This window comes from Python bivittatus, unplaced genomic scaffold, assembly GCF_059951505.1.
Source record: "Python bivittatus isolate LINGU-HERP-01145 unplaced genomic scaffold, Pbiv_v1 ctg000190_np1212, whole genome shotgun sequence".
Lineage (NCBI taxonomy): Eukaryota > Metazoa > Chordata > Lepidosauria > Squamata > Pythonidae > Python > Python bivittatus.
In genome coordinates, this window is record NW_028277042.1 from 4,676,467 (window position 1) to 4,740,901 (window position 64,435).

The 64,435-nt window shown below is 42.2% G+C and overlaps 1 protein-coding gene across 5 annotated transcripts; it reads left to right on the top strand.

Moving 5' to 3' along the window:
* The first annotated feature begins 698 nt into the window (after positions 1–698).
* ESRP2 (epithelial splicing regulatory protein 2) lies at positions 699–57,986 on the top strand. 5 transcript variants are annotated; one of them, XM_088135974.1, is made up of 17 exons: positions 699–822; positions 1,127–1,289; positions 2,295–2,423; positions 26,011–26,124; positions 28,696–28,810; positions 29,552–29,650; positions 29,764–29,818; positions 31,536–31,646; positions 32,737–32,869; positions 34,538–34,580; positions 35,376–35,677; positions 39,453–39,674; positions 41,993–42,179; positions 44,529–44,751; positions 47,699–47,876; positions 54,925–55,036; positions 57,558–57,658. In XM_088135974.1, the coding sequence occupies exons 2-16, from the start codon at positions 1,149–1,151 to the stop codon at positions 55,012–55,014; spliced, it is 2,142 nt and encodes a 713-aa protein (XP_087992100.1). In that variant the 5' UTR covers positions 699–822; positions 1,127–1,148; the 3' UTR covers positions 55,015–55,036; positions 57,558–57,658. The 5 variants fall into 5 exon arrangements, with proteins under 5 accessions (XP_087992100.1, XP_087992099.1, XP_087992101.1 ...); XM_088135973.1 differs by lacking the exon at positions 57,558–57,658 and adding an exon at positions 55,802–57,478 and having other exon boundaries at positions 41,993–42,191; XM_088135972.1 differs by having other exon boundaries at positions 700–822; positions 41,993–42,191.
* The last annotated feature ends 6,449 nt before the right edge of the window (positions 57,987–64,435 follow it).

Here is a 64,435-nt window from a genome sequence, read left to right on the forward strand (position 1 = left end):
GCCAAGTTTGAAAAACACTGCTTAGAAGCTGGTTTTCTTCAACCTAAAAGGTTTTGCTTCTCAATAAACCCAGAGAACTAGCCTTATAATCTGAGATCATGGCTCTTTACTCACAACAGCAGGGAGATTTCACTTTGTGTGAGTTTTGCACTGCGCAGGATCTGATTATAACTCCTACAGCTTTAAGACTTATTCTTCGGTTCAACGATTTGACACTATTCCTTAAGATCCAAAGAGCCACCTTTAGGTTCCAGGTGACCTAAATGGGCAGGTGACTAGGTGAGAGCCAAACACAAGATATTTGGATCAGAAGTCTTGGGGGAAAGAGATCCTGGGAGGCCCCTTGTGCATTTTGAAAAGAATTATGACAAGGAAATTGCATTCCACTTGCTGATAAAGGACTCCTGAAAAAGAGAAGAGAGAAAGGGTGGGGAAAAAAAAAAACAGGTTAAGGCACTTCCTGAAGTTAAAGTTAAAATTGAGAAAGGGAGTTTCCCTTCTGATCTCTCTGTCTCCCTCCCTCAACAACAAAACGTACACAAATCCAATCAGGTAGACTCAGTTGGGCGTGGATTTTGCTCAGGGCCCCACCTCTACCTTTTCCCAAGGCCCAATGGCTTTGCCTGTTGGGAAATTGACTCAGGTCATGTGTTTTCACTGATGGGCAGGTAACTTAGGAAAAAGAGAGCAAGAAAAAAGATTTTTTTTTTTTTTTAAACCTAGGCTGGGTTCCTGCCATGATGTCAGAGGGAGACAAACGGACTGCTTGTTAATTTTATCCCCCAGTTAGAGCTGGGGAGAAAGACTTCACCTAAAATCCAGGTACAACGGCAAACAGATACATCTTTTCTTTTCTTTATTATATATTATTTGAATCTTAGCTACCTTCACCCTGTTCCCCTTCCCCATAGTTCTGGCTTTTCTGAGATTGTCCTTTTTATATCTTCCCTTTGATCACTTGAGGAAGGGGGTACCCTTTATTTGTAAGTTTTTGTGTTTGGCTTGTTTTATACTTTTTCTCTCTCTCTCTTTCTCTCTTTCCCATTCTTTTTTATTTTTTGTTCTTTTTTTCCTTCCTTCTTTCTTCCTTCTTTTTTTTTCCCTTTCCCTCTGCTTTTGATTGTAGCTGTTTCCCCCCCCCTGTGGTCATGACGGCTTCTTCTTCGCACAGTGACTGTTTGGTGGTCTTGTTTGGGGCAACCGCTGGTGAAAATGGGGCTAAGCTGGGGTCCGATGAAAGGGAACTAATTCTCTTGGTGTGGCAAGTTGTGGATCTTCCCAGCAAGAAGGTATGGCTTCCCAAACTCTTCCTACAAAGTTGGGCAATTTGCAAAAGAAAGAAAGAAAAAGAAAAGCAAATGTGATCCTATCTGCATTTAACTGAGATCCATCTTCTCCCTCACCCATCCCAGCCAAGTGGGATTTCTATCTGAGCAAATATATTCAGGACTGGACTAAGATTTGCTCTTCTCCAAAAAGCTTGTTTGGGGGTGGGAGTGGGATGGGAGAAAGCAGGGAGAAACTATTAAGTTTTGATCCGAACTATTAAGGCTCAGTTCAAATTTTCCCTTGAAATTGACAAGGAGAGCAAAATCCAGGTTACAAAAGAATTAGTCTTCTCCCGCACGCATGATCCCCGTAGAAACGTTTTCACGTTTTAGAGACTCTAAAGGCCCATGCTTCTGCTTCTTTTAGAAACTGACCTTTTAACCATGTTTGGGATATTGGATAAGTACCTTTTTGTTTCTGTGTTTGAAATCAGGCCTGCATGTTTGCTTTGGGAACCTGTCGCTTGATATGGGAATTAAATCGGAGTGGGGGGACCTGTTTTATGCGGTAAAAAAGGACTAGGGCCAATCCCTAGGTTTACCTTCTTCCTCGCCCCCGCCAAAGTGAATTTCATGTTAATAATTTGAAAAGAAACAGAGGGAGACACAAGGGCTGCCCTGGGGGTCACTAGACTGAGGCCATTCTGATGTGATAAACCTGACTTTTCCCACTAGAATGATGTAAGAATTGCAGCCGGGTCTCCTAAAAATATGTATATTTTTAGGGGAAGGCTGTGAATCTCCTTGAAGGGAAAGCCAGGAGGAAAACACGACGGGATGTTTGTGAGATTAACAAATGCATCCTGAACGATCCCTTCCAGCTCCAACATGGCCATCAGTGCTTCTAACCTCCCCTTAAAACACATTTATTTTTACAGTCGCTCCATCCAGTTCCTGGAGTTTTACTTTTTTTCCCCCCCTTCCCCCTCCCCCTCCCCCTCTGCCCTCTTTGTTAAACATTTTCAGGTAGGGACGCTGCACAAATGCTTGGTGAAGGCAGACAATTTGGAGCTAAGCGAGCCGTGCCGGGAATTGACAGGGTTAAGCCCCGAAAGCCTGAGTAAAGCAGAACCTCTGGATCGAGTTCTCCAACAGGTGAGGGCAGCGGAGGGTTAACTCGGAAGGCAGGAGCAAGATTCCGACTGATGCAATCAAGCAAATAGGAGACTTTCGCTTTGAAAATGGTCAGGCGACCCAGTTGTTCACCCCTGCCAAGCGTAGCATGTTTATTCTGCACGGAGGCTGGCTGGCCCCGTCTGCCACGTGTGCGCCCGCATTGGATGTTGCCTGCAATGGCTGAGTTCACGCAGTGCCCTGAGCCCTTGCGCCGTTTGCAGTTAGTTAGTTAGTTAGTTAGTTATTTATTTATTTATTTATTTATTTATTTATTTATTTAAACCCCATCTTGGCAATTCTAGCCAATCTGAATGGTAATTGAGTGCAGCCAACTGAGGTTTATTCAATAAAGCGTAGCTTAGTTGTGTTGGGTGACCACCACCCGTAATGTTTAGTTGACCAGGGATGAGTGCTAGAAGTCGGTGGAGTTAGAAAGGGCAAATGGGAGAGCAGTCAGAAGGTCCTTAGCTAAAAAGCTCACCTCCACTATAAATTACTAGCTTGCTGCCATGTGCTCTTTCTTTCATCGCCCAAGGGAGATATCTCTTTGCTAAGACAATAGCATCGGTTGGTTGGTTCTGGTTTTGCCTGATATGTACAAGCCCACTTTGTGTTACGTGTCAACCACACCTTTGTTCAGCAAATCGTTTTTTGAAAATCCTGGCTTAGCATTATGTGTGAATGTAAACCAATGTATGAGCTATTTTAAAACCTCAGATGTCCTAAATCATTGCTGAGAATAATTATGGTTGCAACTTTTGGTTAGATAGTTCAGGGTGGCCCATTCAGATATAGACCTTATCGCCTAATGTCGTACTCAGTGACAGATAGGCATGTGTGAATTCACTCTGAAAGTTTTTATATGAGTGAGTTGTGTGGCAGTTTGGTTTGGAAGCTTTCAAGGATCGTAATAAACTTCTGGTGGTCTTGCCTGAAACCCAAGAATGTGTAAGACGACTTTGGCGTTCTCTACAGCAAAGTTGTACAATTTTTTTTGGACCAAGAGCCACAGCCACAGCAGTATGGGGGCCATATCCCAAAGAATGTGGGGGAAATTTTGATTTAATTACTCTCCATGTTTTTAATGATGCCAGCCTTTCAAGGTAGGCCAGATTAGGACACCACAAGGATTCCAAGACTGCTACTCTGTTGATGTGGAATATAATAGCAGAATGTCAAAAGCCTGCAAGGTTTCTCTCTGCCCCCAAACAGAATCAAGAAAAGGCTATTCCGAGTTTCTTTCTCATACTTCCCACTTTCCCAGGACTGAGTAGCTGTTTCACATCCCTTCACGGTTCCTCAAGATCATTTTTGCATTCTTTTACAAGTAATCTCCCCTCTTCTGTAACATTAAACAAAACTAATCAAATCCAAAGCCTTTGGAGACAGCATCTGTCCTGAGGTCTACCCTGCTATATGCATTCTGCCAAGGATGGCCTGTTCATCAGGCAAAGTAAAACAGGTAGTCAGTAAGGGGATGGAGAAGAAAGCTGTTATCTTCCATTACTTTGTATCCTAAAACTGTTCTACATATATTGCTCTTTTGGGAGGAGGGGGTTGAGAAGATTCCTGTTTCTGAACAGTGATGGGGAAATAAGGAAATGCCACCCCATTGGACCTGAAATAGGAGGGGGTGTCATCTTGTTCTCTGCCTCAGATAGCAAGCTATATCTGACTGGCTCACTGTTGTCCTACAGCTGATTCCTGACATTGAAAACACGCTCCAGAGCTTAAATCTTGTAAAGTCTCTGTCAGGCTTGGAGGAGTAACCCTGCCCCCCCAGAAAAAACTGCCAAACAAACCCTGGAGTTGAGCACAAATTTCAAAATGCTCAGCCAAATTCTTCACCTAGTTCTTCACCATTTGTCTGAATTCTGCAGGGGAACTTTCCAATAATTTCTCAAAGGCAAGACTCCCCCTTGCAGAGACGGCCACATTCTTACCCAGAAGCTCTTGGAAGAAATGCCTTCCTGAGAGCTTCACACCATTGGAGAGAAGATTGTACAAAGAAAAACAAAACAGGTGCAGATACCCCCCACCCCCGGCTACTTCAGGATTGTTTAAATGCAAGCCCACTGCCTTCTGCCTTGGAGAGTTTCTCTGAAGTTCTCCTCTTCTTTGAAAAAAAATAATAATCAAAAGCGAGTTCTCTTTCATCAAACTGAATGAAGACCGGTAGGAAAAATGCAAGTTAATTGTTCAGCATAGCTTTATGTAAAAAGTTGGCAAATGGTTGGCCTTAGAAATTTAAATGATAAATTATATTTTTTTAAAAAAAGATATATCCAGTATATTTCTTGTGATTGGGAGCCTATTTTCTTCTGTTGTTTTTCTGGAAATCTGACATGTTGATGATTGCTGGCTTGTACTTGGAGCTTGGTATACTCTGTATGAAATGCCTTCTTCCCACCCATTTTTCCAGTCTGTTGTTGGAAACTCCATATGTTCCACTAAGAACATCTCTGTGATGATCCATGTGTTATACAAATCTAGTAACTCTACTCTGTTTCTTAACCTTCACAGGGGCTAGAACTTGTTGTATTAAAATAGAACAAAAGCAAACTAAGTTGAGAACTGGATAGTACCATCCAAAAGTGTCAGGTGACATTTTTCATAATTCCCCGCTAATATGATAGTGGATATACCAGTCTGGCCCTTGTTCTGTCATCTGGCCTGGAGATCTCATGGGAGAGGGGAGCCCGCTAGATGGAGAGATGAGAGTTAATTGAATACTCTTTTACATGCTTTTCCGCCATTTTGTTTTTAGTTGTTATCTTGTTCATTGAAATTGGTTGCTTTTAATGGTTTTTATGGATTGGATTGTTTTATTATGTACACTGCTCAGAGTCACTATGTGAGATAGACGGCTATACAAATGCCATAGAAATAAATAAATAACCCATCTAGGAGGTGCTAGGTTGAAGAAGACTGACCTAGATTTTTAGGAAGCTGGATTGTATGCTTGGTAGGTTCATGTGATGGGTTGGTTCTGGTTTAGAATGACATATGAACGCACTCAATACTTTTCTTTCTGAAGTCCTGCAAAGTTGCAGGATAACATTGCTCCTTTTCTGTGTGTTACTGTAAACACGAGGACAAGCTTTGTTGGCTTAGTTCAAATCACATGCAACATAAATGTGTTTACGAACCCTTTTTTCCTATGTATCTTTCCAAGCTCTGAGTTGGAAACTGGAGAAAAAAATTGAAAGTAGAAAAGTACAATGACAAAGCTTTGTCAAGTGTGGTCCTTTGTATCTCCTCTGAATCATGGTGTGTGTGTTTGCGAGAGAAACCTGCTTAGGAGGTAAAACAGGTTGGTGGGTTGACGTTTCTTTGACAGGTATCTGCCTGGAAAATGGTCCTGAATGTGTTGTGTTGCTTCAGGGTTGCTGGATTTTGTCTTCTGTGTGCTTGCTGAGCTGAATCACCCTTAATTATAGGAGAACAGAAGCCTCTGGAAAAGCTGAAGTATTTCTGAGGGGGGAAAGCCATTAGATGTGGTGTGTTTCTATTCTTTCACCGTCCATTTGGATAAATTTCATGAAAAACCAGTTAAGACTGCAGAGTGACTTTTTGGTGGTTTGGAAATTATTCCAAAATGAGTATTCTGGCTGCAAGTTAGATCTTGCCTTGCATCTTACAGCCAAAGACAGCTGGAGCACCTTAGTTAAATTTACTTTGCTGTTCTGTCTCCCTCCCTCTCGTTCTCACTTGTTAAGAGACACACCATAATTATGTTCAATACTTTCATTAGGCAGTATCCTGTAATCACAAATTGTAGCTTAGGTTTGCCCACTCTTAGCACATTTGCCCACCTTCACATGTTCCACCACCAAGTCATGGATTGTTTTAATCTTGGTTTATAGAAAAGGCCACAGTTGGCTGGGTACACACATTAAATTAAGCTATGATTTTAAAAACAAATTATACTGCACAGAAGCCACAGTGAATCAGCTAACGGATGATGAAATTATAAACCATAAATCTTCCCCCCCAAAGGTTAATGTAGTCTCTGAAAATCTTGCCTTCTCTTGCCCCTTGCTTTATAAGTCTGCAACGACTGAGTTCACACATCTAAGTTCTTAAACATATCTTATTGAATAAGCCAAAACTAGTTTGACAAACATCACTTTATCAACAGATCGTGATTTCCAAACCAGATTGGTGAATTCACATGACCTGCTAAGTCAAAACCAAACCCCAACCATATTTGGGTATAACATGATATGTACACCCTGTCTCTTTGATATGAGAACCAAGTTGATTCAAGACCATCTCTTTTCTGGTAGAAACCCAATGGACATTCTTGACAATTTCAGGAGGATCTTTGCCAAGTCTGTAGGACAGAAGCTGGAGCAAAATCAGTGTGCTAAAGTAAGAACATCTTTCAGGAATGTTACTGCCCTTGGCAAATTTCCCACAAAAGACCAAATACAGTGCATAACTTTGGGTAGAGAAATGACACGTATCAGGAAAGCATCTGGGTCCTGCAGACACGGGTTCAGAAAGGGAAAGTGGACCTCCAGGCTGTTCAAGTGAGCAAATCTTGGCCAGGCTCAGGAAAAGCAGTTAAATGAGCTCCACCCTCTGCACACGTTAGCAAACTGCTCTTTGTCCTGGTGAAGGAAGCCGGATTTTTGTGGAATGAATTAACCTGAACAATAGGAGTGACATTGTATACTTTACATGGTAAACCCATGGCCCCTTCAAGAATAAACATTTAGATCTGCAACTGGAATCTATCAAGACATCTGTGGCTCTGCTGCTGTCTTTATCTCCCACAAATCAATTTATATCCTAGAAGTATCCATTTGAATGCACAGCTTAAAGAATTGCCAATTTATTTGTCTGTTTTTATTAGAAAGCATGGGGTTACTCTGATTTAGTGATAGCACCTTGAAGTGGGGTCACACAGAAGAAGGTCACAATCAAGACAGGTCATCTTCTGATACAGAAGGACATATTTTGGTGGAACATTAAGAAGGGTTTCCTTAGCAGTAAGAGCAGTTTGACTGTAGACCCATTTATCCAAGGCAATCATGAGCTGTCTGTCTCATTGTTTGTGTTCAAGCTAAGGCTAGACAACCTTCTCTCTAGGAAGTCTATTGACAGAGGGTTAGAAAATAGCTTGTCTATTTTGCATTGTTGAAAATGTTTTCTAGTGAACCTATACACCTATGCTTATTTAAAGAGCTTGTTGAATTTCCAAGCAGGCTGTGAATGCACTTGTGCTTTTTATTGATGGTGCATATTTTATTTAAATGTCGTCAGCTAATTCTACCAGGTTCTTATAATCCCCTCTGAGGATTTTCTTGCAGCATTGTCTATTGGTGTATAATTGAAAGCATGGAAACCTGTTTCAAAATAGGAGTTGATATAAGGTCAAATCCATATTAGGTGATGTTTCTATATATAAGACATGGCAGCTTTTAATGCTCTTAACACAGTGCACAATCTCTCAAAATTCAAAGTGTGGATTTTTTATGGAGTATCCTGAATGAAAGAAGTTCAGGCATACAGATCTGTCTTTGGGAAGAAGAATTCTCTGATTTAAAGTTTTTTAAAAAATCCTTCAAGTCAAGCTAGAATCCTGCTGTCTGCATGGACCCAGCCATGTGATTTTCTTGGCAACAGTAAAAAGTTGTTTGTCTATTGCCAAGACTTTTTGTTGCTTTTTTTATTTGTTACAATCCTGGGATTTCCTTGTTGTCTCCTATTCAAGTATCAACCCTTGCCTGACCATGCTTAGCTTTTCAAGCTCAGCTGAGATACTAGGCGCTGCTATCCAGTTGGGCAGAGAAATCTTTCAGTAGATGGAGGTGAACATCTCAGGCACAGGGTACTGTTAGTGGAGAAAAGAGATAGGGTAGTATCTGCGCATAAATGGGTTCAGCGTCATCTCTGTCCAAATCTGACGTGCCATTGAGAAGCCAGTGTTTGCCAAAGGTGGGTGTGCCTGCAACTGCCACCCTGTGTGTGCATTATGCCCCAGACGTTTCTTGCCAACCACTCAAACATGGAACGGGGCACAAAAGTAGCCAGTTTATCATCTAACTGCAGACTTTTCTTACAAAGATAATTCTCCTTGCTTATTCCTTATTAATGCAGCAAAAGGAAGGGCTAGACTGGTGGTATATTCTGCTTGAAAAACTGTCATGAAGAACAAACAGCATCTTCACTTAATCAAAGAGCAGGGCAGACACAAGAGTGCCTGTAGATATTGGTTAACTCGAGGTACATCTCCAAGTTAAGGTTTAAGGGCAGGGGAGCCAAGGAATGATGCTGTTCTACTGAGACCATTTGGCTGTGATATGCAATCCCAGAGGTGATTGGGATCTATAGATTTATCTTCTACTTGGCATATTCTATACCTTCCTTATCTCTTCCCATTCAACACCTCTCTTTCTGCCTCCTCAGAGGAACTCAGGTTGCTACAGGGGATGTAAGAAGATACTGAGAAAGTTGAATGGCATTCTTGTTTCTCAAGTGTGTTTTTTACTCCTTCCTCAGCCTGGTGCCCTCCAGAAGTGTAGAGTTACATCTGCCGTAAGCCCTAGACAGTACAATCATAGGACATGCTGCCAATGAATGATAGGAGTTGATTATAATGAGAAGATGCAGATTTGAAAGGCTACCGTAGCAAGTCAGTTTTTTATTTGTCTTTGATAATACTGTATTTATAAAAAGTCTTGCTTTCTCCCAGCTGGACCTTTTTGTGTCATCTTGTAGTTCTGGAGATCTCAAAAATTTGTTTGCTCCTTGAAGCCATTTTGGCTGGACCTGATACAAATATTGCCCATCCCTGGTTTTTAGACTGTATCTGTGTAGGTATGCTAGTATGTACCAATAGAGGAGAATGTCTGTAGCTCAAGGTTGAACTGTGGAGTCCTTGGGGTTCTCTGAGCTTGGTTGTTTTCTTGCAAACGTTTCATTACCCAGCTAGATGTTACCTAGCCCGGTAACGAAACGTGTGCAAGAAAACAACCAAGCTCAGAGAACCCCAAGGACTCACAAGACTAGTATGTGTGGGACTGACACAGAGTTTCAGAATGCAAAACAAAGAAAGCGTCAACAGTTTTTCCTTTTAACTTATTCCATTAGGATGATGCCTTAACACTCAAGGGTTGCTGGGGGAAGGTGGTCCTTCCATATCATGCATTCCAAGCTGATGCTTTCATTGCACATGTGACAACAGCTTTAGTGAAAGACGCTTCTTATGAGCACAATGAATAGTACACACAATACTTTGTGATTTTTGTGTGCGCATCTGTGGTGAGAGTTGGTATTGTTTATGGCAAAACATTTTGAGTGAATTCTCTTTCCCTTTTATAGGTTCAACTCATCTAACAATCGCCCTTGCACCTCCAGCAAGTCATAGTTCTGAAAAGGGAACGTGCCAGGTCCAACAGTGCAGGGAAGGCAAACTGTGGCACTCCAGATGTTTCTGAACTCTCAGCATCCTATGCTATGGGGCAAGCTTTCTACAGCCGCTGGGAGTTGAGGTTCAGAAACATCTGGAGTGCCACAGGTTATCTAGGTCTGTATAGAGATCTCTCTCAATTCCCACCAGAAGCAGCTGCAGATCACAAGAGGCCATGGGGGCTGAGGAAGATAGGAATTGAATTAGAACACATCTAGAGCGCACCAGGTTGGGAAAGGAAGAGATAAACTTACTTCAGGTGCCAAATTAGGGCATTGTCTTAAACCGACACAAAATAACATGCTTCCTTTGAGATTTCCAGGATGTTCCATCAGGTAGTGATGGGTGGTGTTGAAGTGGAAGGAGTAGTCATAAACTGGCCCATGAAAGAAGATTATAGGCATCCAGATTATGGTTTAGGGATTTGCCTCTGGTATCAGGTTACAACTTGGATTCTATCTGGGACTTGAGGGATGAGAGCACAACATTTATCGTCACTGATCCCCAGCTTACAGAACAACCAAATTATAGGTCTCCATCTTTAGGGGAAAGACACAAACTGGAAAACTGAAGTAAAGCAAAATTAAGCAATTCTTATTATTATAAAGATGGAGATCATTTTAAATTATGGATAGGATAAAAACAAATTAATGGAAGTCAGACTGGATAGCTTTCCCCAGGGTTGTATGCCAGAGGAATGAAGTTTTAGGTTCAGCTGCTAGAAATATCTGAATATTCTTTAAGATTCACAGACAGCAAAAAATAAAAAAGTGCTTTCTCTCTCTCTCTCTCTGTCTCTCTCTCTCTCTCTCTCTCACACACACACACACACACACACACACACAAACACAAACAAAAGTACTTCTCTTACAGGTGGTCTTTGTATGTTCCCATGCTAAAGAAGGATAAATAGCAAAAGGTGGCATCTTCTAATAATCACTTCTCTTCATTTAACTTGCAGGATATATTATCTTTCCTTTAAAATTCCTCAGATGGATGTATACTGAATGTTTACCATGCCAGTAATTAAAAATCAGAAGCAGAGTTACTTAAATGGCTGACAGACTAGTTCTTATGATAAAAGGGGTGATAGCAAGAAAGTGTTTGAGTTAAACTGCAAGATCCTTAGAAGCAACAACAGCTTGTGAACGAACACCATAATCATCTCATAGAGGAGCAGATGATTGGAAGAGATGCCTCTCTTTCCATTTACCGGAGACCAGGCCCTACCTGGTTTTCTTTTTCTAAAGAATTCTTTAATCAAAAATAAGTAAAGGGAGAAACGATCATGCCACAAAGAGCCAGCATCAACCCTAATGTTCATTTCACGTGTTCAACAAGGCTTTGTGTCTACTCTTTAGGAAATGAAACGGCAGCCAAAATGAAAGACTGCCCACCTGCTCAGAAATCAGACAAGGTGGTAGAACGTATGCTAGGAGGAGGAGGAGGAGGAGGAGGAGGAGGAGGAGGAGGAGGGAGCAACCTCTCTAGCTTGCCTCCTTGTAAATTTTTGGCGTCTTGCAAGTACTCATATCCCACACGGCAGCCATTTTATGAGACTGCCCCGAACATGCTCTCAGAATTCCAGATGTGTTCACAGCTCTCAAAAGGCTGTGGCCCTATGCTTGAGGGAGATCTGGAATAAGGTGCTCAGTTGACTTGGAGCGGGTGCCTCCAACTTGTCCATTTGTGAAAGGGTTAGCGAAGGCTAGCAGCCAAAGAACAGAGCTGATGCCTTCCCATCATCAACTATTTCTGCAGGAACCCGGGGGGAGATGCTTGCAGAAAGAACTGGTGGTGGGGGGTGTTCCTCTTGAGATTCCAACAAGCTGATTAACAAGTTGCAATTTTGTTTCAAGGCAAACCTGTTCTGCAGCCTGCCTTCTCCTCCCGTATGGAAGGGTGTGCTTCCCTTCTGCCTGGTTTTAATGGTCTTGCAAACCGTTTGGCAAAACCACTTTATGGCATTTGTGAAGAAGGAAAGAAAGGGAGCGAGCAGGTAATTGTAACGACTCTTAGAAAGGTGAAGGGCTCCTATCCCAATCCAGGAGCGATTGTTTTCTGACATTTCTGCCTTTTGTCTCTGCTCAGGTCAGGAAAAAAAAATTAAGCAGGAATGCTGAGTCTGCTAGATTCCTTTCGATTTGAAAACCTGATTTGGTTTGGGCAAAATGCCACATCACCAGCATTTCTGCAGGATGTAGGTGACTTGGATCAGCCAGTTGGAACCCTAAAGCTAATTATTAGATATTGAAGCTTTCTTTCTTTCTTTCTTTCTTTCTTTCTTTCTTTCTTTCTTTCTTTCTTTCTTTCTTTCTTTCTTTCTTTCTTTCTTTTTCTCCCTCCCTCCCTCCCTCCCTCCCTCCCTCCCTCCCTCCCTTCAGTTACTGAATCCCAGGGACTGAAATGAAGTCTCAAGTCTCTGGTTTGAGAAGAAACTAAGTCTCAGGACTGGATCAGAAATAATAGAACAAATAGATTTATTTTATTTTGCTGCTTGAATATTTGTATATTTATTGTTCTTTCCATTCTTGATCCACTGGATCCAACCAAGCTTTGGCCCCTAATTTAGCAGCTAATTCTTTTTGCTATAGCTATGCCTTTCATTGTGACATGAGAATTTTCCACTAATAGGAAAATTCCTTTAAAGAGCCTTTAATATGGCAAAATAATAGTCTTGCTGGCTCTTCCTTCAGCTTCCACACATGCTATTGGGTTTTTCTCAATGCTTAGACCAGTTGAAGGCTCTGTAAAAGCATAGCCTATTGATTATTATATCCCAACATCTCATTAAGCTGGAGTGGAAAATAAAAGCAATCTCTGTCAAACAGTTTCCCATTTTAAATGAGCATGCCAGCATCCTTATGTTGAGTACAATTGCACACAACACTAAGCAGGGTTAAGGGTAAACCATGAGTAAGAACCTTATCCATACCAGATGTCATGGCAAGCCATTATGGTTGTGGTTACTGGTGGCCATTCTTGTTGGCCTGTGTATCAACTACTCTTGCCGAAGCTGGCAAGTTCTTGATGTTTCCATATATACTATCACGATAAGGATTGGAGCCATTCTTCCAGGTGTGCTATCTTCCCCATCTTTTGGAACCTCCCTTTTAAACTCACCCTTTATACTCATGCCATACGATGGTGTGTGTGTAATGAAAACAGCCCGAAGCAGCAGAGAATCCTTAACCTGACCCATGTTGCAGCCCCTCCTGCCATCCATGTCTAGATGGCACGTCTCAATGTCTAGAACTGGAAGGAAGAACTGTGGCCTCATCCTTGCCCCCCACTCTCAATAGTATAATTAGGTATGGGTACCATGCAGTGGCAGAGTCAAGGTAGCAAACTTAACTCATGGACAAAAGAGATTGTTAATGAGCTTTACCTTAACCATAACTGAATCAATGATCTGGGTATCAATACCATGCTAAAAACAGACCCACTGTGGCTTTATATTTCATGCAGACCCGGTCCTTTCTGTCAAAATCAAGATCTTGTCTGCTCTGACATTTTAATGTGTGTAAATGTAATAAATAAATAAAGTGTCTTGGCACTAGGACAGTATGATGTTGAGGAATGATAGTGTACAAGATTGGCAAGGAATGAACACATCACACGTATTGCAGTCTCCAAATTAGGATGCCTGCAGTAGACCTATCATTATTGTCATCCCTGCAATTGCTGCCTATCTAATAGATACCAGGTACTTAATAAATGCCGTGTCTGATATAGTTCCATCAGAAGATAAACAATGCTTTGGATGTGATTTGGAGAAGTTGCTTCAGGGATGTGTAGAAGTGTGAACATTAAAGCAGCCTCGATTTTTTTTTCCAGAATTCTGCTTCCCATCTCTCTTCTGAACCAAATCCACAGCCTTGTACAGTGGTACCTCAGGATACGAACTTAATGCATTCCGTGACTCTGGGCATATCCCGAGTTGGTTGTAACCCGACGCAAATATCCCCATAGGGTTCAATGTAAATCCGGTTAATCCGTTCCGCCCTCCGAATTTGGTCGCACCCTGAAGCAAATTTTCCCATAAGGTTCAATGTAATTACCGTTAATCTGTTCTGGCGTCCACGGACCATGCGTCGGGCGGGAGAGCGGCCAGGCGCGGCGCGGCACAGCGCGGCGGGAGAACAGCCAGGCGCCGCGCGGCAGGAAAACGGCCGCAGACCATGTGTCGGGCGGGAAAATGGCCGCGGACCACGTGTCAGGGTGGAAAAATGACCGTACCCCGAGGCGGAGTTTGCACATCGAGGTAAATTTTTGCGGCCGGAGCTGGTCGTAACCCGAAAAGTTCGTTAGTAGAGGCGTTCGTATCCCGAGGTACCACTGTACAGCCATAGTCTAGAACAGACTCAGGGGAATAGTCAAGGAAAGAGGTGGAAATAAAAGCAAGGCTAAACAAGGGATCCAGGTCATTATCCACTGGCTGGAATGGGAGAGGAAGAAGGAGAGAAAGTGCTTTTAATCTGGAATTAGTATCATACATGTCATTAGCATGTATGTGTATGTTCTCATGCATGTGGATATTCTTCTATACTGTAGCCCCCATAACACCCCACACAGAACCCTTATTCTTCCTGGAGTGATTTCTTCAAGAATAGTTCTTCTGTCCATGGTAGCAAATCACCTGAATGGGAAATAGGAATGTACCATATGTTAATTGGGAAGAGAAGAGACCAAGTACCTGAACCTGAGGATCCACATCAATCTGCAGCTTTTCTTGGGCCAGGCTGACATGATGGTCAAAGACTACTTTTACTGAGACCCAGGCTTAGCCAAATCACATAAGAAAGTGCAGATATTAGGGACTATAGGAATGTAACATGGAAAGGTCTTTCAGATAAAAGAGCAGTCCCAGTCATGAGTGAAATAAGTCCCTCGGTGACATTTTCTGTGGCCAGAAAAATGCTCTTTCAAGGCAGCAAATACCACTTCTGAAGTAGCATTGTATCCTTGCCTTCTACTTAAAGGAGCAGATGGGGCTCACATTGAAATAAAAATTCTTGGCTTGCTCCACTCCTAGCTCCAGGGAACTTGTCATCACCATATTCTGTCATGAAAGAGTCCGAGTTTAGGATCCCTGGCATGCAGTAGAGGCAGTGAAGATTTGCCCCCATGGTGGGGACAGAAATATAGGAAATAATAGACATTTATTCTTTCTTTTTTACATTTTACTTTTGTTAAGTGGGAAAGAGATATATGTTTCGGCATAATTGAGATCGAATGAGATCCTCACTGCCAGCATTGACATTTCTTTGCAGGGCTAGTCAAGGATGGAGCCAACTTTTTGTGGATCATGCCTTCCTGTATATATATATAAAAAAGAGTTTTATCTGCTGTATTTGTTGTACTTGTAATGATTGGTCTTCAACTGGAGGAAGGAAGGAGGGAAGGAGGGAGGATCACTCCCTCCTGCTTCACCCTGTGCTTCCTTCTGTACTTTTACCTCTCAACTGGCCTGTTTTTGAACACCGGTTTAGCACTCTTTCAGAAGAGCACTAGCCCCATGTTCCAAATAGCCTAACTGACAGGTAGACTATGCTGAGCAGGAGCACCAGGGGAGTTTTCTCCCTCTTCACCCTGCATCAGTGACTGGTAAGTGGGGCAACCTGCTCTTCCAAGCAAGGCCTACACTTGTCCAGTTGCACCCGCTTTCAAGGAATGCTTGGTGGGAAGGAAAATTACTTTCTTTCCTTTGTCCAAAAAATAAAATTAAATAAAATACAGTAAAGACATACCTGTAAAGTAAAACTTTTTGTCGTACTTTTGCTCAGGCATTTCTAATTCAGAAACTGTTGCGGGTGCAATCTTTCTTTTGAGATTTGGCCTAAATTGGCTTAAGAATCAGTTAGATCACCTGGACTAAGAGTTGAGGCACATGGCGGATCGTCCCCAAAATTAAGTTGCCCGTGCAATCTACTTCCCTGCTCTTTCCAACTTGGCTCTGATAATCGAACTATACTCCTGGCTCTGGGGAGAAAGTACTTGAGAGCTGGAGAAGAAGTTGCAGAAAGGGATCGCCTTCTGGTGCTTTGGCTTCACACATCTCTCCCAGTGTTAAAAAAAAAACAAAGTGGAATCTCTCTCAGACCTATGTGCCATGCCCCTTGTTGATTGTTTATTGCACATGACTGATCTCAGTCCATATTTCCTTGTCTGGCTTGATCATTAGAGAGTACTGGGAAGATGTATGCTTATACAAACATGCATCGTAATGCTTTTGTTAAGAAGGCGCATGCACAGTCTAGCTTTCCTCCTTACTGGCTCAGCTTTGCACTACAAACAGTGGAAGAGTGTTGGGTAAATATGGCAGGACGGTGCGGTGCGATCAATACTGTAGAGCCTGTGCTAAAGATCACGTTGCTGCAAGGGCTTGTCCTTGAAAGGAGGGGGGAGGAGAGGTGGAGGGAGGAAAAGGCAACAGGCAAACAGGGAAGTGTACAACAAAGGGTTTGTGCCTGTGTGTGCCTGTGTTTCTGCCTAACGTCGTACAAAGCCTTTTCAAAACAGTTATTATGGGTCATGAGATTTTGCATGATTCCCGCAGAGAGTTGGGGAAGGTCTCTCTTTCCACAAAGGAAATGATAGATTTAGATATTTCCTCTCTTCTCTCCCTCCCCCTCCATAGGAGGTGAAATGGGGTGGGGGTGGGGAGGGGATGAGAAAAAAAGCCAGACTGGGAGGATTGAAGGGATCCTTCATCTGTGGCTCTCATCACAACAAATAACTCAAACACAACCAGTTATCTACTTTTTCAGAAAGGTCTTCCAATATTTTATCTTAAGTTTTTTCACTCATTTGGTGAGTTGACTGTGGAATGGAATAATTATGCAGCCAATTAACCCTGTTTAGTATTCCTGCCCCTTTGTTAATTCTGGAGGAAGAAATGGCTGGGTCTTAAGGGAGTTTTGCTAAGTGTATCTAGAAGATTTCTATCTGTTGAAGGCTCCAAGTGGAACACAGGAAAACAGCCCCGTTGTCTAGCTCTTCTGCAGTTTCATGCTGGACTACAATTCCCACTTTCCTGAAACAGCATTTGGGGATAAGGAAATTGTGATTCAACACATGGAGGGTGAAAATTAAGGAAGGGCTTTTCTCTAAATACAGAAAATGGCTTATATCAGAACAGCCAATCTGTTGAAGACGATGGAGCAATGGTGGGCTGGAAACGCTACCCAAACTTGGTGCTGTTCTTTATTATTTCTCTTCCTGACACCTAAATTGAGGTGGCTGTTTCAAAATCTTGTTTTGGTTATGCCTAAAGATCTGATAGCCAAAAAAGGAAAATTGGGGGAGATTTTTTTCAGCCAATCAACAATTCCCTTTTTGGGGTGGGGAACAGGAAAAAAAAAGTTTCTCAATGTTTGAGTTTTCCTGAGATATTTATATTTGTCAAATCAAATCAAATTCTTTTTTACAGCAACTCAGACTAAATCAGACTTACCACACAAAACCTAGAGAAGACAGCTACAAAATAGAAAGTACAAAATAAAATAAGGCTGGCTGGGGAGTTCTGGGAATTGAAGTCCACACATCTTAAAGTGGCCAAGTCTGAAAAACACTGATCTAATGAGACTTTTTAACCAATCTGGGCAAGGAACATTCCTTGGATTGTGCTTCTCTCACCAAAATGTCATACGCAAGCACAGGAGTTAACTTTTGTAAGGTAGTCCTTGTTTGATGTCCACTCATTCAGTGACCGTTCAAAGTTACAATGGTGCTGAACAAGGGGTACTTATGATGGGTCCTCGTAGTTGTGGCCATCATAGCGTTCCTGCAGTCACACGATTGTGATTCAGGTGCTTGGCCACCAGCTCGCAATTACGGCATTGCAGTGTCCCACAGTCATGTGATTGCCATTTGCAACCTTCACTGCTGGTTTCCAATAAGCACAGTCAATGGGGAAGCCGGTAGGAGGTTGCAAATGGCAATCACATGACCACGGGATGCTTTGACCATGCAGGATTCACGTAATGACAGCAACTGGGACTGCCAGAACTGCCATCATAAGTCAGTGCAGTCATGTGACATCATGCCTTATGATCACATTGCTTAGTGACAGAGTTTCTGGTCCCGATTACCATCAGTAAGTGAGCACTACCTATATTTTATCCTCCTCAATTCTTGGGACTGGGAAGCTGGACCTAAAAAGTTGTTACAAATATCTTTGAATCTAACTGAAGTCCAGAAAGGATCACCCTACACATGGGTCTTTCTGCCATATAGCACAGAGCTCTTCTCCCAACCATAGGAACATGGAAGTAACACATTGGGGGTAAACTAGGGACCTTCTAACCAAACTGTTAGAAACTGCAAATTCTCAGCAGTGCAGTTACATGTGTACACGAGGGGAGGGTTATTTATTTATTTATTTATTTAAAAAGATTTATATGGCCGTTTATCTTCTGTGCCATAACCCTGGGAGGCTCATAACAACAGTAAAAATATCCCTAAGCCATAAAAGCATAACAAAAACTCCCAGTGCCTGCAAAACCAATACTCCTCCAAAACATCAGCATTCAATTTTGCTAGGCTCCAGCATCCCCCTCCCCCAAGACTTGGGGGAACAGCTAGCTCTTCAACCCCTTGAGATAGCCGTAGGAGGGTAGGGGACTGCTGGATCTCAGGGCGGAGGGTGTTGCACAAGGCAGGGGCTGCTACGGAGAAGCCACACTTCCTTGGGTCCTACCAGATGACACTGTTTAGTGAAGGGAAGGGACCTGGAGCACGCCTGCTGCTCCAGATAAACTGGTGGAACAGGCAGATACCCTCAGGGAGAGGTGGTCCTGCAAATAGCTTGGCCCCGTGCCATTCAGGACTTTAAAGGTGAAAACCAGCACCTTGAATTGCACCTGGAAAAAAAGACCAGTGCAGTTCATGCAGCAGAGTTATATGGGCAAACTGTGGAACACCCAGAACTGTTTGTGCCTCTGTATGATGACTGGGCAGCCAATGCCTCACTGGCCAGGAACCCTCGGGCTGGCAAGCAGTGCTCAGGGAAGCATTTGTCAAGTGAAAAAAGAGGTGGGTGGCAGGGAAAAGGACAACTGTGTCAAAAGGGGGGGGGGTCTTTTAATCTTAACAGTGGACCCCCATGACTATAAGGGCTGCACGGCATTCAATCTGCCAGAGGGGATGAATAAGGCAGACAATGGCAAGTAACCGCTTGCTGTTGACAAAAGTAGGATTGGCCTCGGAAGGGGATTATATGATTCTTTGCTTGCTTGAACAGAGCTTAACCATACAGAAATAGAGATGCCCTCAAGTCAAACTCCCCTTCTGATGACTTCACAGACACAGTTGGGCAGTTTTCTTGAGGAAAAGGACAGAAGCGCTTTGCTGGCTTCTAGGCGGCTCTTCAAGTTTCTCATTGGGCAAGATCCTAGGACCTCCTGGTGATCTCCCATCCAGACAGGAAGCTGTGGAATAGCTCTGATGATTAGCCTTTTAGGTCATGCCTGTTGAAGAGAAGCCACAAAGAGAGACGGATGTTATTAATGATGTTGTGCAGTTCTAGGAGACAGAATGGTCACTTGCTTTATTTTCTTGCATGCTGACCTGCTGTTGGTCAGTTATTAAAAGCCTACAGCCCTAGAGACCTACATATTCAGATTTTCTTTTTACTGTGCTGTTTCCCAAAAATGTTCCAGACAGCTAAGGAAATGGTGCTTTAAAAGACCTTCAGCATAAATCTCTTCCCTGTGGTCCAAGAAGAATAAATTGTAAAGTAGCAATGGTTGCATGATTAAAATATCCCCCTCCTATCTTCATTTACTCAAGTCACTGATTTCCCTGATACTTCATTCCATTCTGTCCCCCACTTGATTTCCATTTTTTCCTCAGCCCACACCATCTCCAGTTAATCCACATTCCTGCCATCCAGTGCAGGATGACTGTAGGCCAGTGTTTCTCAACCTCAGCAACTTTAAGATGTATGGACCAACACCCAGAATTCTCCAGCTGGCTGGAGAATTCTGGGTGTTGGTCCATACATCTTAAAGTTGCTGAGGTTGAGAAACACTGCTGTAGGCAATTCTTGGAAGTTTTATTCTGAGGGTATTTGTACTTCTACAAAGCTCAGTTTCCCTGCATCGTCCAGTTTCTCCCTCTTTATCCATGTGATGTCATTTTGGCTGCATCAACCAGGGCACTGAGATTGCTTTCCGTATATCATAAGGGTAGTACGACCCATGGCCCTTCAGATTTTCTTGAGTTGCAAGCCCAGCAGCTCTCGCCATTAGCCCTGCTGGCTATTGAGGATGGGAGTTGTGGCCCAATTAAATCGCAATTTAATGTAGGAATACATTAAAGGTATTAAATGTACATTATATCCCCATTACATCAACCCATCCCACCCAGTTAGGCAGAGAGGGCATGTTGCTGACCCGTCAGTGAGAGAATGTCAGCTGGTGGAGCCCAGGAGGAGAGCCTTCTCTGCCGTTGCTCCTGCCCTCTGGAATATTCTCCTCCCAGAGGTCCGGTGGGCCCCTACCCTCCCGGCTTTCTGGAAAGGATTAAAGACTGGGCTCTGCCAGCTTGCATGGGGCAATATGAGCTCTAACCATTCTTGGGGGTTGGTTAGCGGCCTGATGATGCTCCCTGAGTTATTTGCCAATTCCCCATCTCTCTTGGAATATTAATCTTTAATATTAAGATTGTTTTTATTATATTCTAACTTATTTTTATCTCTGCTGTAAACTGCCCAAAGTCATTTCAGTGAGATGGGTGGTGACAGATTGGATATATAAATAAAACATAAATAAAAACGAAATGTATTTAATTAATTTAATCAATCAAATTTAATTAATTATTAAATGTGTTAAATGTACATTAATGTTACTAATGTAACATTAGTAGGAACACAAAAGGAGGGGCTTTCATGCTTCGTTTAGACACAAATTTGGGGCTCCGAAATCTAGCATCCAGACTGAGCTCTCATTGCTTTTATGTAATTTTTCCAGAAGCAAAAGAAATTAGCTTCAGCTTCCTGCTGTGTATTTATTACATACCATCGTTTTATCAGGACAAGGTCTTAGTGACCCCTATTATCAACCTGGTGGAATAAGTTAATAGAGGAGCAAGAGGCCAGGCCCCACAACTGGAGAAGCCCCTCTTTTAAAACATTACCTTGCTTTATCTTGCCTGCAAATCTGGAGAACTCTAATCTTCTTTGCATATGGGATGTGAGCCTTTAGGCTAGATTGGGTGTAGATATAGAAGCAGTTTAAGTAGGCTTTGAAGAGGTGCAGGCCTGGAACAATCTGTGAGTCTGAGAAGGTGCTACTGAATCCCTTCTAAAGCATGGATTATTCTGAATGAAGACTACCATTCAGAAGACATGGGTTGAAACAGATTTCCAAATCAGGGTCTGTGGCTTAATGGGATAACTGAATTGGCAAACCACAAACAGAGCTGTTGGTCAGCACTGGGAGACAGCTGCACTAGAGGTGGGTGTACAGAGATGATAGGAAAGGATCTGAATCAGCCTGTCTTCCCCAACCTGGCACTCTCTAGATGTGTTCGGAGAAATTCCAGCCATCAGTAGCTTTTGGCCAAACACATATGAAGAGCACAATACCAGATTAAGGAAAGTTGATTTAAACCAGAAATAGCCAGAAAGCTTGGCAATGCAAGGAGTTCTAGGAACAGCCAGAGCTCCTGGACAGAGCCACCTAAACAAGCAGTATTTATGTCCATCATCATTTGTAGATATGCATCTACACATATGCAATTTTAATGGAGCTCTGCACACTTTTTCCTGTATAATAGTGGCTAATCAGTTCTGCAGAGGGCTTGCTAAATAGGTATCCACTGCACTAGTTTCTCTTAGGGATGAGCTACATCTTATTTTTCGTCCAATTGTCCTGTTCTTCCCTTTCCCATTTTGAAGTCCAAGAAGAGCTCAGCGTGAGGTTCTAGAATTGTCTAGCTTTCCCCCCAGATTCCCTAGAAATTAAATGGGTAGAGGATCAGAGCCTTCTTTGGCTGGTGCATGTCTCTGAATACTCTACCTGCTGTACATGGTAAAGCTTACACAGAAAGGTGGGTGGAATGGTCTAAGATAATAGAGATGCCTCCTGGTGGAGGTCTCAGCCCAAAAGCATGAGAGAGAGAGAAATAGCTTTCTTCAACATGGGAGGCAGGTAGAGACTAGGGAATTGAACCATAATTCTCCTGGAGTTAAAAACAGACAAGAGTTTCTATTTGCATCCACAGGAATATTGAATATTGAATATATATTCAACTACTGCCAATAATTATTGGAAGAACATGAATATTGTTTTGGCTTTTTTTAAAAAACAGAATCAAAAGGATACTGGGCTTGTTTAAGATATAGGTAGTCCCCAGTTTAAGAATGAGTTCCATTCCCAAGGTCTGTCCTTAAATTGAATTTGTATGTAAGCTGGAACAGTATTATTGCATAATACTGTATAATAATATTGTGTAATTAACTTGAAACATCGTGTAATTAACTCGAAACATTGTGTATTTCCTTTGAATTTTGCTAAAATAGGCTCTGTTCTTAAGTGTGAGTCATCTGTAACCCAGGCGTTCTTAACCCAGGGATTGTTCATCTCAGAGCATGTGGTGGCAACATCTAGCCAACCTTGGCTGACCTCAGAAGCTAAGCCAGGTTCACCTGAATGGGGGACTGCCCTGGGAATTCCAGGTTAGTTGGCTAGACTGGAAAGTCAAAGCAACATCTTTACCTTGAAAAAGGCAGTGGCTGATGACTTCTGTAATCTGCCAAGAAATGGTGATTGCACGGAATCAATCAGCAGGAGTCAATGTGAGGATGACTTCACTATTCTTTTCCCTCCTTCACATCTATGGGCTACCTCCTTTTGTATTTATGCATAGGTACCAACTCCCTCTGTGCAATAGTGATTGCTCAAGCCAAGGATTGGGAGTAGCTTTTAGGCTGAGCGTGAAAAGCCCTGTTCTCTCTTTTCTTCCTTTGTTGGTTGGCACACTGGCTAATCTTTGTTCGGGCATAATTAAGCAATAGATAAGAAAAAACAAAGAATGAACAACATTATTGTTCCATAGTGAAATGATTGATCCCTAGTGCTTCTAAGGTAGTTTTCTACACCCTTTATTTCACTTTTTAAAATCAAGTTTAGTGACAACAGAATAACTTTTTTTTTTCCTCTTTGGCAACACTTTTCAGGGTTCTTCCCATTTTCTACTCAAAAAACAGGGGCTGTTCATGCATTCATCCATGTAGGAATATAAGCATGACCAGGCACTGAATCTCCTGCCACACCTCTGGCTTCTGTATCTTCTTGCAAGTTGGTTGCAAAGCCCACCCTTGCTCAGAGGAAAAATAGCTTAAAACCAGGTCTCCTGTGTGTGTGTGATATAGACAAGCTTCCATCTAAACTTATTACAGTCAGTTGATTATAGAGCAATAACATACAATGAGCAGCAGAAAATGCTCTTTAAAACAGGGACAGGTAAACGTTTTGCAGCTGGGATGCTTCTGCTGAGGGCCATAAAATACTGGGAGGAATCATGCTATGGTAGCTTAAAGAAGGTTGTATTGTGTAACACTAGGAGTTGCTTTGCAGAAAAGAGAAAAGACAGGTATTGGCCTTTGGCCAACATCTTTGACTGGCTAAACATGCCACGCTGCTTCTCTCTGCTCCCAATAAATGGCTAGAATCCTGTTTAACTGGTTTCTAAGTCTGCTGTTCCATCAGTTTTTCTCCTCTTGGCTCAAGCCTTTCATGTAGGTTAAACTTTTTTAAACAGTGCTGCTTTTTGACAAATGTAAAGAATGTTGCAGATTATGTTTTGTTCTCACCAACAACTCAGCAAAAGCCATGAGGTTAGGGAATGTTTAATTTGCAGCCAGTCTCAGGAAGTGGGGTGCTAATTCACTGTAACTGTTAGTGGAGAATCAGGCCAGGATTGCATTCAAACCTCCATTTGGCCATGCACCTCACTGAGTGATCTTTGGTTACTCACTGACTTGCAGGAGGAGGCAAACTTAACATGCGCGTGCACACACACACACTATAAAGCCCCCTTTTTCTGTCCATCAAAGCTTTTTTCTGGTCCTAATCGCTAAAAACTTATCAATTCCATATCATTTGGAGGTTTTAGATCTGTCAAAACTAAAAGTAAGTATGCCACAGCTAAAAAACAAAACAAAGCCATGTTCACCCTTTCTACAACCCAGACATCTCTGATATGACCTTCTCTATATTGCAACCTGGGTTCCTCTAAGAAATGTAAATGATTTACATTTTCTGATTTAGCTATCAGAAATTGCAGAACTCCATCTCAGTATAGCCTCTCCCGTGTGGTTATTCTACAAATAACCTGGGAAGTAGAAAAAGGGAAGGAAAACACATAAGTTGCATTAGGCTTTCTGAAGATGTGTTACAAATACAACTGAAGTCACCATGTAAAATAATGATGCAATAAAGGTTATAGCTACGCCAGTGAGAAACATGGAGGCCTGCTTTAATGGAAAGTAGACATCCCTATTTTTCACAAAGGATCTGTCTTCCTTCCTTTCTGCTTTGGCATGCTTGTTTATTGGCTTGCTAACTAAGGCTTTGATGTTGCTGTAGTTGAAAGCAACTCTAAGCCTTAGTAAATAAATATAATACTGCGTGCATCGTTGAGCCCATCCTCTGGAAGCAGTCATTCCCAAACCTAATTGTGAGAAAGGGGGTTGGTTGGCCTTCTTTCTTTGACCAGCACACAGAATGTGGTTTCCAAGTTCCTTTTTATCTGATGGCTCCTTAAAAGATATGGAACTGCTATATAAACCGAGCATAGAAACATGCACACCCTGTGGCTGATTTCATTCATGGCACTTGTGTGAATTGATGGGTTTGGCACTAAGCACACTGTGTGAGACCCCAACTGTTGCAATTTATAAATCATGGTTTATGGCTTACCAGGGAGTATGATCCCAGCCTTTGTGGTTTATTCAGTGAATCAAAGTTAATTAAACCTAGGCTTGGCACTGTGCAAACCAGGACAGCGAGAGAGAGTGAGTAGTTTTAACAAAATAATAGCATGGAAATAAGATGGGGAAGACTGACCATGTTCTTCTTCAGTTTTGGAGGATCCCCTGAAGAAAGTTTAAATTTTCTGTGCTGTTGCAGCTTGAGTGCAGTGGCTAAAGCTTTCATGCTACTTCCCAACAAATTTTGAAGCCTTTCTTGCTCTTCCCCTTCTTCCCAAGCTACATTTACCCTTCGTTCAATTATTCTCAAGGTGCAAACCTCATTGCTGCTAGCAGTTATAACATCAGTTTAGGTGATGGGGGCTGGAGGCTGTATTTGGAGCGGGCATTGAGGACCAGAATGAGTGAAGTCACATTTTTTGTCTTTTTCTGCTTCTGCATGGGGATGTCTTGAAAGAGGTCCAGAGACTCTGTGCCGTTGCTCAATCCTGATTTAGGTATTTGGATTCTCTCTATCTGAGGTCACATATAAGAGGCTTCCAAAACTGATTACTTAAGCAATGTATCTCCTTGGGAGGGGGAAAAGACACCTTAATTCTAGTTACTAATATTTCTTCGAATAACCATACAGATCCCATTCCTTTAAATCAGTTTTGTCGCATGAAAATGGCATTTCTGATGCAGCAAACTTTTCCCCTTCCTTATCACCTTCCATTCAGTGCCTGTGCTCAAATATACCTTAGGCACGTCTACACTCCTACAAAACAAACTCCGAGAAAATGCAAGAGCTCAAATTATGTTTGTGTCAATATTGGCATCCAGGCTGTTTCTCTGAGCGGAAGATTGCTGAACTCCAATGCTTTGCACAAGGCAGGTCTGCAATACACACTTTAAAAGTTGTGCATAAAACTTGAAAGGATTACAAGACAGTAGTAAAACTGCTGATATCTGAAAAGCTAAAGAAAGGAAGAAAAAGGATCCAATCTTAGGAGCGATTGGTTTTCTTGCTTTCATCTGGAAACTATCATCTCCACTCTATAAAGAAACCTAACCCTGGATCATTCCCAGCGTGGTACTAGACAAAAAGGCCCATTGCCGCAAGCTAATTTAGAAATGACAGCTAGATATTTCCAATCATTTTGAATTGTGAGATGGTAGCTTAGGTTGGAGACTTGGAAGTGTGAATACTTTTTCCCCTCTGTTTTCAGTTCAGCCAACTGGTTTCCAGTGATCTGAAGGCTCTAGGAAGGAACTCATACACATTCTGCACAGATGGCCAACTCCTTATTCGACAAGTCCTCCACCCAGAGGCATCCAAAAAGGTAAGTTACTGATGGGATCCTGGCTATTACCCAGGACAACATCCTGGATCCACTCCAGTGCTTATTTATTTTCTGCTGGGAACCCTTGTGCCCTTCAAATCTGAAACTACAATGCACTGAATCTAGCATGGCTAATGGTTGTAATGATTTGGGAATTATGGGCTTCCCATTACAACACGTCCCCTCCTTAAAGCTTTATTTTAAAAGTGTCTTTGTGAAAACAACATTCAAGCTCAACCATTAAAAAACCCTCTACATTTTACCATTGCCCCAGTTAGACACAAAAACTCTAGATCATAAAAATAATGTGCAATACCACAAAAAACACACTCTTGATTTCTTTATCATCGAGGACAAGGTAAAGTCTTCTTCAGGTCAAGCTACACTCCTCGTGACTTATGCAGACCATAAGTCAAAGGAATAACACATCTGAGGTTTACTATTTCCTTGTTCTGGGGAACTTTCCTTTTTCTTCTGACTTTCCAATCTGGTCCACTGCCCTGGAATGTCCTCATGGTCTTTTGTCCAAATGCTACTCAGATCTGACTTGCTGAACTTTTCAGAATTAGCCAAGCACACAAATATTGGTAGAATGTATGGATAAGGTCAATGATTTTACAAACTGTACCCAGTCTGCCTAGTTTTAACACAATAGGATTAGCATAACTCTTGACTTAACGTTCTAATTTGCAGGCAAAAAGAGTTATTGAGTTGTAGACTGGGGTTTCCATTGACGATCCTGAGGGGGGAAAAAGCCTTTGTTATTGCCTTTAAAGATACTCGAAGTACTAGAAGAATCTGTGAGACATCTGCATCTAATGAGATCAGCTCAGTGGTACCGATTTTCTCCAGCTACTTCCTTTTTATTCTGCTGGAGGAAAAGGAAGAATTAATAGAGGTGTAAAAAAATGTGTGCAGAACAGAAAATATGAACAGAAAGAAATGTTTCCCATCTTCTCATGTTTCGGGGCTCATCCACTAAAACAAAATGTGAGGAAACTGAGGACTAATGAAAGGAATGACTTTTTTATGCAATGCAAATTTAAACTGGAATTTGCTACTACCTGATCTGGTGATGGCCACAATTTTTAAATGAGGGCTGGACAAACTCTTGAAGGATAGGGCTATCAATAAAAGGTAGTCATGGGTTTTACCCCTTAAATAATAGTTGCTGGGAGAAACAGTGTGGGAAAAGGCCCACTCAATCTTCTGAGATTTCTGAATGCATCACAGAATACTGCATTAGATGAACCACTGATCTGATCCATCAAAGCTCATGTTCTTATGGAGAGTCCATCACTTTATGGCCATTGGAGAAAATTCTGCACCTATTTGACCTCTCACCGTTGATCTGGACTCTGATTAGTTTCAGTCCAATCAAACCTTGTCCTTCAGTGTTTCCCAAAATGTTGGTGGATACTTTTTCATTGTAATCTTTATACTGAGTGAACTGTTATTCCAGTGAAGAGGTAGGCAGTCAGCACAGTCCCTTGGTTTTAATTGCAAAATCAGACTTAAGTTAGCTAAAAAGAGAAAGGGTGGCCCCACCCAACTTAGATTCCATTTCCACCCATCATCAACTAGTCCTTCTGAACATATCACTCCCAAAGAAATCCCGTAGCTTTTCCCTCTGTATTCTTGTATTGTATACTTGCTCATGTTTACACATTAGTCTGATACTTTGGATGAAAAGAGGGGATTAGGGTTCTATATTTAGTCTAATTTAACTAGTGTAATGGACTTAATTTTCTCTAACAACTTTCCCTCCTCCCATCCTGGAACACTTGGGAGTTGCAGTTTTGAATTAGCTTTGTCAACACTCTATGTTTTATATTTCTATCTTCCCTGATAATTTGAGGAATTATAGTTCCTGAAATACTGATGGGTGGATCGGATTAATATAGAAATGTGAGTTAACCATCTAGAAAGGGTTACACACCCAGTAATTTGAATACGTAGTTAAAAATCACTTTCATTTACCCCTTTATATTCATATGAAAAGCACCTGGTTAATTTTGTAGTCTAAGTTTGTAGGAAAACTCAATTTATCAAGCTGCCTTGAAATTAATCCCAAGCACATTTGACAGAAACAGTTATCATATATCACTCCTCTGTTTATTCCAGCCATCATTTCCCTTCCTCTTTTCCTCCTACATGTAATTGTATGCTATGTACATAACGTTTTGAATATGAAACACTTTGAGCTTGAAATGGGTTGATCTGAACATATTGAAAGGGTTTAGAGGCCCAAATAGCCCCTTAGTTCCAAACACTTTGCATTCTAAGATCAAAATGTTGAATTCAAAATGTTTTGCCTACCATTAAGTGTAAAACTGCTTAGAACATAGGTTATCCTCTCCTTTTGCTTGAAGTGACACATATGCAGCTAATGATTGGTAAATAAATTCCAGTAAAAGGGTTTTTATGTTGCTCGCTTTAATGGGCCTGTATGGGAAAAACCTGTCTGAGGGAGTCAAGGTCTAGATTCTGGGTTGCTCCAAAGGATTTCCCTGAATGTTTTATATTGTTCTATATATTTATTATCTCCATTTTATGTTAACCCCATTACAGAATCTTCTGCTGTCCGACTGCTTTTATTCATTTTATGATCTACGGAAAGAATTTCATGACTGCTATCCCAGCTCATCCTCCGTGAAGGATCAAACTATACAGTCTATGGCAGAATGTATCCTTTGCAAAGTTTCCTCTAAAGTTGTGTCATAGGAGAAGTGGATCGCTGATCTTCCAGATATTGCCAAGTTACAACTCCCAGTAGCCTTCATTCTTGGCTAGGCTGGTTGAGCTTATTGAGAATTGCAATTCTGTAATATACACCCCAGCTTCTCCACCTCTGCTTTCTCTTTTTCTAACACAGGGATATTTTGAAGTATGAAGTGGGCTCTAAATGGGTGCTACCAAGTCTTAATCTAAGTCTCTCAAAATGCTCCTGTTGGAAGAAAGAGGTAGAAGCATTCATCATAAGGAAGAAGTTAGGTCTAAACATCAGTGCCATCATGCAACCATTGCAGATAAATGCACAGTGCCTAGGAAAGCCTCAGCGCACATAATCCTTCACTGTCGTTGGAAATCATTTGTCAAAAAGAAGGGAGAAGAAAAGGAAGCATGGATGTGCATAAAACACGCATATGCTTAGCTGAGCACTGCAATCTTTTTAGCCTTACAAATCCTAGAAAGGAAGGTTCCTGGAACTGTAAAATGTAGGGAACTCTCTGAAGTGAAAAGCTTTTAGTCATACAATGAAGTCAGGATCACATCCTTCCAAAGGAGCTAAATCAAAGACTGCAAGAGGGAAGATATTTCCATAGGGACCCTTGCTAGTGAGGGCAATGCATCCATGGCCAGAACCATAAACATCCCTGTGGTTGATGAAATCTTTTCATTCTCTTTTCTTGAACTTGTTGTTCAGATATTGGCTATGGGATAGATGAAACAGAGGAGGACTTTGGAGTGTGGCAAGTGAAAGCCATGGTAGCCATTGTTTTCAGCATGCTTCCAGATACATGCAGTAAGTGAAAATCTGGGTCTGATTTTGGGACTGTTTTTCTCCCCCATCAGAAGCATGTTCTCTCTCCTCTATGCATTTCCAGTCTTTAACTTTTTCATTTTGATCCATTTCAGATCACAGGTTCACCACCCCAGAAACAGTGAAGTACAAGTATGAAACAGGACCCTGGTAAGTGTTTTCCCCCTTAGGACAGCACCAAATGGAAGCTGGGGGAGGAGTGATTGTGGGGTGCCTGGAGCCTGGTTTTAATCTTCTTTTCAGCTTTATTCCTGGGAGAAAAACAAGCATATCAAGGAAACATCCCCACTTATCTCAAACATTGTAGAAAGTCCAAAGTCTGTGTCCTCTGTCACCATTTTTGCTTTCTTCATATTCTGATTTTTCCCAAGGGCTTCCCAAATGCCAAACGTTATAAAGATACCATTTTTTGTAGAGAATACAAGGGGTGGCCTTGACAGAAGTATGCAAGAACCTAGACTAAGAGGGCTGAAACATTATTTAAGCCCTGGGAAACAAGATAACACTTGAAAGCAAAGGTCTCCCTGATTCACAGGGTGGGGGAAGTAAAGCACAATTAGACTTGCAAGAGTCTGTTATTATAGCTTATCTCAATAAAGTATAGTTCTGGTCGTCCTGTGGAGTTGATTTTCTGGTCTGGTCTACCTAGTGGGTCTGACACTGTTAGACTTACTTGGACTTAGGTCCTTCAGTGCCATGCAGCACATTGGGCAACAAGTTTTCTCCAACAATTTGGACTGCTGCAATGGTTTCTGCTATGACCTCTGAACTGTATTGCAGTATGGGCCACGCATAGACAAGAGTTCTCCATTTCCTTGGTTTGTGCAATGCCTTGCACCGTAAACCAAGCAAATGAGTTGGGTTCAACATAATATATAAGCCATTAAAAAAAAAAACAACTAACTGTGGTTACAACTAGCATGTGGAACACCTCCTGGTTGTTGTTGAATTGCAGCTCCCAGCAGCCCCAGCCAACGTAGCCAGTCCTAAGAAACACAGAGGTCTGTAGTTCAGCAACATATGGAGGGCCAGAACTTGTCCACTAAATTGCAGTTGGAAATAATGGTATGCCATGCAAGGCTCAGAATGGAATTGAATGGTTGTGGCATGCTCTGAAAAATATTTCTAAGAGAAATGACTATATACTTGGACCCTTCAGCATTCACACATGAAGCTGAACTATGTTTTTTGGATAAACCACAGTTGGATGGGTTCATATTCTTGCTTTTTGTGCTATATGTTCTACACTGTTCTATATTGTTTAATCTTTTTCAGAATGCACTGTAATGGATTTGTATATTTGTGTTATTGCATGGTCTAGATGTACACTAAGTCACTAGGGCCTACACACTACCAATGGCTGAGTACATGCAACCCCACGAAGCTAAAACTTTAGGATATACATTACAGCTTAGTGCAGTGTGTGAACCCATCTTGTGTGTCAGATCTTCTCCCATGTAAATTGCTCTGATTCTGGAGTTACTACTACTGCTTACTGTTACTTGCAGGCTGCAGTGGCTTTGGGGATGTATAAGACTTGGATTCTCATAATGAACATTTAATCTGCATTTAGACCTTTCACTGTATTAAGCTTACTCTGTATCCTTTTAGATCCAGATGTTACTAACTTCAGCTCCTTGTTGCCTGTTTACATTTATATGACCATAAGTTGCCCAGTTTTGCTCCAGAGCTTGCCTTTGGCTGTTCAAAACATTGCCAATGTCTGGAATAGTATGCAATAGAATTTCCATGAGAAGTATTTCCAGTAATGCAATTACAGTATATTGAATAAGTACTCGCCCTATGATAATAAAGAATTGTGTCAGATCAGTAGTGGAATTGTCCTCTCTCGTGTTTCTTTTTGTAGCAGTAAATCAGAAGCAGTGGACAGCGAAACCGTCATACGTGCTAGAGGGCTCCCTTGGCAGTCTTCTGACCAGGACATAGCGCGCTTTTTCAAAGGCCTTAATATTGCCAAGTAAGAAGGTTGAATTGGTGCTGTCTGTTTCCAGCGGGGGATCAAGGGTCATTTTACTTTTCTGTTGCTACATGTTCTTGTGTCTCCTGCCTTGCTGATGTCAGCTGTAATGGATTCTGGGTGAGATTTTTAGATTTATAATTTGGGCAACCTGACAAGTCCATGTGCATAACAAACTCCTGAAAAACATCCAAAATTGCTGGGTGATGTCTTTCTCTGTCCAGAACTATTGATGTCAAGAATAAAATATTATTTTGTTCTTCTCTCTGCCAAGCCAAGGGAGAGGGGACAATGGTTTCTTCAGAATCTGGGAGGAACAACCCTTTCCAGATTAGGTATACTCTGATACCAACAGAACCTAACAATGACTCTACATTCAGCCCACAAACTCTGTCTTGAGACTGATTTCAAATTGTTGATGACCTCATTGTGGTTTAAACATCTGGGTTAAATTTTGTACTTTCTCAGTACTTCCCCACCCCCACATTTTATAATCTGATGTTTCATAACATTTCAAGTTGTTTTGGTTAATCCTAATTAAGCCATCACCAAGCTGTGATTTTTTTTTCTCCTATGGATCAACTTGATTACGATTGCTTTTTATAGGCTTCTGGAAGTTCCCATTCTTTTTCCTCCCACAATGGCCCAAACGTATTAAAAAAGCAAGTTTTAGCCTTTAAGCTGTTGGAGAAGGACTATTTTCTAATGAAATGCTTGAAAACAGAACAACTGGGGGGTGAGAGAATTTCACCACAATCTAAGTCTTATTTTCCTGCCCTTGCAGTCATTTCTTCCTCTTTTGATGAGATGGGAATAATTTTAATTTGCAACCTGACAGCTCTCCCTAGTGATCTGAGAGTATATCTTACTGATTTATAATGGATGCAATGTTATTGTTATTTTTATTGCACCATTATTGCGCGTGGCTTTGAAGCAAGATCCGAAATCTTATCATCCAAGGTTCAGTTGCCTCAATAGGCTTGTTCTGACCAGATCTTGAAGAATGAAGTCACTTTGCCGCACGGGAATAAAGCTGGATGTGGTCTGATTCATTTTCTCTGGGGGCGACTCTGTTTCTCCTTTCTTTTAGAGGTGGTGTGGCCTTGTGTCTTAACGCTCAAGGAAGGCGAAATGGAGAGGCGCTGGTGCGGTTTGTCAGCTCTGAACAAAGAGATTTAGCTCTGGAGAGGCACAAGCATCACATGGGGAGTCGATACATTGAGGTAGTTTGCTTAGATATAATTAATTATAATTATATAATTAGATGTGATACATTTGGACTGTGCAAGGAGAATGTAACGATCTTTTTTTTTTTCGGCTTGTTTATTTAAACAGTTTATAGGGATATCCATCTCACTACTGTGTCTCTGGATAGTTGACAATGACTTAAAACTGAAAAGCAGCAAAGCAATTCAATTAAATTAAAAAAGAAATTACAACAACAATCAATATATCATGTGCCAGGGGGCCAAATAGATCATTTCATCTTACGATCAATAACAAACAAACAGCAACAGACAAGCCAACCAACAGGGCTCCCCTAACATCCTACCCCAAAAGCCTAATGGAACAACTAGGTCTTTATCATCTTATGAAAGACCAACTAGATCAGGGCCATCCAAATCTCCATGTGCCTTTCCTGTGTATACTGATCTTTGAGGCCAATAAGATTACATTGAAGGAACATGGAGCTTGACCATCCTGTTGGTTCTGATGGGTCAAGCAGAAACAAATAGAGTTGTCCCACAAATAATCTGGCCCTTGGCCATGTAAGGCTTTATAGTGATACCTAGGACCTTGAATTACACTTGGAAACTTGCTAGAAGCCAATTCATCTTATGGAGCAGTGATGTTATATGAGCATTTTATGGATGAGTTAAATACAGTTTTATATGAATACCTCCAAATCTACAGAATGGATGCTCTTGAGATCTCCTGACTGTTCCACTTTCCTTATGGACCACAGTGGTCTGGTGGTTCCAGGTGGTGTCATAGACAACTTCTGGAAGACTAGATCAGTGTGGGCTAGAGGAGAAGTATCCCAAGGTCTTCCCAATATTCTGTCCTAAAAGGGTGGTTTTGCACATACCTGGGTTTATATACTGTAACAAAGGGCATCTTGTCTTCTTAAAGATAAATGCCTTTATTATCATATAAGCTTTTGTGAATCACTTTGTTTGGTGGCCATCAGACCTCACCTCTTCTGACTTTTTAAATTAAAAAAAATCATTCAAATTAAAAAATATAAGGAAAATTGGCATGCTGCAAAGGTATACACCAGCCTTTAAAATAATTGTTATCTCCAGTGGTGATTCTGGATCCCAAATGGACCCCAGAAGCTTTCTTAGAATATAACATACACGGGTTTTGTTAGAAGTCCACCTGCTCAGAAGAAGAGGTAAGGGTAATTGGAGAGGCTTTCAGGAGGAGGAGATGACAGATAAAATTCAAGTAAATCAGTATTTTGCCCAGTCTGTCAGCCAGTTAGTGAATAGACAAGGCTCCCAACTTGATCCCAAAATCTAGAATGTACCCACCAGTCCAAAAAGGTTGAACATCCCCAATCCATTTTATCAGAGTCTTGTAGCATAACCTTGATGGAGTAATTTGGCCAGTTTAAATGTTCATTTCTCCTGATTCCTAGATATTGCTGTGTCTGATAACCAGATTTACAGACATCTCAGAAACAATGAGATGCCAAACCCAACAGCTTTGAAATAGCCTTGAAAGCTATTTGATCCCCATATAAAATCAACAAAATAAGTTGCACCATTAAAATTCCATGTCAAAAAGCTGCAAAGTTGAGAGTGTATATTACGCTAATATTTCTCATCAAATATTACAGTTATAACAACTATCACAATTATTATGTCTGCCTTATTTTGTTTCAGGTTTACAAAGCCACTGGAGAGGAATTTCTGAAAATTGCTGGTGGTGAGATGTTTACAATAAAACCTACTATTCTTGTGATTGAAATTGTACTGCTGAAAGATGTTTGAGTCTTTAAGTTGCTGCAAGGAATAATATAAAACCTTGCATACCACAATTCCTTTTTGGTTCCTCAGCTTGGACATCATCAGGTGTGGGGTTTGGGGCTATAACTCTCATAATTTTAGCTAAACTGTTGCAAGTTCCTTCAACAGATTCAGAGATGGAGAAGGTTGTTGCAAATAGACCAGCACCAGGAGACTAAGTGTTGGACAATAGCTTTGTTGGCATGACTTGATGAACTAGCCAATTATACTTTAGCTTACCATGCTGTGCAAACCCAGACTCTGTGTTTAATTTATGGTTCTGTGTGTCACGTGCACCCAGAAAATTGGCTCAATTTTGTAAGCTAACCACAGTCAGGTGCATTGTTTATTTATTTATTAGATTTATATCCCACCTTTGTTTTTTTGTACAACTCATAGCAGCACACATATTGCCCCCTCCTCCTATTATCCCCACAACAACAACCCTGGAGATGAGTTGGGCTGTGAGTGACTGGCTGAAAGTCACCCAGCCAGCTTCTGGGCCTCAGGGAAGACTAGAACTCACAGTCCTCCAGTTTCCAGTCCAGCAGCTTCTCCACTATACCAAAAACTGAAAGAGCTGGAAAGAATTCTTAACTGCAAATTTAAATTTGTAAGGGTCTCTCTCAGGCTTAAATGTAGGCGTGTGTATATATACACTTTCCTGTCCTTGTTTTCAGAGGGGGGGCAAATAATGGTCATCTCTTCTCTCTAGGCACCTCCAACGAAGTTGCCCAGTTCCTCTCCAAGGAGAACCAAGTCATCATCAGGATGCGGGGTCTCCCTTTCACTGCAACACCTGAGGATGTGCTTGGCTTCTTGGGCCCCGAGTGCCCCGTCACCGGGGGCAAGGAGGGGCTCCTCTTTGTCAAGTATCCAGATGGCCGGCCAACTGGAGATGCATTTGTACTATTTGCTTGTGAAGAGTATGCACAGAATGCACTTAAGAAACACAAGGAGATTCTGGGGAAACGTTACATTGAGCTCTTCAGGAGCACCGCAGCTGAAGTCCAGCAGGTTGTAGCAGATGTTATATTCTGGGTGTTTGTGTCTGCTTCACAAAAAAGTGCCAGGAAATCATACTCCCCTTTGAGTATTTCTCCAATGTTTCCTTTTAGTCTGAATGATATTCTGAAAACAAATTAATCTAACAGAATGAAAACCTGTACGGAAAAAAAAATCAGGATAATTTTTGTATGTTGCACTGATTATGGTTACCATTCATAGAAGCCATGGTTGGATCTTCCTGTGTTAGTATTCATATCTGGTCCAGCAGCAACACACTAGCCTTTCTTCCCTTGGCCCAAGTGGTTTCTCTGCTGTTCTCACATATTGAGAGAATCCTGTGTGTGTTGAAAGTAGTTATGCCTCTAGGTGGGTGAGAGCAGCAGAGATGGAGAACAGGCACCCTTGGCCTTTACTGGTTGGAACTTTTACCTGAACCATGCTACTGTGTACCATATCCATGGTTTTGTGTTTTAATATGTTCTGTAAATCCAGCCATTGTGATTTGTTCAAAACGTGGTTAAAGCCATTCATAATTTAACACAATGTTGGCTTCAGCCTCTATCTTACTGAGGCTCCCAGGGAATTGAGTATGTATGACCCGGTCCTGTTGCCCATAATATTTTTAATAGAGATTCTAAGGGATCTGATCTTTGATAGTACATGTTATGGAGCTATGATCTATCCAGTAAGTACACTTGCCTTGTGCAAGCTTTGGCTGTGCTGAGTAGGGTTGATAGTCATAGGCCAACATACCCCTAGGGTGTTGCATTGGGGAAACCTGTCTACCTTGATCACGCTAATAATAGCTAGATTCCACTCATTGCAGTAATCCAGACAAACAGCGTCATGACTTATTGTGATGATGTGACCCCACTTTTTTGTTAGGGTTCTTTCTGCTCATACTTTTTGCAAAGAGCTTCAGATAGAGGGCATGAAATCATTTGATGTCATTGTGTTTATTCCAAACAGGGAATGCAGATCAACCCAGAGAGGGCCAGTCAGGGATCCTCCATTTAAATTAGTCTTCCTGGAACAGAAGGGGGGGGGGCAATCAAGGCTGAATTCCAGAGAGGTAGTTGCCGTCACCTGTTCCAAGGAAAACACAAGCAAGGGTCCCCTGGCACCTCCTTAAACTCTAGCTGGTTCCTCGTGGCAACAGTCTTCTAGGCAGAGTAGCTACTGACTGAGGCAGAATTGCCCAGGTGGTCTGTAATCCACTTTGGAGCAATTGTGTCTCTGCAGGTGGCTGGTCTCCAGTTACTTCTCTCTGGTCGTTGCCTGTTGGGCAGGCAGAACCCAAGAGGGACCTGCTAGAAATGTTACCAGTGAGACTTGACAAGCCAGGAGGGTGTGTGCAGAGATTTCTCTGAGCTTATTGTTTTAGCCAGATGGAGGCTTTTCTTTCTGCCAGAGAGGGGTTATGACTGGATGTGTTTACAACAGGAGCTGAGGCTTTTCTGGATCAATGTGAAGCATTCACGTGGAGCAAAGGGCTGGGCTTAGGGAATGGTTGCATTCAGACAGTGGTTGCCTTCGTGTGCAATGCCCAGGCAGGAATTTTTTAGCTGTGGGTCACTCGTTAAGCTAACCCAAGAGCCTTGAGGTGACCCACAGCTCTCAAGCTTCCCATTGTGGTCTACCGAGGCCTATCTGACCACGATTTCTGCAAAGGGAGGGTTTCCTGCCATTTTAATGTGAGAAAGAGATGACAGGCTCTTATTTGAGCCCAATAATAAGCATAGCAGCTACAAAAGAACACACACGAGCACAATCAACCAGGCCTACTTGAGTGATGAAGCTTCACCCGCTTTGTCCTTCCCAGAATGTTGAGGCCCTCGGCCCCCAAAAAGGACAATACAGGCTAATGCAAGCCTCGCCCCATATTAATCCAAAAATGAACTGATCCTGCAGTGCTTTAATGTGAGCTGCAAACCATGTCCTGCACGTGTGCTCTTTTCACAGGATTGTTGGGGTGGGGGGAGAGAAAGGAGGAAGGAGGCCCTGATTTTTTCACAGCTTCAGCTTGCATTGTCCTGGGTTAGGGCAAGCCTCCCCAAGCAATCTTTTGCATGGGATACAAGGATGAGAGATGTAAATTTGGGGGCGGGGCGGAGAAGGAATTTGCCAGAAAACAATTGAGTGGTGACCAGTTCTTGCCTTAATTATCCATCTGTGAAAAAGGGCCAAGGGCCCAGGGGCAGAGTCTGCATTTTATTTTCATTGTTCTGCCCAGTTCATATCAAGGAACTCTGCACCAGGAATCAATAATCAAGTTAGGAATCCAATGTAGGCAGAAGGCTAGCGCATCTGGAGGTACGTTGCTGAGGAGAGCTGATCCACAACCTTCTTCAGCAATTAAAGAATTACCGATCCAGTTCAGCTCAATGAACCAAGATCAGAGGGAGCCTGTCGCCTTGCGTGTGCTGCAGCTTTCAAGCGGGACATCTGGATACAGTTTATTCCAGTTGTCTGAACTGGTTTACCATGGTGGATGCATGTGGGAAGTGCCAGGTCTTAAATCAAATTCAGGATGTTGTTTGTACCCTTGATTTGTTAGAAAACGGCAACTATAATTTTGTGGTTTGGGCAAAAGGGAAACAGTGATTAATGGGAGGCTTGGAGCAAGGAGGGAGAGAGGTGTGTGTTGGTAAAGGATATGTTCATCTTGCTACCTTCAGAGTAGAAAAAAGAACAGTTTACAGAAAGACAACCACACCTAAACTAATGTTTAAACTAGTTTTCTTCCTGATCCCAGCCTCCTTTCTCTTGTGAACAGGAGGGTGCATGGCATCCATATGTCAGATTTAGAAACATCAGATTGCCCCATATCCCTGTGCTTCATAGTGATCTGCAAATTGTTTCCTTCCAGCTGGTTGATGTTCAGAAAGAAGGGCAGCAGTAAAGCCGGAGGATTTAACCTCTGCGCCAGTGAAAACAAGACATCCCCATTTGAAAGCATGCCAAAATACAGGCATGGATGTAGAGGAGAAATCAGCAAAGGGATGGCAGATTTCATGCCAGTTGAAGGATAGGTGGAGAGGACTTTAACTGAGCAGTGGAGAAAGATCTATTACCTCAAAGGTTGTTTTATATGACGATTTTGCCCTTTTGATAATTTTGACTTTGTTTTGATGATGATTTATTGGCTGTCATAATCCAAGAAGTTGGAGGGTGGGGGTGGGGAAGGAGGAACAGCAGCTTTAGAGGGAAGAGGAAAGTGTTTCAAGATGTTTGGTGGTGGTTCAACAACCATGGTGCTGGTAATTCTGCTTGGTTAACCTGTATTCCTCAGTGTATTGTCCTTCGGAAGTGTTAGGACTACAACACACAGTATTCCCTGCTATATTGTGGAAGTCTTGCCCTAGTATTTCTAGGGAGACACGGTTTACTGTTTTCCACGAGCTAGATCTTGGTGAAGAGATGGTCTAGTTGTATGCATCTGGTACAAACCACAGTGATGCAAAACATGACAAAATGTTAATTGTAAATGTGCAAGTCATGTGGTTTTGTGCTGCAACGTTGCAATCCGTGTTTTGCCATCCACACACACAAACCGTAGGCACCCATAAAAGCAAATTGTGCACCTAACATTCAATTAGAAGTTAATTATTAAGTTGATTAAATTAATTAATCAAGTAAAAGTTTAATTGAAGATTCACGGTTGGAGAAGGCATCTCAAATATGAGTGATTTAGCAACATGCCAACAGAGGCTTTCAGGCTACATAATCCACATCTGAAGAGCTCTCCCATTCTCATTCTTGGTGAACTTTTTCCTTCCACTAGGTTCTCAATCGATACATGTCGACGCCCCTTATTCCTACTCTTCCCACCCCGATCATCCCTGTCATCCCACCTCCTTACACCATTGCTGCTGGCAGTGTGCGAGACTGCGTCCGCCTCCGAGGCCTGCCTTACACAGCCGGGATTGATGATATTCTGGAGTTCATGGGTGATGCAACTGGAGACATCAAGCCGCATGGAGTTCACATGGTCCTAAACCAGCAAGTATGGAAGTGTTAAGTGTCCCCAAACTTTTTGGGCCATTGAGTCCATATAAATGCCCAGAACCTGTTATGAGTATCTCACCAAGGTGTTATCCTGGGGACACAACAGAACACCTATAAACCTGAAGGTGGTAGTGATGGGGTTTTCTGCCATCCCATGAGCCTTGTAGGAAACTCCCTGCCACCCTCAGCTTACCTTTGTCCTTTTTCTGGACAGGTGGACACACTTCCAAGGGAGGTGCTCCATAATTGTTTTCCCCCTAAATATGTCTATGGGGTCTTTATGAGATCCAGAAGGTTTCTTGGAAATAGAGATAGCTCTAGCTTATTTGCAATTCTGCATTAAAGTGATAACAACATGAGATGGGGACATGGAGTCTTAAGCACCATGAAGGATTGGCGCCTTTCCTTGCCACATTTGGAACTGAAACCATTAAAATTGAGCTTAAAATAAGAGTCCTAGTTTGGGCACTTGGACAATTGGTGGCATATTTTTCATTAAGTGGGGAGAAAGGAGGGACTCACAGATATGATTGCAGTTGCAGGGCTGGCAGCCATGTGAGTTGAAAACAATTTCTTCCTGCTGCCACCCAGCATCTCAAAAAAGCAGCTACACCCATTTGAAGCTAGCAACAGCCTGGTAGAATTTCTCCAACTTGTGAGAATTGCATGACTGAAGAGTTGGCCTCATGCTACAACCTGCTAAAAAGCTCCAAGGGTTTGCAGCATTCCCACATCTTTCTGCTTTGCAGATTCCAGCTTTTTTTCCCCCTTCTTCCTAGAGATTTCTCTTCCTGAACCAAGGTTGCAACATTCCATCTTCTACATCTGATTAGGAATTCACCCAACATATTTTTTAACTGACCGCTTGAGGGCTCGGTATCTTGGTGGGCTGAGTAATATGCTCATTTGCTTCTAGAGGTCAAAGCACAATGCTTGTATTTGAATACTTGCTGTTTTGCCATTCTGATCAACCCAGTTGTATTTGCAAAATTCCACGAAGGTCATCTGCTTATACAGTGCTTTGAGTTAGGAGTGAGGCCTTGTTAATTGTGTCTGATAATTTGGCCCTTCCTTGTCAGAGTAGCTTCAAAAGTTTATAGGCAGAGAAAAAATAAACCAAGTTCAGCAATTTTCAACTATTTTACTATCTCTTTATGGTAAAGAGTGGTCCGTAAATCATAAACTGAAACATGTGGAATGTTTCCTTCCTTCCTTCCTTCCTTCCTTCCTTCCTTCCTTCCTTCCTTCCTTCCTTCCTTCCTTCCTTCCTTCCTTCCTTCCTTCCTTCCTTCCTTCCTTCCTTCCTTCCTTCCTTCCTAATAAATTTTAAAAGAGCAACTCAAGTCAGTGGGATAAAGAGGCATTTTTCTTTTTCTCTCTCAAACATAGGAAGGAATTCACTCTAGGCAGAGGTTAGAAGGGAAGAATTCTTTTCCCTATGGCTGCAAACCAAAGGGCCAAGACTTCTTTCCCTCTAAGGACATGTGGGATCTTCAGGGTTTGCAGACTTAATCCTCCCAGTGATCAGTCTTGGGTACCTAATGAAAATGTCTGGGACAGAACATGGTATTTCTCTGTTTGCAGAAGAAAACAACTGGCAGAATGTTAGCAGTATCCAAATTAGCTTGTGTAATAAGATTAGCTGAAAATTATGCTGGGTTTGCCAAGCTTCCCAGAAGGAGCTTCAAAGATAAGGACTTCCAGTTATTCCAGAATAAAGATGCATGTGAACGAAAAGAACAGCGTCCTTTATGCTGCAAAAAATGAATAAGGGGATGTATTTTATTTTTCGTTATACTTTTTTAAATGCAAAAAACAAACAGAACAAAACCCCAGACCCACAGCCAATAAAACCATGGAGGATTGTACAAGTCAACACTGGATTATTATTACTATTATGATTGGTCAGACAGTCAGCCAGATGTTTAGACTGGATTTGGCATTTTTATCCACCTATCGAGTCCTTCCCAAGGACCTAGGATAGACAGATGTTGGATGATGATGATGATGATGATGATGATGATATCCCTCCTTTTTTATATAGCCCACCAAAACAGCACAGCAGCATAAGTACTGCATCTCTTTTCCACCCGTCTCCTTTGAAAGGAACTTTTCACAACCTGCTGCCCTCCAGGTGCCCCTGTCTGCAAGCCACATCCTCCCCAGGCAGCATGGGCTGCAGGCTGGAGATGACGGTGGTTGTAGGCCATCAAGTTGAAAAAGTGATATGGCAGCCAGATTCCTATTTTGAGATGCTGAATACAGGTTTGTTCCTCTCTGCTTGGCAAGGTGACAAGCCACCATCTTTCTTTCCAGGGTCGGCCCTCTGGGGATGCCTTCATCCAAATGAAATCTTCTGACCGAGCCTTCCTGGTGGCCCAAAAGTGTCACAAGAAAATGATGAAGGACCGTTACGTGGAAGTCTTCCAGTGTTCAGGAGAGGAGATGAATTTTGTTTTAATGGGTGGCACTTTAAACCGTAGTGGCTTGTCTCCGCCCCCATGTAAGTTACCATGTAAGTCTCGAGTCCTTCGCGTGCTCTGTGCTGCTCCCGGCTGACACGCTGGTAGGTGCTGATGGGTGGCAGAATCTGGCCCATTCCTTTGGGGTTAGCCATGATCAGGAATCACCTTTCGGTGGACAGGCTGGAATTGCAAGCTGGGCCAAATGAGATATGATTTGCAGGCACTTTTCTTGAAGCTGCCCCGAGCTTGAAGGTCCCAGTGTGGATCAATTCCAATGCTTTTCAACCAGAGATTGATTCTGTTTTCCAGTTAATTTGTGGCCTATTGCTAGAATCACAGTGTTGCTTTGGTTAAAAAAGGATATCAAACTAATGGGGGGAAAAAACAGACTATGTCAATGGTAACAACGTGATGTGAACATTAAAGGAACAGAAAAAGAAAGAAAGTGGCCTGGAAAATTATATCATGAGCAAATCTGTTCTGAAAATTTAGACCAAATTGCTTCCAAACCATCTTCCCTACTGCTTTGTTGGAAACAGACCTACAAATGCTGGCATATCAGAGGTATTAGCCATTCAGAGTTGCAAATCAAATATAGTTTTATCCTTCCATTGTGATTTAATCATTCTTTTGGCCATCCACTGTGAATAAGAGATCTAGCAATTTGTGATGTTTTCATAAATTCTAAATAATAGGATTATAGTTAAGAAGACTATGCGCATTTTTGACACGCAATAAGCCTGAAATTATGTTAACAGTCTGATAGATTTCAGCCCAAAATGTTGAAATAATAGCAAAAGGTCAGAGAGATGACATGAGTTAATGTTCCAATTTCTGAGTTGCATCTTCAGCAGCAAAGCAGTTGCAACCAACTCTTACTAAACATTCTCCAGGATATCCAGTATATTAAGAAAACAGATATCTCCAGAATATCCAGTATACTAACAAATCCTGTTGGATTAATCTCATTGTACAATGAAAAGAGGCTACTTTCATTTTCTTGAAAGCAACTTTCCACTTACAATATTGGGATGTTCAAATGCATTATTTCCGAGGCTGCATGAATAATTAATACAAATTTCTTCCAATTCTTTCAACCCCAAAAATGGGTTACTAGTTGAAAAACCTGCCATTGTTGTTGTTTTTTTAAGAGGAAAAGTAAGGTCATTTAAAACAGAAATACAAGGTGCTCTTCTTTGCTAAAAGGGAAGGATATTTTTTATTATTTTCTTTTTTATAACTTTATAAGAACATCCTTAGCCAGGTCCCTGCAATGTGTTAAAGACTGCAATTCCCAACATTTCTCATTAGCCCTCTTTCTTTCTTCTAGGGCTCTGTTTCTTTGGGCTGCAGCTTTGCTAGTGCTAAACTGATCAAGATCTAATCAGTTCTAAATCCACTATAAATAAATGTTACCTTTTGACGAATTTGTTAGCTGGCTTTGGAAACCTTTCTTCTTTGTACTGCCCTGAGATTTACTGTTATTCTAACCAAGGGAAGACTCTAATCCACAGGGGCTGCTTGTTGTTGAAGACAGAAGATCTCTAGGGGCAGGAATTCGAATAAACCAAGAAGGACTGATGAAATCTGTTGGGTTTCCTTAGCCTTGTAAACAATATTGTGGGTTTTGTTGTGCATCAAAGAATGTCAATTTGTGATTTGGATTTTGTGATGGTTGGGTTGTTTTCTCTTTTTTGGAGAGAGAAAAAGAGAGAGAGGAGGAGAAAAGGAGAGAGAAAGAGAGAAGGAGAAAAGGAGAGAAAGAGAGAAAGAAAGAGAGAAAGAGAGAAAGAAAGAAAGAGAGAAAGAGAGAAAGAGAGAAAGAGAGAAAGAGAGAAAGAGAGAAAGAAAGAAAGAAAGAAAGAAAGAAAGAAAGAAAGAAAGAAAGAAAGAAAGAAAGAAAGAAAGATTTTTTGTAGTTGCTTAAAATATGATAAAGGAAAATTTCCAAAAGCAGGAATTGATTTAAAGCAAGTAACCATTCTGCCAGTCTGAGTCTCATTTTGGGGTTGGCTTAAAGCACAGAACAACATTGCAGCAAGGCGGAACAGACCTTCAAAACAGTAACTAAGCAAACTGTTGCTGCTTTCTGATATGGATGAGATGATATCCCTCTTTCAATTTGAAATTAGTACACTAAGGGCCAGGTGCTTGCCTTGCCATTTCAGCAAGACATTTTTGAGCACAGAAGCTAAACATTTGAAAGCCCTAAAACGATGACTCAGAATGGACTAATTGGGCCAATGCGCTTTGTGGGAACTGTCGCTTTTCTGTTCTGATAGGGGCCCAAACCCCTTGCTCATCTTTTGTTCCAAGTCAACAACAGCTGCCCAGCAGAATCTATGTGACTGACTTGCTACCTGGTTTGCTTTATCGTCCCCCCTCAGGCCTTTCTCCTCCAGCCTATGCTGCTTTTCAGACAGCAGCCACCGCAGTGATACCAGCAGAAGCGGCAATATATCCGTCACAAGCCCTCTTGCCTCCAACCAGGACTCAACAAGCCTCAGCTGCAGCTGCTGCCGCAGCCGCAGCTGCTGCCACTCCAGCTGTTACTTACTACCCTGCTCAGGCGGCTCAACTTTACATGAACTACACAGCTTACTACCCCAGGTACTACTGAATTTTGACACATATTTTTCTGAACCAGTAGCTAGTCTTTGGAAGCCAAACTCAAGCAAAGTCTTGCAACTCATTTAGATCCCTGAGAGCTTGTCCTTGAGGGTTTTGTTTTAAGTTTCTAGTCCTCACAGTTCTTGAAATGCATTCTTAAGATACTTAACATTTAAGACCGGGGGCTTCATTGGCATAATGACGTCTCTCTTTTGACCTTGATGGAAGACTGATTACTTGCTATACCACAATTCTTTTGGTTTTGTTTGTCCTTCCTTTCTATTATTATTTAGAAATTAGTCTCCTTAGTTAATGGAGCTTTACTATAATCCTTGCTTAAATCATGTTTGCTGATTCGCTTAATTGGAGGGGCCAGGGAGTAACCTGTCAGCCCCACTAGGTAGACCAGACCAGGAAATGAACTCCACAGGAAGGCTAAAATTACTTTTGTGGAGATTGGCTATAATAGCAGAATCTTGCATGTCTGATTGTGCCGTACCTCTTCCACCTTCTTATAGGTCAGTGAATTGGGAGGGTGTCTGCCTGCATCGCTTCCAAATATTATCCGTCTGTTGTGAACTTAAAATATGTTTTACCCCTCATTGTCCTAGTAACAGAGCTTGCATGTCTCCATCGAGGTCATCTTCCTTACTCTCTACAGGAGCTTGTAATAGAAAGTTAGGAAAAGCCTGCTGAGCATGGCTTTGGGACACCTTTAAAACTACTGGGTATATTTGCAGATAAGCCAAGAATTTTAGGTGCCAATATACACCCCCAAAATTGGGTTCAGCTTATCTGCAGATGGGCTTATCCAAAAGTATATATGGTAGGTTTCTCCCTCAGCTTTTTAAAAGTACCCGTATATCCCCTATATACTTGTGGATAAGCCCATCCACAGATAAGCAGACCCTCAATTTTTTAAGCAAAATACCATGAGAAAGGCACCACCTGCGGATAAGCCAATTGTGAAAATTAAAGCAAAAAATGTTGAGGCTTCCCAAAGTGGGTTGTTTCTCCATGGCCTTTACTGTGGACAGAGCTACAAGCTGAACGGACTGCTGTTCTGTGAATCCAGTCACATCCCTTTTCAATGTACTGCAAGACTCAAGTGAAGTAGGCAGCCCATAATATATATGCTTTGTATCACAGTGGGATCCCAGGTCTCAGGGGGTGAGGAGAACTGATGTTGCTGGTCGAGATCAAGACAGGGTGAAGGTTTCCCTCTGAAGAACATAAGATATGAAGCCTTTGATCAAGGATAGAATGCTGGATAAATGTGAGGCTGGGTCCTCAGCATCCTGCATTATCTGTTTCTAAGCCTCAGGTTTCCTAGCAATGTTGAAGCCCACTCCCTATGTACAACAGCCAGCATGGCCAGTGTTCAGGAATGATGGGAACCGCAGTTTTAATCCTCTTGCTTGCTTTGTCTTTGGACTGAGGCAGGTAACAAACTTGTAAATAAATACAAAGGCAGATAAATATTGTCTGAAGAACTGAAGCTTCAGCCCCAGGACTGTTTAGAGAATGATCATGTGTCATCAAGGGTCAGCTTGACCCACTTTCATGCCTTCCAAATCTTTTCTTCCACAACCAAGGCTACTGGACAGAGAAGGGATGTGCATCCTTTTCCCAGGATCACATGGGTACGCTCCACAGCTGGTGCCCAATGGAGGAAAAGCTGCATTTGGTTTAAGGAGTTGCAAGCAAGTGCTACGTGTTTGTCCGTGCGTTCTCCAAAGCCCCTTTTCACCTTCAAATCGAAGCCACAACATAGCCCTAGGATATAATTTATTTTTATGCATTTCTGTTTTGTCCTTCAGAGGGCAGAAAGTGTCCTAAGGGGGTTTACTGCAATGTTAAGAATGGAACCAGTACTTTCCGTATAATGAAAAGCTATTTTAAAAGACCAGCCCATGTACAAATTAGTAAAATCTGTTGATGGGCGGGCAAAAGAAAATGTTCAAAGTCTGTTTACAAGCAAATGCTGGAACAGCATATATGTGAGGTCATCACTGGAACAGTGAGCCCAACTAACCGGAGTCTGATGCCCTCCAGCTGTGTTGACTGCAATTTCCAGAATTCCTAGGCACCATGGCAGAGGGAGTTTTGTACACTTGCGGCCCTCACTCAGGCATTATCAATTAGCTGGAAAAGGGTTCATGGTCTGAGTGGGAAGTTCCCAAATCCCGGCTTCCTCCACCTCTGGGCTTGTAGATTTCGACACCCAGAATTCTCTAGGCCACTATGGAGTTTGCTGAGAATTCTGGGAGTTGAAATCCACACATCTGGTGGCACCCTTGTTGGGAAAGGGGCCATATATGTTTTACTGCAAGATTGTGATGGAATGTATCTACGAGAAGGAGAGTGGTGTGGGAGATCAAGGCTATCAGGAGGGAGAGGGTGTATATCAGGAAGGGGAGGAAGCAAGAGGCAACACAGTCCGCAGGGGGAGCATGAGAAGAGTAAGAAGTTCAGGGTAGCCACTCCCTAGAATCTCCCAGGGTATATCCACTAATTGCTGTAATATAGATTGTTTGGCAAGATTCTGTCTATAAGGTAGACTAAGGTAGTCTATAAGGTAGACTGCCTATAAATAAAGGAACTTTACTCAACTGGACTGTCTCATTGTTGTTCTTGGACTGGGCCTGACAAAGATAGTAGCAGTACATGCAGGTGAACAAAGTGTTGCAAATCTCAGGTTGCAGAGAGGGTCATCGTACAATAGTGTTTCTCAAGCTTGTTGGCAGCTTTAAGATGTGTGGACTTCAACAACCAGAATTCCCCAGCCATCCGGGAGTTGAAGTCCACACATCTTAAAGATGCCAACAAGCTTAAGAAACACTGCTGTAGAGAATCAGTTGCAGTTTCCATGTCTTCTGGCCCAAATGATGTGCCAATGTGTGTGAAGCAGCCCTTTGACTACCATGTTCTCTGGCTCTTTTTTCAGCCCTCCCGTGTCTCCAACCACAGTCGGCTACATCACAGCTCCGCCAGCTGCTGTTGCAGCCGCTGCCTCGGCTTCCCACACTCCAATGCTCCCTCAGGCCGGCGCACTTGTCCGGATGCAAGGACTGCCCTACAATACTGGAATGAAGGAAATCCTCAGCTTCTTCCAAGGATATCAGGTTCGTGCCAGGTTTTTATCTTGCTTCACCCTTTCATTATAAGACAATCTATCAGGACAAGCCACAGTGGGAGTTTCCCAAATCTCATTCTTTAGAGAAGCTTTTCACCATCAGAGGGAGCCACAGCCTTCTGAGAACTTCCAACATTGGAAAATTAAAACCCAACATTAAATATTCAAGGAGAAATGCATTGGGGCTCTAAACGTATAAACAAATTAACAGTACTACAAAACCTTGTTTGTGGACTAATTATGGGGAGAGGTGTCTGTTATTCAAGAATGTCTGTTGAATTAGGGAACATGCCATTTCTGTGATGATGTCATCACCCAGACTACTCAAATTAGGTTATTGGCATCATTTGACATCATTTTTGCAATGACGTTATTGCCCAAATGATGCCTTTCATCCATTTCCATCATTTAAATGGCCGTGGAAATTTGGTCCAATGCATGTGAAGTCTGTCCCAACTCTATATATGAGTAATTATTTTAACTATTAACACAGGTATGGTGTGATGATGTTGTGTAAGAGCAAAGATGGTGACCTTTTCTCTTCAAAATCATTGATTTGTGTTTTTAAAGTGCTGGATCATTTTATCTTTAAAATGATCTTTGAAACTGTGCTTTGCATCCTTGGTAGATCATTTTTTCTTGGGGACAAAATATGCATTTGTGTCTTCACCTTCATTTAATTCTTGCTGCATCCTATCCTGGTCTAGTTTTCTTCTCCATTTTGGGAGAGGGGATATCCAGTGAAGTCAGGAGGTGGGGGCTAATCACAATTGGTGGAGCAGCAGAGAAAGTAGTGGGGGCTATATCACTTTCCTGCTGTTGCTTCCTTCCTAGTCCAGCTTCCTTCTCTGTCTCCTTTCACACACACACACCCAAATTCCATCCCATAGCTGCTGAATGTGCCCAGTCCTTACTGGGTGGGTTAAATGTGTTTTAAATAATATTTTTACAAAGCTTGCGACTCTTTACTGAGCTTTCAATATCCCCCTTATACTTGATGGTGCCATTTTGGTTACAGCGTGATTCACGCTGAGAATGAGTCTACCACTTGTGCATCATCTGGCCATGCTTTGTTTGTGTCTGTGTGTGTAGCCAATAAGACAATCGCACATGGAAAGGAGAGCTAACCCTGCTAGACAAAGGACTAACTCCTTGCGTTATTTTGGGACTTGACTTCCTGAAATGGATCTTGATGTCTGCTAACTTGCTGCTTGGTCTCTCCTCTTCCGAGCAAGGACAAAACTATGAAGGATTTTTTGAGACTGCTTTCTTTTCTTGGCAGCCTTCAGATGTGTTAAAGTTGCAACTGCAGCACTTCCCAGGGGAATTTGGGAGTTGCCGTCCCAGCACATCTGGAGGTTAACAGAAAAGTCACAGTTCCCATGTCAACCTTTATTCTTGAAAGATATTTATGTACTGCTTAAAGGTGCCCTCTCGTGGCATGACCTTGTATTTACTGGTGAAGCATGTATGTTCATGGGAAAGAAATGGCTCTCGCCATGCAAAAGGGTTTCAAAGTGCATTCAAATATCTTTCTGCCTCTGCAAAATCAAGGTTGCAACCTTGCCTTGAGGTGGGTTTTCCCTGTGTGAAAAAACAATGCAAGAATCAGTCCTAGATACCATAAAAAGACTGTTACCTTGACCAATATTTAACATTGTGCCTGTAATAATCTTGTGGGTGGTGAATGCTAGCCGAAATGGAGGCAACTGAGAGCCAGTATGGTATAGTGGTGAAGGTGTTGGACTGACACCAGGGAGATCCAGGTTCAAGTCCCCCCTCAGGCACATTGCCTGACTTTGATCCAATCCCTCCTGGTCCAGTCCTTTTCTCTCAGCCCCATAGCTGGAGTGGTTCAGTATCGAAGCTTCCTGAGGGACTTGGATCAGCCCCTCTAATGGTATGTGGGAATGACCTTGGGAGACAGGAGGAAGATCCGCAGCGTAGACAATAGTCTGATAAATGAAATTGGAGTCCAAAGGAGGAAGGGTGGTGAAAGCATCTCAGAAGGGACCCTCCCTAGTTTTCAGGAGAGTAAAAGTGAGGGCTGGGAGGGGTGCTTTCAGACTTGCAAGATTCTGTTATCTAAGTTCTTCCTCCTGTCTCCCAAGGTCATTCCCACATACCATTACAGGCCCCCACTCTCAGCCTAGCCCATCTCACAGGGAAATTATTGAGGGGGCTGCTATGTACATTACCTTGAGCACCTGAAATGAAGGTGGGATGTAAATCTAATAAATTAGGGTCACTGAAAACAAGGAGTAGATATAGCCATGATGTAATCTTAGAGAGAGAGGATAAAATATAAATGAATTAATAACTGCTGTAAAGAAGATCGGAAGCCACTTCGTTCTATCTTTTTTTTCTTTTTCTTTTTCTTTTTCTTTTTCTTTCTTTTTATCTTTTTTCTTTTCTTTCTATTTACTTATCACTTTTCTTTTACTTTACTTACTTTTTTCTTTAAATTTGTATTGTTTTTACTTTGCAGAAAAACTTCTTTAATAAAAATACATTGAAAAAAAAAGAAAACAAGGAGTAGATATTTCAGTGTTTGAGGAGAACCTGATGATCTGTAGACATTCTAAGGCAGGAGGCAGTATCTGTTGCAACGTTACTAAATGTGGCCCAGATTTTAAAATATATATGCAGACATACCTAGGTAGCTGGAAGACTTAGCCAACCTTGACTGATCTCAGACAGCTAAGATCATCAGGGAAACTCAGGGCTGTAGGCTGGATTGAGACCCAAAAAAGGCAATGGCAAGCTGCTTTGGTAATTGTCCATGAAGTCACACCAAGGGATCAAAGTCCACCTGAAGGAAGACCATCTTTCTGCAAAATCTGTGTTGTCACATAAACACAATGATTGTGGCCATTTTTCATTGTTTTTATGGTTGAAAAACAGCTTTTTAAATGTTTTTACTTTTTAATTATTATGCTTTGGGCACCACCCAAAATTGGGTCAGCGTGCCCATGACTTGAAAGGGTGGTTGACTTACGTTCTACAATATGTATAAAAGGAAGAAGAAAAGAACCTCAAAGGTGCAAATTCAAATCAGCTAGCCAGCCAAAATGGTGTGTCCTCAACAATATCTACTGCAGGGAGAATGGGGAACCCCAAAATTAAGGAGAAGGAGAGGAAATGGACGGTGCATTTCCACTTCAGAACTTCACTGTCAGCAGATGCAAATGAGTCAATTTAGAATTGCCAGTGAGTCTCTCAGTTGCCCACCTTATTTGCATCCTACTGTCCTTGGAACAGTTTTTGGGGCTTCCCCATTTTTCTTTTTTTACCTTTGCATTAATATGGGCATATTAGCAGTTACTAGAAAGGGGGAAAAACAATTTGTATTTTAATAATGCATACAACTCTTGTGGCATGCATCATCTTACACATTTGTTACCCATGGTTTGTTTGTTTTTTTTTAAAAAAGGTTTGCATTACAGATTACTTTAGAAATATCAATATCTTTTGACCTAATTGGGAACAGTACTTTAGAACAGTGTTTCTCAACCTTAGCAAGGGAATTCTGGGAGTTGAAGTTCACATATCTGAGAGTCACCAGGGTTGAGAAACACTGCTTTAGAATAGCAAAACATTTTTAATTGATGTTGTCGCCCTGCAAATAATTTGAAAAGTGGCAGTAATTGGTTATTTGATAAGTAGATTTCATTTTCTTATTTCCAACCACCATTTTAGTAGATAGTTTTGTGTAACTTTCATCCTCTTTTGTTTCCTTTCCTTCCTTTGACTTTGGCATCCTTGCTTTCCTTAGGGCATTTCCACATAAAGCATTCATGTCAGATTGGAAGCAACACTGGGTATCTGTTCCTACAACAGCAGCATTGGAGAGCTGAGATTATTTCTAGCCAAGCTCCATCATAGTTCAAACTGCTAAAAAGTAGCTTTTAAAATAATAATCTCTGCCTTTATTTTCCCTCCAAGTCATCTTGCTTCACTTTTCCCCCTGGACCATGAGCTTTTGGTCCTGTAAGAACAATGGTGACTTGGTGGCTTTGCTGCTCCCCTTGAGTAGCCCAACCTAAGGGAGTAAGGGTGAAATTGACAAGAATTTTCTTAGTTTCTCCTTTTATTATAAGAAGCAAAGAGCCAGCTGGCAAAGTGCTAACTAGCATCCACATCTCCTCTTCTTCCTTTTCTGTGGAGTAGAGAATGAAGATTTTTGTTGCTGAAGCCTACAGCAACTTACAGTGGGGCAGTGATTTTCATTCGTCATTCTTAGCTTTTCAGGCCAGCAGATGTGAAAACACAGGTCTCTTTCAAAAACTTTGCAGAGTTTAGGAAATGAAAATGGACTTTCTACGGAAGGGCCCTAAACCTGTTCCCACTCCTTCTTAAATCAGCCAAAACATCAATTTTTCATTCTAGAATCTGTTGTCGAATTTGTCCTGTTGCTGTATTTCATTGAATTGTCCTCTCTTCTTTGTTCTGCAGAGTGCTATACATTTAGTGATTTCACTGCCACTGGCCTGAGTGGATGCATGGGGATTTAATTGAATGGAGGGGTGGGCAGACAGAGAACATTACCCAAGCAGTTGCTTTGCAAACCTGGCGTTTTGACATTGTAGGTCACACTGCCTTGTGTTTCAAGGGCACAGTCTGGATCCACTGCTTTGCTTGCCTCTGTGGAATAAAATTGTGAGCTAGAGTAGTACGGTGAGCATACAACGTGGCACACTTTTAGAGAAATTGTGACCAGAAAAAAAAGGAATAGAGAATTCTGAATCGTCAGACTGGCATTCCCATCACCACCATCTTCCTATTTTTCCTTTGTTATACCCAGCATGGAGGCTTGGGGTCAGACAGGGTATAAATCCTTGACACCAGTAAATGAAAAATGCCTCCAGAATGGGCTGTTTAGAACAATTCCTGGGTTGCAAAGGTGTTTTGATGGTGCTAGTTCAGACCCAACGGCTTGGCATTGGAGTGGATGGGAAGAGGCTCCTTGGAGGAATGCAGATGTAGGCAAATACAGGCCATGGTAGAAGTTATGAACTAGGCAGGGAGAATTAAGCAGAGATGGCTGCTCCCTTGGGAAAAGTTGAAGCCGATGCTGGAGAAGGGAAATAGCTGCAGGCTGTTTCTGGCCACTTTTCCTGAACTTTGTGTTTCAGGAATTCTGTTCTCAGTTCTAAATTCCGTGCTCCTCATTTGAAGGGGGGGGGGTCTTTCCACATTTTGCATTGCTTTTCATATTAGGCTACTGGTTGCTGAAATTGCTGAGCGAGTGAAGAGGGAGAAGAAATAGGAGTTTCGCTTGGGGATCAGTTGAGGAGAGGGAAGAGAGGGGAAGAGCCAAGGATATGGATGATGATGATGATGATGATGATGATGATGATGATGATGATGATGATGATGATTGACCTCTGTGTGGGATTAGAGCATTGCTTGCTGCAGACTTAGTTGAGGCAACCAGCCCAGGAAACTCTCTCCAACCAGCAAATATGTTCTGCTCCCTGACTGTCCTACCACATTATCTGGGTGAGCATCAAGAAGGCAACAAGCCATGCAGGGAGTGGCGTCAGCAAAGGGTTGGGCAACTGTGTGCCCAGTGAGGTGATCTCTGTCCTGTGTCATCTGCCCCATGCAGTGGAGCACATGGTCCTATTGTTTGTGTTGAAGCAGCTGCCAGACTGGGTCCATGGAACTGGCACATATGTATCCATATCTCCTTGTTCTTCGTCTCTGAGAGCGAGAAGTCTTAGCTCAGCCTTACAGGGAGAAAGTCAGCTTGTTCTAAAAATGTTCCGCACTCAAGCTGAGTGTGAATGGCTACTTTTCCTTGAAAATGGGTGAGGAGACCCTATTTTCAGCTGTCTTCTCTCTTTTGTCCCCACTTAAAAGGCAAATCTTGGTAGCCCCTAACTTTTTCTTTTATATTTATTTTAGACAAAAGCAATATTTCTTTCACTCTCTCAACCTCCCTTTCTTCTATTCCACCCTGTGCTGAAATAAGACCATCAGTAAGTCCTCTGCCCACTGCCTAGATATTTTATCTCCAGGGTAAGATCCCAGAGGCTGGGAAATGTATGAGAAGCTGCTCTTCACTTCATGTCTGGCTTACGGCTTCTTTGATGCATCAGTCAGACCATTGTGGAAACAGAACCTGGGCTACATGAGGCCCAGTTGAACTTAAGACAGGGTTTCTTGTATTCATCATCATACAATGGCCTGCCTCAGATGCAACAGAAAATCATGGTTTCTCAGTGAATGAGTTCTCCCGATTTCCTCCTCTGAAAGCATTTTTAATCCTGGCTTATTCTTTTAAACTTACAGTCCAACTGTGGCTTCAGATCTCCACTTCCTCTGAAACAGCAATTTGCTACAAGCTATGGGACCCAGGCCTAGGTAGCACAGACACCGTGTTGTGTTTAAAGACTGAGGCAATCATTTCCAGTCTTCTTATGGGTATGAGATGAACCTGCTCATTTGAAGCTTGTTGTAGCTGGTTTCCATGGCTTCCAGCTGTTGTCTGAGTCCCCTTGGGTTCTGAACTTCATCACCATTCAGCTTGTGTGGGAGGAACACTGGTGGTGATCTGGGCATACTTGCTGTGGTACTTTCCACTGGCTTTCCCATTTCCTTTGCTCTTCACACCCTAGTTGCATATTCCCAGAGCTTTTCTTATGCGCTGGGTAAGTCTGATGCATCAACCAACTACACTCAGATAAAACCAACTTGCTCATTCCCCTCATAGAGACATGCCTTTTAATGAATGAACTTCTTTGCAGCCCCTCTTCAAAGTCAGGTCTCGTAATGGCCAGTTGCTCGTATTAATGCTTGCTGGTTTCAGTGGCTATTCTCTCTGGAAATTTTGGGAGCTCATTCCAACATGTTTGCAAACTGCCAACTGGACTTAGCTTTGAGGCAGGTCTCCCTAACTTCCTTTCCTGATTGTAACTGTGACCCTCCCTTAAAGAAAAATGGCAAGTGCTGATGGGGGGAGGGGTGGCTTGCTGGTTCAAGACCACCTGTCCCTTCTGTTGCTGATCTTCTGTATCACACTTGTACTGTAGTATGCTCCTGATGACTACAATGGCCTCATTCAGCTCAGCGACCAAGCAAGGAGCGTGTTACAAGCACCGAAAGACTGGGTTTGCTTGTAAGTGTTTGTAACCACCAGAGAAGGTAAGCTCGGATTGGCAGAAGCGGAGTTCTTTGGTGGTGAATGGAAATGATTCTGCGGGGAGATGATTTTTTTTCCCTTTTCCTTCCTTTAAAAAACAAACCAACAAATCATTTTGCATCCTCCCTTCCTAGCTTGTGATGGGGATTTTGCTTGCTAACACTTCCTTGCTTGGGCACCTCGCATGACTCCACTAACCCAAAGGTGGTGTTGATCATCTCAATGGGGTGCATTTGTGCTTCTGGATGGAGGAGAATGTTGGGAGGTTGGATTTTGAAGTTTGCTTGGCATTCTCTTGCTCTTTGTTTTGGAAGCAAGGGTTCTTCCTTGAGCTGTCATCAGCTGCACTGGCCATTCTCCACTGGTCTTATGGTTGGTTATGGAGCAGGAAAAGCAAAATATAATCCCCTTGATTTGGGAAAGGTGGAAGAAGAAGCATAATTTAATCAGTGGACTGATTGTTCTTCCATTTGTTACAGCCCACCTGGGGCCCTCCAGAGGACTTGAGAATGTTTAAGTCTCAGCCACCATCTGCTGGGTACCAGTTTAGGAAGGATGTTGTGTGAGTTAAGACTTGGGGATTTATTCCCACCCACTTCTCCTTCCTAGAATGTAGATGTGTAGAGTAACTGCGTCTGAATGTGTAGCGTAGTGGGTGACATCTCTTGGCTGATGTGTTGACTCAACCAGTTGACCTTCTAAACATGGAGGCATAAGATTCCAGGTTTTGCAGCCAGTTCTAATGATATGCCCATGCTCCTTGACAGTGGATCACCAGCACTACCAGGATAAGAGCATGGCTGGATTCTGATCTGAAAGTTCAGCACCATCTCTCCTTTGGCAGATCTCTTTTAAAGACAGTCTTAAGAACTGAGGCTGGACCTGTTGGTCTTATGTTCACTCTTCTTCAGACCCATCCACCATAAAATGGATACCATGTGATAAAGAAAAGGGGAATCAGTGGATTCCTTAGCTGCAGCCTCTGCTGCAAAAGACAGTGTGGAACAGATCCCAAACACTCACTTCTGCTTGAAGAGCATAGTCCAAAAAGAAGTGCAATACTGGCTAAGCTGCAAGAATTCCTGTCTGTTATTCTGGAAGCCAGTTCACAAACTATACTGTCCTCGATCTTATGTCTTGATATTTGAATCCAGAAAAAAAGACCAAAGAATTCTGGGAGTTGAAGTCCACACATCTTAAAGTTGCTAAGGTTGAGAAACACTGATCTAGCTTGTCAAATTAATCTTGGAACATGCATAGTCCTGTAAGTATGGATTAGGGTTGTACTTTCCTTGAATCAAAGGACTTGGAACTCAGCTTGCTTGCTAATATGGACAGGCCATTTTACAAAACAGGAACAAAGTTTAGCATGTTTACCATGAACCCAGGCTTTGGGGTTAGTTTTTAGTTCAATGTATTGTGCCAACTCAGGAAATGGGTTAATTTGGTAGGCAGATTAAACATACAGGAATGCAACCATTGTCTCATATCGTCCTCCCAAATATGCTGATTTCAGTTCTGGGGAGATTGTTGTTGAGACCTAGAAGGGTCTTTCTGCTTTTGTGTTTTGCTAAATAATTCTGCCTTACTTGAGACTGTAGAACAGAAATTTAACCCCAGTCCTACCGTACAACTTATTTCCCTGAAAGGAAGATTACTTTTCCCAAATAGTTGGGTTTTCAATGGGAGAGATTATTTTAGATTTGCTGAGAATATAATAATGGAAAAGTATTTTGGTCTAATATTTCCTTTTGGAGGAATGAACTATAACAAATCAGCCTCCTTCCTTCCTAAAAACAATATTCATTACAGTTGGATCTCTTCTCTGCCCCTCTCAGTGCTTGTTATTTGTGGGTGTGACCTAGATTGTGTTACTAAAGCTTACGAACTGGATCGCCCATGCAAGCAATTCTAGACATTAAAGACTGAGTATCGGAATAGAAAGGCAGGATATAAATGAAATTATTATCCAGAAGAGGCTGTCAAAATTACCCAGGCTTGAAGCAGGTAGACCTGTGGCTTGTCCAAGGCAGTTAGGTGCCACCATGCCTGTGCACGGTTTCCCATGGAGTCCATGTCTGTTCTATGGCTACCATTTTTCAGAGTGGGATCTATAAGTTCTGCACCGTGGTCCCCTCAGCCTCCATTTTAATTTCCAACAATACTCTAGAGTAAACATCTGGCAGGTAAACCTGAGAAGGGCCTGCCCTCAGAGGTGGAACACAGGAGGGTTTTCTCAGTTCTTCTCAGAAGATCCATACTAGCCAGAGAGGGGTCCATCTGTTGCCTTTTAAGGGTTTGGAGCTTCAACTCCCCTTGGCCTTGGCCACCCTGCATAAGGGCTCTTGGTTTGCCATCACATCATCTGTACTGAGTGAGCCTCTCAAGGGAGTGTCGGTCACCTTCTCAGTCTTCTGCAGGGATGAGAAGGTGAGATGACGCATGGGAACCATCTCCTTCATCTCTTGCTCTGTCTCCACCTGTGCCCAGCTGCCTTTTGATCCTCTCCCTCCGTTGTTGCAGCTCCATGCAGACTCCATCCTTCCGCTTTTCAACTTCAGTGGTCAGCCTAGTGGAGAAGCTCTGGTCACTTTTCCCAGCTTGGACTCCGCCAAGAAAGCTGTGGCTGAGCGAAATGGATGCCTCATGGGAGGCCACTGTGTGGACCTCTGCCTTATCTAGACCCCCCGTGGACCTGTGTGTGGGGAACAAGAACAAAGCTCCTCTTCCTCTCAAAAGCAGCCATGTCTTCCCTCTCCAACAGCCTTCTCCTCCCGGCGGACAGAGCCACCATCTTCCTAAAGCAGATCAGCCAGGGGAAAAGGGGGGACACCCCATTCTCCAAACAACCAAATGCGATTCTAGGCATGATTAATTTCACAAATATTATCAAGACAAACTCTAATCAACTGAAATATGGAAGTGCTGTAGACTTAGTATGTATGTATATATATATATGTTTGTGTATGTATATATATATATATATATATATATATATATATATATATATATATATATAAATAAAATAAAATTTTACATTAACCATTTGGAGAGAAAAATGTTTTATTTTAAATACAAACTTGCCAAACGTCTCTCTCTCGTTTGGAGTGGGAGGGAATGCCATCTCATCAAAAGACGAGAATCTTTTTTTTTTTCCCTAAAAGGTGGCAAATTGAATTATATAATCCTGTTCCCTTTCCTTACTTAAAAAGAAAAAAAAAGTTATGTCCAAATGAAATAACAGAATAAGCTTTTCAGTTTTTGTTTTAATATGCATTTTGTGAGGTAGAACCTAAGTAAGCAAAGCCATATCCTTCTAATTTCCAAACTGCCAACCTGTAAACTAAAGAAACGTAGAACTTTAAAAATCTCGCTAGGACAATGACAGCACATAAATACTGAGGACTAGTAAATTATGTATGTTGTTTTATTTAAACATCATAGCTCTCAGATACTGTATTAATTTTTTTGCTCTAGTTCACATGCATGCCATTTTGTTTACAATATTCATTTGTATATTATGATGCAGCAAAGAAGTTGAAATCTAAGTCTAATTAGTGCATGTTTTTTTTTAAAAAATGTATGTATATACATGTTCAAAGAACATAGTTTTATGTTGTGTAGTGTGTGCCGAAACATCTGTTGTACAAGCACTAAGTGATTTTGGTTTTAACCGTGCCTTGATCAGGATTCTTTCGAAATGTGCAATAACAACGGAGGAAACCAGACTGAGTCGGATTGGGCTCTTGGGTACCTGTGAATGCAGGGTTGTTTTTTTTTTTTTGGCTAAATAAAGAACTCTGAGTAGTACTTAAAAGGGAATCAGACCTCCCCCTGCCTCAAAATGATGTATGCTTCTTTATATGATAAGAAATAAAAGATGCTTGCAGGAAAAGTGGACTTGTCTCTTTCTCAGAATTGAAACCCACATTGTAGTGCAAATGAGAAGAATTTAGTGGGGTGGGCACTGGTAATTTAATTTGCTCTCAGCACACACGCACCCCACTGGCCACCGGCTCCAGAATTCCAGCACAGACTTAAGTCTCTTTGCAGAAAAGCTTTTCACACCTACCATGGGGGATTAGTAGAACTGCTCAACTGATCTAGGCATGAATCCTAAAGCTGAAAGGGACTTCAGAGTCCAACCCTCTGCACACTGCAGAATTCATAGCATCATCCCCAATAGATGGTTATCCAGGCTCTCTTTGAAAACCTCCACTGATGGGTCAGAAACCTCTCCATGGGGTAACCTATTCCACTGATTGACCGCTCTTCCTGTCAAGAAGTTCTGCCTAATGTCTCATCTAGGGTTTCTCAACCTTGGCGACTTGAAGATGTGTGGACTGCTGGCTGGGGAATTCTGGGAGCTGAAGTCCACACATCTTCAAGTTGCCAAGGTTGAGAAACCCTAGTCTAAGCTGTATTGACATCCTTGAAGTTTCATCCCATTCATTCTCATCTTATCCCCTGGTCTAAGTCCCTGGATTGGCTGGCCTGTATTGATCAGCATGTTAAGGTAGGTGAGATGCGAGGAATCTGACACACACATTTTGACATATATGGAGAACAGTCTTGTTCCACTTTCTCTAGGAAGGTAATTAATTGACAAATGTTCAAAGGGACTTCAAAGCTAGTCCCAAGGCAGACATAAAAGCCTAGGCTTTTCTGAAACTAGTGAATTCCAGGTAAGTCCTAAATCAGCATTTTTTAAACAGGCAAGGGATTCTGGGAATTCAAGAACACATCTGGAGGCCACCAGGTTGAGAAAGACCCATTTTCACTCCCTAACATAGCCATGACCCTAACTGAGCAATCTTAAGACCACCTACCAAGCCCTAGCCTGGGTTCAAACAAGCCATAAATGATACATTACAAACCACAATAGCTAGATTTGCACACCACACCACAAACACACAAATTGCATTTTTATTTAGCATGCTGTGTGAGTCTTGTCAGACTCTTCCCTGCACACAGGCTTAGGACGTTGTGTGATCCCAGCCATTTTGCCTTGCAATCAGGTTCTGTAATTTAATGCACTTTATTCAACAAATCCTAGTTAAGCAGAACATGCTTACCATGCACAGATCTAGCCTCAGCTTGACAGGGGATGAGAAAAGATAAAATAGGGATGTGAACAGGCTCCTCGGAAGAAAGGTGAAAGATAAATCCAATTAAATAGAATAGCTGCACACCCTTCATTGCAAAATAGGCCTTTCTGTTTGACACATCGTCCAATCTAAGTTGTTCATTCCCCAGCCACTAGCTTGAGATCAGATCTACTACATGATGGATGGATGCAAGCTAGCGTGGTTTGGGGACCACATGTTCTACCAGCAGAGCTCCAGCTGATGGTATCTTCCTTTGAAAAGACCTCTGTCTTAGCTCATTTGAGCAATCAAATATCTGAAGACATACAGGTCACAGCATGGGCTATGATGCATTTCTAGTTACAGTCATTCTATACAAAACGGCGTGCATCTATTTGCCCAGGCAAATCTTAATGCAAAATCACTTAAAAAAAACAAAAAACTCCAGGCAGACCTTGGCAATGCGCTATTACTGCAACCCACCACTAGATGTCCCCTTCATACTGGATTTCAGAAGCACTGGGCTGATCTAACCTAACTGGAACAGGGTTAGAGGAGGATTCTGGTGCCCATTCTAGCCATAGATTTGCAATGACTTTAACTCACCCAATCTTCTTTGCAGCCTCGGCATGGGCAAGCAAGTGGCTGTCGGGGTCATTTATTCAATCCCCATGGATTTAGAACAGTGTTTTTCAAACTTGGCGACTTTAAGACGTGTGGACTTCAACTCCCAGAATTCCCTAGCCAGCATGGCTGGCTGGGGAATTCTGGGAGTTGAAGTCCACACGTCTTAAAGTCACCAAGTTTGAAAAACACTGATTTAGAACCACCCATCAGGAGGAAAAGAGCATTTGGTGTAGTGGTGAAGGCACCAGGCTAGAAACCAGGAGACCATGTCCTGCCTCAGGCACAAAGCCAGCTGGGTGACCTTGGGCCAGTCCCTCTCTCTCAGCCCTAGGAAGGAGGAGGCCAGGGCCAACCACTTCCGAAATCTTTCCAAGAAAACCACAGAGACTTGTCCAGGCAGTTTCCAGGAGTCAACCCTGACTTGAAGGCACGCAAACAGAAGCAGACATCCTATTAGCGTCCAAACCTGTTTCATTTAATGTAAATTTGGAAAAATTCATTCCCGCCCCCACCCACCCACCCACACCCCATGCTATATTCACATCCTCTCCGCCATAAAGCTGAACCTTGAAAGAGAATGGCTGGTCCAACCTACCTCATAGCATTGTTGGATGGTGACCAAGGAGAAAACTATTTTGCCGAGGTCCTGGAGAAAACACTGGATGCAAATGTTAGAAACACACTAACATTTGCATCTTTGAAGAGATGAATACAGCTTTGGCAAAGCCCAGAAGTTACTTTTTACTCTAAAATAAAAAAAAGTCTCCCTTGAATCCTGGGGACTGTCTGGACCTGTTCATGCAACTTTCTTCACAACAATATGGAAATGGTGGACTCCCAAGATGTTTTCTCAACTTCAACAGCCTAGCTTCCTTCTTCCAGCCTGACCGATCCTGTGTATTTTGAGACCAACCACGATTAACACGATGGTCTCACCTGCTATGACTTGCTGTGCAGCCACATCTGTGAATAAACTTATGGAAGGAGATTAAAAACCTTGCCACAGAAGAGCAGTGGGAAATGAATCTGATGGATAATCTGTCTAAAGGCAAGGTCATACTTCTCGGTCACTTCTTTGCATGGGAAGAGGGGCAGATGTAGTGAGAGCCTTCCAGCTGGCTGCCTCACTTCCACATCCCTCAGACATGGTTGCTCTGAATCCCAGAACTCTCTGCCCTCCGTTGGGGGAATTCCATCCCAGGCGGGACTGCAAGGAGTGAGTTTCCTGGGGCTGGAATTTGTAAGAACTGCCCAATCTATGGATGGTGTCTGACAGTTGCCACGGCTGACCTAAATAACACAGCTGCTCGCAGATGCTAAAATAGGCCGCCTGACTTTTTTTTTTTTTGCAAAGCAAGTCTTTCTTTAAAATCCCTTTCTATTTTAAGATGACTGTCTTTAAAGTGTCACAGCAAGCACCACCACCAAAGCTAAGCAGGGTCAGCTCTGGTTAGTCATGAGATGGGAGACCACCAGAAAGGGCAAACCATTGGGGTGGGGTGGCTGGCCAGGAAAGCACATCGGTGTGTCCAAGTAGCCACAGCTTGAAGGCTCTTAATTATCCATGCATTCACATAGATATTAGATAAACGATGTCTCTAATGCTAATTGGTATCACCCACACAATCAAACTCAGGGGCAGCTCTTCTCAGAGTGTGGAAAGGCCCACCGTTACAAGATTTAGCTATTAGGTACCTCAAAACGGCCGCCATTCTAGGATCAAATAGTATGGTAAGCAACTAAGTTGATCTCAAATGCATCAAGAAACAGGCTCATTCACCATCCTTTAACTTACTGTATGGAATGAAAATTGGGCTACCCAGCCTCACCTAGGCATCATATATTTTCTATCTAATAGCTGAGGAACTCAGCTACCACCTGGATATGCATTCTCTCCATCTATCATGCTTGAGATGGGCTGCGACTGCAAACCAAACCAGTGGGCTGTTACGTGCCCTCCCTCCATTACCATTTTTAAACACACATATATCTTATTTAAATTACAGAGAGGATCACAATCAAGATCACGGAGAAGGGATGCAAATTATCTTAAGCACTCCAAAAATCTACATTTGTTAATTTAACACGTCCTCCACACCTTTATTAACAAAGTAGTGTTCAAATACTTATATTAACCAGTATGTTTTCTTAAAAGGTAAAAAAACATCAACTATAGAATCTAACATAACCCAACTACTAGAGGCCAGTAGTGGGGCTTCAGTAATATCTGAAAGCAAAAACCCAATTTTCAAAGGCCTGGCTAAGTTAAAATGTTTTTATTCATCTTCAAAAATAAGAAAGTACTGGTTACGAAGAGTGATGCCATTAAACAGGTTCTGCATATATCTTGTGTCCACACAGAAGAAATCAAGAGAGGGAATTCAGAAACTGACCTCAGAAGGCTTAAATTAACTCAGGGTTATAGAACTGAAATGTATAAATCCAGTATTTGTAAGATAATACCATAACAGCCCAAGGACTTCACCTGTTTTTTCTAGCTTAGCTGATTTTAAAAAAATAGCACCCATCTTGCCTGTTCTGAAAATAGGAATTTTACTGCCCAATTATATCAATCTTGCTGAAACAAAAATGCCAGAGACCAAATCCACAACCTTCTGAATGAAGAATACACATATTCTGACTGAACATATGGGTTTTTGCAAAAGAGACATTTAAGGCACATTTTTTTTACTTTTGCAACTGAAGTGAAAGGGGAGGTGTCAAAGTCCTCTTCTGGCCTACTCAGGGTCAATCATGAAGATGTATTCAAAGACGACAAAGTCTTGTAGCACTGCAGGTCTTTCATGAGATGCAAGTACAGTGGTACCTCGGGTTACAAACTTAATCCGTTCCGTGACTCTGGTCGCAACCCGAGTTGGTCGCAACCCGAGGCAAATTTCCCCATAAGGTTCAACGTAAATACGGTTAATCCGTTCTGAAACATATGCATTTTATTTTTAAACCACAAAAACATGAAAAAAAGTACAGTACAGCACAGTATGAAGAGGGAGAATGGGGTGGGGAGGCAGTTATTGTTTGGAGGGAGAGTCCCCCTCCAAAAGGACATTGGGGAGATCTCCTTCAGGGGTTTCCTCTCTTCTTTGCCTCTTAGCTGCAGGCTCAGTTCTGGGGAAAAACCTGTCTAAAGTCAGTTGTTTTTTCCTGCGCTGCATAACCCTCCAGAAATGAAATTGCCATGCTGACAAGCACACCAAAAACCTTCCAAAACACCACAAAACACACCACAAGACTCACCAAACGTCTCCTTGCTACCACGATCTCGCCCACAGGAAGCCGCGACCGCGTGGCAGCAGGGAAAATGGCCGCAGATCCGGTTCGCAACCCGGGGTAAATTTTTGCGGCCGGAGCTGATCATAACCCGAAAAGTTCATTAACAGAGGCATTCGTAACCCGAGGTACCACTGTATTATCCTTCGTGAACGTCTCATACAGAGATGGACTTAGATGAAAGCTAGAACTTTGTCTGGGCTGCCTTTGGCATGGTTGAAGACACAGTCACCAAAAAACCCCCTCACAATTGAGATACCTGGCAAATGCTAAATTTGATTTGATTCAGATGTCATGTACATTAAATTTAAATGTAGTTTTATTTTCTCTCCCCCTCATTTGCTATTAACTGCTCGAGGTCTCTGGGAACTGCACCAAAGACATTTGAGGAGATCTTCA

Excerpts from the sequence above, each read along its gene's own strand:
- ESRP2 (XM_088135976.1), top strand. The coding sequence starts at position 1,149 with ATGACGGCTTCTTCTTCGCACAGTGACTGTTTGGTGGTCTTGTTTGGG. Across the intron at positions 29,651-29,763 it reads CATGCTTCCAGATACATGCA|ATCACAGGTTCACCACCCCA; the intron begins GTAAGTGAAAAT and ends GATCCATTTCAG. Across the intron at positions 32,870-34,537 it reads TGGGGAGTCGATACATTGAG|GTTTACAAAGCCACTGGAGA; the intron begins GTAGTTTGCTTA and ends ATTTTGTTTCAG.